General features: G+C 42.1%; 4 protein-coding genes and 1 pseudogene across 5 annotated transcripts in view; all 5 read right to left on the reverse strand.

Annotated features, from left to right (window-relative positions):
- Positions 1-14,714: 14,714 nt before the first annotated feature.
- Positions 14,715-16,225, reverse strand: LOC104612100 (feruloyl CoA ortho-hydroxylase F6H1-3-like). Its single transcript, XM_088896632.1, has 2 exons — positions 15,602-16,225; positions 14,715-15,495 (listed from the first exon to the last, which is right to left on the reverse strand). Exons 1-2 carry the CDS (start codon positions 16,093-16,095, stop codon positions 14,922-14,924), a joined length of 1,068 nt encoding a protein of 355 aa, XP_088752758.1. The 5' UTR covers positions 16,096-16,225; the 3' UTR covers positions 14,715-14,921.
- Positions 16,226-24,962: 8,737 nt separating this feature from the next.
- LOC148802981 (inactive tetrahydroanabasine acetyltransferase pauper allele-like) lies at positions 24,963-26,655 on the reverse strand (annotated as a pseudogene). The gene is made up of 2 exons (XR_016080599.1): positions 25,815-26,655; positions 24,963-25,684 (listed from the first exon to the last, which is right to left on the reverse strand). The product of XR_016080599.1 is annotated as an inactive tetrahydroanabasine acetyltransferase pauper allele-like (transcript).
- A 208-nt stretch (positions 26,656-26,863) lies between these two features.
- On the reverse strand, positions 26,864-28,387 carry LOC148802982 (feruloyl CoA ortho-hydroxylase F6H1-3-like). The gene is made up of 2 exons (XM_088895160.1): positions 27,721-28,387; positions 26,864-27,614 (listed from the first exon to the last, which is right to left on the reverse strand). The coding sequence occupies exons 1-2, from the start codon at positions 28,212-28,214 to the stop codon at positions 27,041-27,043; spliced, it is 1,068 nt and encodes a 355-aa protein (XP_088751286.1). The 5' UTR covers positions 28,215-28,387; the 3' UTR covers positions 26,864-27,040.
- A 5,259-nt stretch (positions 28,388-33,646) lies between these two features.
- LOC104612099 (tetrahydroanabasine acetyltransferase-like) lies at positions 33,647-35,523 on the reverse strand. Its single transcript, XM_019200222.2, has 2 exons — positions 34,527-35,523; positions 33,647-34,396 (listed from the first exon to the last, which is right to left on the reverse strand). The coding sequence occupies exons 1-2, from the start codon at positions 35,372-35,374 to the stop codon at positions 33,874-33,876; spliced, it is 1,371 nt and encodes a 456-aa protein (XP_019055767.2). The 5' UTR covers positions 35,375-35,523; the 3' UTR covers positions 33,647-33,873.
- A 35,205-nt stretch (positions 35,524-70,728) lies between these two features.
- The window catches only part of LOC104612098 (feruloyl CoA ortho-hydroxylase F6H1-3), a 1,726-nt gene continuing 678 nt past the window's right edge, over positions 70,729-71,776 (reverse strand). Inside the window, exons 1-2 of the mRNA XM_010279417.3 lie at positions 71,665-71,776; positions 70,729-71,560 (exon numbers count right to left, since the gene is read on the reverse strand). The exon at positions 71,665-71,776 is cut by the window's right edge and continues 678 nt beyond it. Coding sequence (XP_010277719.2) covers positions 70,987-71,560; positions 71,665-71,776 — 686 coding nt within the window. The 3' untranslated portion in view covers positions 70,729-70,986. The remainder of the gene's footprint in view (positions 71,561-71,664) is intronic.

Genomic DNA, 71,776 nt, shown 5'->3' on the forward strand with positions numbered 1-71,776 from the left:
AGAAGCCGACAAGGGGAATGTCGACAGACTGGAGTCACTCTAGCACGAGCTTCATTCTCTCATAGGTGTCATAAAAAAGGATTTCGGTTGACGAGCCACTATCCACCAAGATCTTCTTCACCATAAAATTGGAGATGATGGCTATGACCATGAGGGCATTGTTGTGGGGGACTGTGACCCCCTCTAAGTCCTTGTTGGTGAAGACGAGGGCATGTGGACAGCTCGGCCTCTACGAAGTGTCCAGGTACTTCTACTTCTTCGGGGCAACCTCCTGGATGTTAAGCTGCCTGGCGTAGGCTTTTTGAGTCGAGGCCAATGCTCCACCCGAGGCCATGCCCCCGGCTATGACGTCGATGATGCCTGCCGCTTGTTGATCCTACTGTTGTTGGGAGGACGAGGCGTCGACCTCTCCTCTGACGAACATCTTGAGGTGCCCGCGACGGATAAAGGGCTCTATTTCGTTCTTTAGATCGTAGTAGTCCTCGGTGTCATGCCCGGTGCCATGGTGGTACTTACAGTACTTCGTAGGGTTCCCTCTCTTGGGGTTCCGCTTCAGCTTCGTTGGCAACTTCATAAACTTATCTTCCCCGATCTACATCAGTATTTGAGTGCAGGTGGAGTTGAGTGGTCTGAGGTCCTTGTAAGCTAAGGCCGGAGTCAATGGATTCTTGTTGTCTTTGCCGCCATGGTTGTCGGGGTGGTGCTAGTCCCCGCCTTTCCTCTTCTTCTCCGGGGGCCTGTCGTGGTGCTCGGTTTCCCTTTCTTGGTTGCACCCGGCTGAAGCCTCTTCGGTCGCGATGTATTTTTGGACCTCCTTGAGGAATTTGAGTTTAGTCTTCGACGAGGTCTTAGTGACCAAGCACTTGAGGGCCGAGTCGGGGTAGAGTCCGTTAATGGTTGCATGCATGGAGACCATAGGGTCGTGGTCTCAAACTTCGAGCTCTTCCTTCTTAAAGCGGTCAATATAAGACCGCAGGCTTTCACCCAACTCCTGTTTGAGTGACACCAGAGAGACTATGCTCTTCTGGCATCGTCTACTACTGATGAAGCGGGCGAGGAACAAGGTTGTGAATTGCACCCACGAGTTGATTGATCGAGGAGGGAGGCTAGAGAACTAACGGTGAGCAGCCCCCCTAAAGGTGGCCTGGAAGGTCTGCCACATCAAGGCGTTGGAATACTCGTATAGTATCATGAGCACCCTGAAACCCTCCAGGTGGTCATCGAGGTTGGTGCTCCCGTCATACATATCCAATGTGGGAGCCTTAAAGTGTGGGGGAAGAGGCTCCGAAATGATTTCCGTATTGAATGCGTCCATGCGGCTAGTGGAGTTGTCGTGACTGGTTGAGGCGTTGGCTTAACTCTCCTTAACCTGGCGGATATCGTTCTTATGGTCGCAATTTCGACTCGAAACTCGGTAAGCCCCGAGATAACACGGGCATGGGCTCCGCTTCTGTCCTCGTTGACTCGGTGGGTGTCGACTTGGACTCCCGAATACTCCGAGACTGGATTGCATGCTCCTTTACGGGTGTGACGATCATTCAGAAAGTCCCAGAGATCCGAGACGGGAGGGGAGTGGTGTGGCATCGGCTCTCGCCTCGGGAGTGAACTCTAGGGTGGCTGAGATGCCCATTGTCGTTTCGGGGGGCCTCCCTCTGGTGGTGGTGGTGTTGCTTTGAAGGTTGATGACTATTTTCGGAATGAACGAGCATGCTTTTCCTTCGGCTAGGAGGACAGATGTTCCTTCATGGTGAATCTAGGGGACGGTTGTTGCCCGATTTTGATGGCTCGGCTAGCGAGTTACCATGGCCGAGGGCTGGTGGCTCAACCTGCTCATGTCGGCCCTAATCCTCTGACACCCTAGTGGGGCGGTCGCCTCAAGAGGGACCTTCTGCTCGAGGGCAAACTTCTTCCATGCATTGAGTAAGGCGGTCCAGACGATGGAGGACAACCTGAAACTATTCAAAGGTGACCAGGTTTTGATTGTTCCTAGTTCTCTACACCGTGGTTTTCAAGCTTATGAGGGCTTGGATTTAGAGTATGTTATTTTATTTTTTTATCCTAAAGTGGGGGTCGTCTTAGCAACCTTTCCCATAGATAGCGCCAGTTGCTGTTGCACGGATTGGCCTGGGGCAATGAGGTAAATTCACTCTCTAGGTTTCGAATGTTGGCTAAGGTCTTCGAGGCCTCGGGAGAGGTGAGCCGAAACCGAGGACCGCAGGCTGAGGTGAGGTACTTCCTTCGAGGATCGTGGTAGCCGAGGACTGTAGGCCAAGGCGAGGTCCTTGGTGACCAGAGATACTACATGACTGGGAATGTCGAAGGCCTCGGGCAGGTACTCGAAGCAGAGGCTCCGATGGTCAAGTTAGTACGAGGTGTAAAGTAGGAGAGGGTGTAGGCGAGGTCTTGGCGATAGTCCTCGAATGCACCAGATCTCACAGAGTAAATGCTATGGTGGCAAGGTAGGTGCAGGGGGTAAATGAGTAAGCTATGTTAGGATTTTCTGGTCTAGATCCCCTTTAAGAGAGAATTATCTGTTATTTATACTTGAGCGTGCTGAAGGTAAGTGAAGATGAACGTCACTGATGAGAGCTGTATGTGGTCGCCTTCGTACGAAGGTAGCAGGGCTCCCTCCTAATATCCAACTTTGGGGCTAGTCTCACTCTAATATCCAACTTTAAAACGTGTAATTCCGAAAAATTGTCAATCTAGTACCTGCCATGAGTGATCTGTATCACTTATTTTTCTTAAATGCCAAAACTATCCTTTTTAATATCTTTGAAACCATTTTACTTAAATTGTCTTTTCCGGTGATGGCAAGAATTACTCGTCTTCTCTGACAGCAACAGCGCGGTCTAAACCCCTTTTGTTTACAATAATGGTGGTCTAAATCCCTCTTCTCCAGCTGGGATGGAAAGAACTGGTTCTTTGGCAGAAAGGTTAGGGCATAAAGTGAATAGTGAGTCCTATCCTTTCACATGCTATGGTTAACTCGATGTTAGACTATAGTTCAGGTGCTATAGTAGCATGTTTTGAAGTTTGAAAGATTCAAAAGTATCGAACTTGTGGATGGTTAGTGGCTAAATTGATAGCATGTGAGAGCTCTGAGCTATGAACTGCTTGTGTTGAAGCTAATTTTATAAATGGGCCACTTCTGATATTTGGGCTCAATAGGAGATTGCCCGTCATTAAAAATTTGGCATCGAACCCGTGTAGTCAGACATGCAGTATCGAACTTGGGACGAATTCCATTCACCCATCCTCCTGGCTAAGCCCATTAAGTTCGTTGTCCAACGTAGTCAGACATGCAGGCTGGGTTGAGTGTGTTTGTAGAGCAGAAGTGGGCTATGCCAGGTTTGGGCCTAATAAATCCCTAATTCCCTAAACAGTGGATTTCAACCCATCAAGTTTTTTTATCAATTCTTTGGAATGCCTTTCAGCATTCCTCAATTTGTATTGAGGGTTTGGAAGTTGGCACATTCTACTCGTAGCACATCCAGGGGCTTATAAATCTCTTTACAATCTCACAGGTAATAGGGGTGTCAATGAACCAGGTTTGGATTGGATTCTATCCCAATCAAAATCAATTTGAACAGACTGAACGGACAAATAGGACATTGAATTGGACCAGTCCAAACTTGATGGTCTAAAGTATTTATTGGATTGAATTGGACCTGGTCCATTTGTAATGGGACCTGGTCCAAAGTATTTAATGGAGGAGTTGGTGATCCGTCGTCAGGTGAGGACAACCCACCAGAGAATGAACAAGAACCTTGGGACTGCAGCGAGACTCCACTAAGAGGGGAGGCACACGTATACTTCCCAAAGAATACCGAAGAACATTGGACTTGGAGGAGTTCTCGGAAACCAACACATCGGATGGTAAAGGTCCATCCGATGAGAGTGCTTGTCCCAACTAAAGGGCACTCTCATACTGCCTAATCTTCTCCCAACTCCCAAGCATCAGTCAAAATGGCGAGAAATGTCTTGCCCTTGCCATTACTGGTTGGCGATGGTTGGGTTTGGGACAGTGTGAGAGTGCTTGAGGTTAGTTTTGAGGTTCAATTGAGAAGACGATGAACAGTATAAAAAGGGTAGTTTGGACATTTAAAAAATTTTAACTGATATGATGGACGTCTTTGTCTAACGGCTAAAGTTTAGGGGTCTTTGTTGCAAAAAAAAGTACAGGGGGACTTTGTCATTGACCCCATAATATAATGGGGTCTTTGTAATTTACCCTTTTTTTTAATTTTCTGTATGTTGTAGAAGAATTTGTTAGCTTTATTTAAAGATTAGGATAAAATACAAAACCTCTCCTGAAGTTTCTGACAATAATAAAAACCTCCTCTCTAATTTAACTTTAATAAAATCCTCCTTTCCATTTTCTCAAAAATCGACAAAAACCTCTCTTCTGTTAATGAACCGGACGAAAAACATTGAAAATTACATTTTTTCTCTTTATACATCACCTAAGCTATTTGCAAAATACCGGTTTTACCCTTACTTGAAAAACTCATTACACTCTCGAGAAAACAGTCACAGTGTTCGGAATATTCCAGCGACGATTCTTCACGGGACGACGGCAGTGCTTCATCTTGTTGGTCGTTTCTCCACTCTGGACTGGTAAAACTTGTTTACCTTGTTCCATTTGTCATGAAGCCTTCTGAAGTAGACGAGCTCGTACTCTCCCCCTTCATCGGTGGACATGAGAAAATTAATCTTATAATAGCCGTCTGATCCCTCCTAGACCGATTGACGAAGTAAGTCAGTAGGCAATTAAGCAAGCAACTTCCCGCTTCCCTACCTTTTCCTACCTTTTATTTCAAACCAAGCATAGCAAACGAACTAGGGAAGAAATTTGAAGAACAAATGGATGCCAATTTACTAGAATCTCAGATAGAACTGTGAGTCGTAACCACTCTAAATTGGCAATTCTCACAAGTCACTACCTAACTAACTTCCACTTCGAATTTGATCACTGGAAATTGAGCTTCCTATTTCACAATTCAGTTTTCTTAGGTACAAGATGGAAATTATATGGTAAAAATAAAGAGACACAGAGACTGATACTGTGCGATCTAGACACTCTTAACTGGCTGGAACCTAGCTGGAACTTGGCTCCTAGCTGTGATTGACGACACCTGAGACGAAGAGGAACGTGAAGAGTTCCCGGGTAGCTCTCCCGGCGGGAACACTCCAATGCTTAAGTTATAATTCTGAGAAAACTTGAGGAAATGCAGAGAGAAAACTAAGAGTGTTGATTGCGCTAGTTTCAATACCTTTGCTTCGCAAGGGTTGGGGTTCTCTTATACCGGAGTTCTGTCAAATCTGACTTAACCGCCTTTGCCGCAGCCGTTACTGCCAGAGCCGAGGTGGCGGATGTGGGTACCCGTTGTAGGGTACGGACCTGTTAGGCGCGCCACATCTGGCAGAAGTGGTAGACACGACGCCGCCTGACAAGAGACGTGGGCTGACGCAGCGTGGAAGCAATGAGAACCGGAACTGGCTATGCAAGCACTGGGCGTTCGCTAGCACCTAGCGAATAACACCGATTTCTCTAGGAGAGAGAAAAGGTGGCGAAAATAGGGAGAAGAGAACTTGAAGAAATTCTGAAATCTGAAGTATGAAAATTGATTCATAATTCTGGGAAATAGCAGTATTTATAATACATTGAGAAATTATAAAAGAACTAGGAAAAGAAATTAGATTTGATCTAAACATCTCAAACTTGTAGATAGGATCGAACTCTTCTTGACTTGATCTCCCCCGTCCGATCTCCCTTGATCTTATCCATGCACGAATCTTGGATTATCTAGAATTCTTGAATTCTTGATGAGTCTTGGATTCTTTGAATTCTTGATGAGTCTTGGATTCTTTGAATTCTTGATGAGTCTTGAATTCTTTGAATTCTTGATGAGTCTTGAATTCTTGAATTGTTGATGGGTCTTGAATTTTGATAATTCTTGAATTCTTGAATTATCTTGGGATAATCTTGAATTCTTTGAATTATCTTGGACTCTTGACCTTATCCTAGGAGCTGCCGCCCCTAGGAGTGAGATGGGCCTCCATCATTCTCCCCCACTTGGAGAGAACTCGACCCCGAGTCGTGACGAGGATAAGCAAGTGTTATCCCTGGCAGGTACCGATGAAGGTCCGCCACGTTGAAGGTCTTGGATATACCCATATGATCTGGTAGGTCCACTATATAGGCATTATCATTAATCTTCTTCACGATCTTGTATGGACCATACTTCCGAGGCTTCAACTTGTTGTAGGTACCTACGAGAATTCTTTCCTTCCTTAAGAAGACCATAACCTCATCACCTACATCAAATACTTGAGGTCGGCGGTGTTTGTCTGCGGCCATCTTGTACTTGGCGTTGGATTGCTCTAGTTTCTACTTCACGGCCTCTTGGACGGACTGGATTTGTTCTGCCATCTGCTCTGCTGAGATATTGGCACTAGGTTCCTTGGGTAGCTTCACTAAATCCAGTGCATGGTTAGGGACCTTCATGTACACGATGGAGAATGGGGATCTGCCTGTAGAACTGTGCACTGCATTGTTATAGGCGAACTCAGCCTGGGCTATGGTGAAGTCCCACTGTTTCGGCCGTTCCTGGCATATGCTACGAATTAAATTCCCTAAGGTTCGATTTACCACTTCTGTTTGTCCATCTGTCTGCGGATGGACTGTACTGCTGAAATTAAGTGATGAATCAAACAACCTCCACAGGGTCATTCAGAAGTGACTGAGGAACCGTGTGTCACGATCTGAAGTGATGGTCTTGGGTACCCCATGTAAGCGAACAATCTCCCTGAAAAATAATTTGGCTGTTGCGGATGCATCTGCTGTTTTCTTGCATGGGAGGAAGTGAGCCATTTTTGAGAACCTATCAACCACCATGAAGATGGAGTCCATGTTCCTCTAGGTCTTTGGCAAGCCTAGCACAAAGTCCATGGACAAGTCTTCCCATATAGCAGTAGGAACGGGTAGGGGCATGTAGAGACCTGCGTTCTGGGTTTATCCCTTAGCTGTCTGACAAACATAGCACCTGCTTACGATGGTAGACACGTCCCTTCTTAATTTTGGCTAGTAATATCGCCCCTAACTGCTTCTACTGTTTTGTCCCTTCCCAAGTGTCCTGCTAAACCACCCCCATGCAAATCCCTGATGATCTTTTCGCGGAGGGAGGTGCAAGGGATATACAGTTGTTCCCCTTTCATAAGGAACCCATCATAAATAAAGAAGTCTTTTGCTGGCTGCTTATTCACACATTTCTCCCATACCTGTTGGAAGTCTTCATCTTGGGCATATAAGTCTTTTAGGCATTCAAAACCCACGATCTCAACACTGAGGGTCTTGATGAGAGCTACACGCCTACTAAGTGCATCAGCCACTTTATTTTGCTGTCCTATCTTATACACAATTTTATATGGGAACTTGTCTAGGAAAGCAGACCATCTGGCATGTAAATCACTCCTTAATTGCTTTTGCCCACTAAGATATTTTAGGGCCTGGTGGTCAGTATAGAGAACAAATTCCTTTGCAATTAAATAGTGTTCCCATGTTTTCAAGGCTCTTATCATAGCATAAAATTCCTTGTCATAGGTAGACCACTTTCTCCTGGCTTCACATAATTTTTCACTAAAGAAAGCAATGGGCCTTTTCTCTTGGGACAATACAGCCCCTATGCCAACTCCACTGGCGTCACATTCAACTTCAAATAATTTATTGAAGTCTGGTAAGGCAAGAATAGGAGCAGTACATAACCTTTCTTTTATGAGAGCAAAACTTTGCTCTTGTTCTTCCCCCCATTGAAATTTCCCCTTTTTCAAGCATTCAGTAATGGGAGCCATGATACTACTAAAATTCTTAATAAAACGCCTATAGAAGGTTGCTAACCCATGAAATCGCCTGACATCTGTGACAGTGGATGGGGTCGGCCACTCCCTAATGACTTTCACCTTTTCTTCATCTACTTTCACACCATCCTTGCTTATAATAAATCTCAGGAATAATAAATTATCATTCATAAAGATGCATTTCTTCAAATTAGCATATAATTTATTTTCCCTCAATGTTTTCAGGACCTCCCTAATATGTCCCACATGCTTAGTGATAGACTTGTTGTATATCAAAATACCATCAAAATAAACTACCACAAATTTACCAATGAAGGGGCGCAATACCTGGTTCATCAGCCTCATGAAAGTGCTGGGTGCGTTGGTTAGTCCAAAGGGCATAACCAACCACTTGAACAAGCCATCTCTAGTCTTGAAGGCTGTCTTCCATTCATCTCCGGGACGGATCCTGATTTGATGGTATCCACTCCTGAGATCTATTTTTGAGAAAACTACAGCTCCGGTTAGTTGGTCCAGCATGTCGTCTAGCCTAGGAATGGGAAATTTGTACCCAATGGTGATCTTGTTATTGGCCCTGCTGTCGACACACATTCTCCAACTGCCATCTTTCTTAGGTGTTAATAAGGCTGGTACTGCACAAGGACTCATGCTGATTTGAATGTGTCCCTTTTTCAACAATTCTTCTACCTTTTCACGTAAAATTTCATTCTCCGTGGGACTCATCCTGTAATGTGGGAGGTTAGGTAGACGAGCACCTGGAACAAAATCAATATGGTGCTGTATATCTCTCAGGGGAGGGAGTTCATTTGGTAACTCCTCTGGAACTACATCATTAAATTCATCCAGTAGTCCCTGTATTTCAGCTAGAATTGTATTTTCATCATTAACATCTTCTCCATTTACTACTAACAAATGTATCTCATGAGTATCCTTACATTTTTTAACAAATTCAGCATGATGATGGGTGATGGTAAGGAAATTTTTCTCATGTGCCTTTGGAGTATTTGTAAAATTTTTTTCTGCTATGGGTAACAAAGTATAGCGTGTACCTTCTTTTTCAAGTTGGTAGGTATTCTTCCTACCCATGTGCCTTGCATCTATATCGAATTGCCAAGGCCTCCCTAATAAAATTTGGCAAGCATCCATATCTACAATATCACAATATGCTTCATCATGGTACTTACCAATTGAAAAAGGTACCTTGCAGCGTTCTTCCACTCGTACGCCGCCTCCTTCCTTGATCCACCCAATTGTGTATGGGTTGGGATGTTTTTCAGGAATCAGCTGTAATTGTTGGATGACATCCCTACAAATAATATTTTCCTGACTACCACTGTCAATAATTAAATTAAATAATTTTCCCTTGACAGTACATCTGGTACGAAATAATCTGTGCCTTTGAGAAGTATCCTTATTTTTCTGGGACAACATTAATTTTCTTACCACACAAGTATACTCCTCATGTTCATATGGACCCTCTTCATCCTCTCCATCAGGTCCACAATATACTTCCTCCTCAATATCTTCTTCCTCCTCCCTTTCTACCATATTAATTGCCTTCCTCCTAGGACAGTCACTGGATCTATGTCCAACCTCATTACATTTAAAACATTTAATAGGAGTAGGTCTTGCATAAGGGTTACCGGGTTTAGGAGGGTTGGAAGGATTACCTCGAGTATGTCCTCCTGTAGTAGCCTTACCGGCGTTACTTGTACTTGCCAGGTGAGAAGGTTGTACTGCCGGAACTGATTTGTTTCTGTTGACAGTTGCCGGTCTGTTGTCGCTCCCACTGTACCGGCGATAATTATCACTGCGTGCCTTGTCCTGGAACATTAATTCTGCTTTCAAGGCTAGGTTCCTTGCTTCCTGCACACTAAGAACCATCTGTACACCAATTTTATCTCTGATAGACGGTCTTAAACCGCTTAGATAACGGGCTGCCTGTTGGTTATCACTTTCAGATAATTGATTTCTTTCAGCTAATCTCAAAAATTCAGATGTATATTCATTAACACTACAAGAACCCTGCGCACACCTCTAATAAGATTCAAACATATATTGTTCATAGTCAGGAGGTAAAAATCTACCTTTGATCAATTGTTTCATGCGCCTCCAGGTTCGAACAGGACCCCTTCCTTCTCTCATCCGGGTCTCTCTCATCCGTTCCCACCAAACAGATGCGCCTCCCTTTAATCGGAAAGCTACTAATTTTACCCTTCGTTCCTCTGGTATTTCCATGTAATCAAAGAACCTATCGACTTCCGTGATCCAATCCAGAAGTCCCTCTATACCAAGATCTCCACTAAAAGTAGGAATATCTACCTTGAGTTTAAATTCATCATTATTCCTACGGGGGTTGAAATTACCTTGATTGTGCCAATTTCTACCGTTTCTGTCGTTGCCGGAAAGAACTGGAGCACCACCAAATTCGAAATCGTCATCACTGTCGTCGTCAAGAACTGGGCGTCGGGACGTAGTAGCGACGGGTGGTCTGTCGTGGTCGTCTCCTGCGATCTGCTGTGGATTTTCCCGGATTTGTGGGACAACCTCCCGTAACAAGGTTTGCAGTTGTTCAGTCACCTCTGCAACTGCCGTTCGATGTTACGTGTGGTTGTACGCTGCTCTTCGATTGCTCTCCAAACAGGTGGGAACCCCTGATCTCCGTCACGGGGTGGGTTGCGACTGCTACCGTCTGGGTTGGACCTGACTGGACGAACTCCCTGCTCTGATACCACCTGACGCAGCGTGGAAGCAATGAGAACCGGAGCTGGCTATGCAAGCACCGGGCGTTCGCTAGCACCTAGCGAATAACACCGATTTCTCTAGGAGAGAGAAAAGGTGGCGAAAATAGGGAGAAGAGAACTTGAAGAAATTCTGAAATCTGAAGTATGAAAATTGATTCATAATTCTGGGAAATAGCAGTATTTATAATATATTGAGAAATTATAAAAGAACTAGGAAAAGAAATTAGATTTGATCTAAACATCTCAAACTTGTAGATAGGATCGAACTCTTCTTGACTTGATCTCCCCCGTCCGATCTCCCTTGATCTTATCCATGCATGAATCTTGGATTATCTAGAATTCTTGAATTCTTGATGAATCTTGGATTCTTTGAATTCTTGATGAGTCTTGGATTCTTTGAATTCTTGATGAGTCTTGAATTCTTTGAATTCTTGATGAGTCTTGAATTCTTGAATTGTTGATGGGTCTTGAATTTTGATAATTCTTGAATTCTTGAATTATCTTGGGATAATCTTGAATTCTTTGAATTATCTTGGACTCTTGACCTTATCCTAGGAGCTGCCGCCCCTAGGAGTGAGATGGGCCTTGGGATGGGCCTCCATCATGGGCACAGCCTCCGGATTCGACAGGTACTATTGTCAAGCAGATCTTTTCTGTAGGTTGATGAGCTACTTTGCACTGAGCTGCTATGATCCGAGCTACCCCACACCGGGGTGCCGGGGTAGCCGAGGTGCGAGTGCTCGAGTTGAGCCTTAAGCAAATATAGGCAGGAGCATTGATGGGACTATCCTGAAGTGTCCCCACTTCGGGGTACTTCCCGTAGACTGGGGTGTTCCCTTTTTAGGAAGGAAGAATTCAGGGCCCACCAGGGGGAGTTCGGGTCTCGGGAGGAGCTCGGTAGTCCTCCTCCCTTAGGGAGAATTCTGAGTGTACTTGATCTTTCTACTCGGCGAGCTACTACGTCCACCGAGCTACGTTGCTGGGCTCTGGCGAGTTCAGTACACCGAGTTATGGCCAGGCTGCCATGCTGACCTGTCACTTATGCCAGGTTGTATTCACGTGTCCCGATGCTACGAGATCGGGCCAAATCACCCTCCATCAGAGACCATGCTGTTCTCTATTCTTCCTCCGAGCCTAAATTGGTAAAAAATTGTTAAAAGGAACTGGGGAAGAAATCTGAAGAGCACATGGATGATCATTTGGCTTACCATCATCACTACAACTTAAGCAATGCCGTCCATCATGGCAAAAACATACAATTTTTTTGTTATAGAGTCCACAACGGCCGCTACTGCCGTCACATTTGATGCAATTACTTGGACCCCATTGTAAAAGAAATCCCTCCTTCAAAAACTCCCTATAGTTCTTTTGCTCATTAAATGGAATACGTGTTGCGTTTACGGGTGCACTAACAACTGACTGGCATGTCGCTAAAGAAAGATTCAAGCCAAACTGCCCATCATACAGAAACATTGTGAAGGAGTGATGGCTAGCACAAGCCATTGGGTATACCAAGTGATTTGCAGGAGGGGAATTGGAGCAATTGTCGTAGAAGAGATTTAGTGATTATCGCCAAATTCAAAGGGAGTGCCATCGAGGGTAAAATAGTGGAGAGGGGCCAGGCAGGAGTCGTTGTTCAATGCCCTGGTGTTCACCACCCAGAATGAATTGTTTGAGTAGAAGATATCTTGGATGAGGTAATCGTCATCTGGCATCTTAAGGACGGGCTCGTTATTTTGGTAGGTGACCTCAGATCTTGGAACGCCGCAGTAGGATTTCTGGAGAGAAGGAATCCAAAACGGATAGCTTATATTTGGGCCCTTGCCACAATTTCTAGGCACACAAGCTTCGAACTATGGGTCTGCTGATCAAGTTTCTTGTGCCAAGGTGCTGAGCATCATGAAGATGATATTGATCAATACAGGGAAAACTGTTTTGACTGCGGACGAGTTGTTTTGATCCATTTGGGAGGAAAAGATAAACAAGACAAAGTGGATAGCTGAGGAGATAAGAAAAGAAGATGATATAATGAGAGGGAGAAGAAGACAGGAAGGAATCAGGGCGATTTTCTTTCGTGGTTGGTTGGAGAGGGTAAAGGGTATTTTAGTAACACAATAACTCGTACAGGGATCAAATGGGTATTTTGAAAAAAATATCATCAGTTTAACTTTTTCTGTCAGGTTGATCAACGGAAGGGAGGTTTTTGTTGATTTTTTTTTTTTTTTTTTTTAAATAGAAGGAACGATTTTGCTAAAGTTAACCTAGAGGAGAGGTTTTTATTATTGTCAGATGCTTCAGGAGAGGTTTTTGTATTTTACCCTAAAAATTAAAAAAAAAAAGAAAATCAGACAATGCGATGTGGGGATCTTAGAAAATTAGACAGGCCATCATGATAAGCAAATAGCGTGTATCATGTAGACCACCGGGGCAACTATCACCATAACTTGCTCCTGGTTAGACCTGCTCATGGGCCAGACCTTTTCTTTATATTAACATATTTAGGATTGAGGCCGAGCCCAGCCCAATCATCTAGCTTAGATGTTGAGCCCGAGTTTGGTCTTTATATAAAGCCCAAGCCCGACCTTCATATATATATATATATATATATATATATATATATATATATATATATATATATTCTATAAACCAACTCGGTTAAGTTCCAACTCTCTCAATAAAATCTAACCATGACTTTCTCCAATAAAATTATTCTAAACTTTCTTACTTAAGATGGGAGGAGATGTTCCCAATGCATGGATTGATATGCTATGGAGCGTGCTATATGCGGTGTCTCTCTCTCATAGTTAATGCTTGTAAATTCTCCCCTCTTTTATTAAACTCCTTTCTCTCCTCTTAAATCTCTTTGAATGCCTCTTAGGCTCCATTTGGGAAGAATGCAAATGGTGGTTTAGTGTGTATATGCACTCAGGTTCAGATTTTTTAGTGTTTGGTAAGAATGTATTTATGCACTAAGGTGATCATAGTTTTCACAAATTTCAAAGCATGTTTGTATTCAAAATAAGAGCAAAGTTGACTAGATTAAAAAGGTATATTTTAATCTTGAGATTCATGTTTATTACATTCATTACACCTAAAAATCATTTGACAAGAAAATAAATTTATTGATACAAAATAACTAAACAGACTTTGCATTTACATTGACCAGAATGCACTGATCAGTATATTTGTTTTTGCACTCTTTCCAAACAGAACCTTAATTTTGTAATAAAAGTAGAGGTATAAATTAATTGGATTGGGTTGAGTCTGGATCTATCCAGTGCAAACACAAGTTGTGAGCCTGAATATATGATAAATTACAAGTGAACATGTGCTAGTGTTCTATAGACATGGGATCTACACCACATGTGGGTTCCATGCATATAGAACACTGGCGTGTTCCTTCTTGATTGGTCACATAGTTAGGTTCTCATTTGTATTCACAGTAGTTCCCGAAACAATGTTAAAGGGCCAACCCACTTCCAACATTAAACATTAAGACATGGAGATTAAATCCACATACACCTAAACTATAAGACCAAGGTTAAATTCCAAGTTTATTTTTTTTCACACCAAGCCCACCTAAACCATACACCTATGCATTTCCTGTAGAGTATAATCTGATTTTCGACAATGCTTAATCAAATTATTAAGGTGTCCACCCCTCCACATGAAGTTTGGAATAAAACATAAAATACACAACTTGTGATAAGCTTGGGTGGGTTGTTCAAGTGAATCTAGATTTCCTCCTCAAACCCACCTCACATCTGCCCATGAATGAAAAGATATCAAATACAAGATGTTCCCCATGTGTGGCTGCATCAAGCTATGAGTATGAGGTGGGTGTGAAGCCCTCTTACTCAAGTTTTTCACTTCTTATCTTTCATTTTCGTTAAAGTAAAAATGATTTTTTTTTTCATTTTTTCAACTTTGTGTATTTTTAATATAAATGTTAGTCATATATCATCATTAATTTTATTTATTATTTTTAAGTGGTTACCTTTCTTTTTTTTTTTTTTTCTCTTTTGGCATACTATTTCGCAGCTACTTCAACACTATAAACAAATTATTGAATGAAATTTTATTTTACTTTTTTCTTATAAATCTTCCATAATCGTCAAATACTTCTTTATTATTCTTTATAATTAAATTGGCAATGCATATAAAATACTTCATTGAAGACAACGTACATTAAATGGTAAATCCCTCACCAGAACCAGCAAAACAGGTTGTATCCAACTCCTACAACCTGTTCTTTATTCTTGGAATTTTCCACATGCATTATGTTTTGTAGAAACAAGGCTTCCAGAATAATTAAAATCAGGCTTTTGCGAAGTCCAGGGTTTCCTTCCCATCATGCGCCTTCCTGAAGAAGTGCTTAGTGTAGTCGCTGTATAGAACTTGCTTGTACACTGGTTCCTCCCCACTCTCCAGCACTTCCCGCAACGGACCGATCATGTCCTTGGGCCGTGGGTTCACAAAGATGGGAACTGACACTCGGTTACTTCTTCCATTTGCAACCACACGGTGCTCCACGCTCTTGTATCGGCCATTGCTCAAAATTTGCAGAGCATCGCCGATGTTGATGACCAGTGCCCCACTAATAGGTGGGACATGAATCCAGCCATTACCTTTGATCCTTCGCACATACAGTCCGCCGATGTCATCTTGTAGGAGGATAGTCAGGGTTGAGACGTCGGAGTGGCGGCCAACTCCAATAGTGAGCTCTGGGTTAGGACAAATTGGATAGTAGTTAAGATTAATCCTCTTTGATCCCATCAACAGTGAAGCTTTGCTTTCGTCAATCTCCTTCACGTTCAGCCTTGTCATCAGAGCTTCCAACAGGCGCTTGATAAGTGGTTCGGACGTGTTCATGTACTTGAGTGCTGCATCCCTGATTCATGCATATATATATATAGTGCAATTAATATTGAGAATTATTTATATTAAATCAACGAATTGATTATCAATAGAGCCAAAAAGTGGGACATATTAATTACTTGCACTCTGGGGGCCATAATGCAGAAGCATCTTGGTCCGAAGTATAGAAGAGGCTGAGGAAATCTTTCCACTCCAAAGCCCGTTCTGCCCCGGGGATGAAGCTGGTTCCATATCGGACATTGTTAGAGGAAGAGTTCTCCTTGGAGTACTTCAACTTGTCGTTGGCCGGTAACCCAAAGAATCTTTGGGTTGCCTGCTTCGCATCGTCAAGAATGTCGAGAGGAACGCCATGGTTGATGACCTGAAAGAAACCCCAATTCTCAGCGGCATCACATATGGAATCAGCCACCTGAGGATCATCCAACATGGACATGTCGATAATGGGTATAGAGTCTTGAGTGACGACGGTGTCCATGTCCAACCTCTCCTCAATGGGTTGGATGTACTGCTTAGGAACACAGGGTATCTCCATCTCTGCAAGGCCCTTCACTCCGTTGCCTTTGTTGACGACGAACTCAGTGACATCCCATGAGTCAGAAACCACAGGGGCCATGATTCAATTATGTCTTATGGGGCCGGAACAAACAGGGGGACTGGAGAATGGAAGCTAGGAAGGTTGCCAGATGGTTAGATGGAGGACAGCCTCGGTATAGCAGTACTGCAATGTATGCTGTGGCTTATGGGCGGAGTGGTAGTGGTATTTATAGGACATTCCTTACCAAACTTTTAGTTTGTTAATACTTGAAATTTTCTTCTCATGGGGCCATGGATCGCCTCATTTTGACTAAAATTCTTGTTAGACACTGTGGTGGCACTGTGTGGTAACAGGTGATTTCTTAGCACCCTATTTCAGGAATTAAAATAATACTTTTTTTTTTTTTTATTTCATCCAGTGATGTGCGAAAGTTTCTAACCCAATATCAGTCAACTCCGTTCTTCCATCAAATGCACCCAAAACTTTTATACATGACTTACACATACCAAATGTGCGATTTTTTTATTTATTTTTCCTTTCGAGATAGGAAATGGGCTGGATGCTTTCATGCTTTGTATGATTTGCATTGATTTTAGCATGGGTTCAGACATGGTGTTCATGAATAAAAATACAACTAATTTTTCTTTTTTCTTTTGGTAAGACAAGAGCATGTTAAATGTTAGGTGCCATGTGCATGCATGAACGGCATGAAATTATGCACTGCCTAAATGAAGAGATCCTTTTAATACTAGCTATAATGAAGAGATCCTTGGAAGATTTTTGGCTGTTTGGGAAAACCAGTCTGATTTATTTGGGAGTGCGCATAACAAGTTATTTAATTCAAATTTTACTTTTTTTTGTCTAAAAGATATTGATTGCAAATACTCTTTTACCCCACATTCTTCATAATGTATCACATGCTGGAAGCTCCAATTTAAAACAGTTTTTTTTTTTTTTTTTTTTCTTTTCAAAAGATCCCAAGTTTTCTCCAAATACTGAACCCTAATGAAGGAGGGATTCAATTTTAATATGCTTCTAAGACCCGTTCGCTTTTCGATAAGTTATTTACTGGGTAAATGCATTTACCTAGGTAAATGTTTCTTAGGAAAGATTTATCTGGGTAAGTGCATTTATCCATGTTTTTTATTTGACAACTTTCCCCCTAAGTAAGAAAGTTATTTATCCACCTAGGAGATGGGTATTACTTTTCCGGTAAGTGATGCCTAAAAAAATAAACTTTCTCAAGTCATCCCATTGACCAACTTTCCTCTTCTCAAAATCCAAAAAAAAGAACCCCCCCACCCCCCGCAAATATGACAATCTAGTCCCACATTGCTATTGCTAGCAGGAGATCCTAACTCCTACAATATTATAGCACCAGAAAGGCAGAGGGCACCTTCAAAAATTTTGAGCACCTCTACCATGGCCAGAAACCACCCATCTCAACTTTATTAACCTTTGCCATTATCATTGCCACTCATCTCCACTTTTTTTACTCATACCTATTTCCATCTCTTTTTCTTCTTTTTTATAAAAATCCGAATATGCAATTTGGTCATTTTCTTTCTTGGGGGCCAGGGTAGTTAATTATCCAAATAACAATGAAATAAAAAAAGGGGGTTTTTACTGTTCTGTCCACCTCTGAAATCTTAGTTCCATCGTACAGTTGGGGGGTAGGTGCCAGCTCAGAATTGATGCCAATTCACGTGCAGGTATGGGTGTTATAGGTGGAGGTGTTCATAAATTTGAATTATTAATTGTAGGTCTGCAGTTCAAATCTGAATTCTGAGGTGAAGTGCAGTCTAAAAATCCCAAAAAAAAAAAAATCCTAAGGCCCTGTTTTGTTTGTGGGAATAAGGGTCTAGAATCAGAATCGGAATGGGCTATTCCGATTCCAACTATTTGGTTGGATGGAATCGGAATCCCATTCTCATTCTTGCTGAAATGGCATGGTCATTCCCTTGGGAATGAAATCCCATTCCTGCTAATTTTAATTTTCTTTCCCATTACTATTTCTGTCTGAACCAAATAGACAATGAAAATAGATCATAGAAGATTTCGATTCCAATTCTGATTCGAATTCTGATTATAAACCAAACGACTCTAAGATACTAACAACATCTCCTTCCGAATTGGTGGCGCCACGTGAATCATAACTCTTAAAATTGTTTAATTTATAGTTATTGGTGGATTGTAGCCATGTGAGCAATGACCATGCCGCAGCAGCCTCACCCACCAGGCATTTGTTTGTTTCTGCAGTACTATTTTATTGCATCCGAGAAAGAGGAGAAGAGAATAAATCGAATGGGGGCCGCGTGCAAAAGAACAATTATATAAAAGGCGAGAGACATGGCATATCATTGTTTTGATTCTTGTTTGGAATATTTTGTGTATTCTAATGAGACTCTAATAGGTTATATGACACCAAGTGGCCAAAGCCAAAGCCAAAGAAAAAAAAAAACGAGACCAAAAGAATAGTTAAACAAATTAATTACCTAAAACAATTATCAAGTGAAGAATTGATTGTTCACAAATTATAGGACCATTTACTTATAGACAACCCTTATAACTTGGTGTATTTATTAAGACCTAGCCTATAGTTTGTATATTACCAAAATACCCTTTGCAACCGCTTTGTTTAATTGACCTTCCATCAGGGACAGTTTGTATTTTCATTTAAGAATCATCTGGTTACCTCTTACAACAAATAGAAAAGTGTGATAGGGTATGAGCCCAGGATTTTTTATTTCAAAATACCCCCAACAGCTCAGGTGTTTTAGTAATATGAAAATAATAGGATAGGTTTTAGTAAATACGTTGTTAAACTATAGGGTGCCTACAAAAGCATTGTGAACGGGTCGGATTTGGATCGTATCATATATATTGCATCTACATATATACATTATTATATTACTTATAATCAGACTCGGGTTTTAACTGGATTAGATGGCATCAAATCTGCAATCCATCTAGTTAATTACTAATGTATGTTTTAACATCTAAACCCGAAATAATTGGATCAGATGTGAGATTGGGTATTGGATTTTGGGAATCCGTTGACGGTCCTATGCCTATGTAAAAATTTCAGCCATCTTTTTTGAAACATATATATATTTTCTTGGTCAATGGATGGTGGAATAGTTGTAAGGGGATTTAGCGACCCAATTGAGCTGGCTGGTGAGTGGTGAGTATATATATAAGGCCAAAGACAGATTCCCGCAGCCCACGGTTGGTTGGCATGGAGATTGATGACAAGCCAAGACAAACATCATCATCTCCTCAGATTGGGATTAGTTGAACTTGATGCCCATGTTAGGGGTTGCAGCAAGCCAACTTGGATTCGACGATTTTCATCAACACCTCCGAAAACCAACATAACCTGCAGAAACCACTCAATATTCACTAGCATTGCCCTCAAGGCTATCTTTGAACTATGGCTATGTTTGCTTTGAAAGAAAAGGGTAGGGAAACCTTAACAAATCTTGTATGGGTTTTCCCTGCCTTTCCCTATCTTCTCATTCAAACCAAACACAGCCTATATAATCACTTTTTCTATCTCTCTTGTTTTTATTTTTCTTGAGAAGGCATAAGAAGATTCATAGGCAATTGGGTAACTTTGTACTCAGGGTCAGGGTAGGTATTATTAGTTAATTAGGTATCCAAAGAAAAGGGAAAACTTATATAATATTAATTGGCCGCGTGACTCATGAAGCATGCCCAAAATTGTTTTAATCGATCGATATACCCATGTTAGCATGCTGCAGCTTCACCCACTGAGCATTTCATTGCTTGTCTGTGCTGTTGATACTTCCGGATAAGGAGAAAAAGGAAGAAACCGATGGCTGAATACAGTGGAAGCAATGTTTGTAGAGGGCATGATACATGGCACATTATTGTTTTGACTAGGAAAATTTTGTCTTAATTCTAGGTGATGACAGAGGTGGCGAAAGAATAATTCAACAAATTAGGGTGTATTTGACAATATGTTTGGTTTTGTTTTTAATTATTAATGAGGGTGGATTTGTCCCTCCAATGATCTTGTGACACCTGGCACCTCATGCCAACTAAGTGCAGTCCCTTGACAGTTAGACAACTCGAAGCTTACCATAGGCAGTTCGCCACTAGGCAGTTCGCCATCATGCAGCACTCACAGGTAGTTCGCCACTAGGCAGCTCGCCATCATTGCAATACATAGGCAGTTCGCCATCATGTAGCCTAGCACCTCAGAACAACTAGGCGACACCCGGGACCACTTTGTCAACAACTTGCCTTTGCTAAGTTGATGGTGTCCCACTAGGCGCGGCCTGGCACAAGTTGGCAACTTGGCCCTGGCATGAGCTGGCAGCTTGGCCCTGGCGCAACCTGGCCCTGGCACGATATATTGCCAAAAATGAGGCTCTGAAATGGCAAATAAATATGTCATGTTTGGAAAAAATGAGGAGAATGTGAAACATTTTCAAGATATTTTGCCAAAATGGCCAGAACATTTTCTTCTCAATGTCTATGAAAAACTAGTTCAGCCTAGAACATTTTCAAGATATATTGCCAAAATGGCCAACTATGCTGGTACTGCTAATCTAAGATCGTTTGGAATATCATCCCCTTTGCAATGTTTTGGGGGACTAGAGGGAAAGCAACGAGAGAAACTTTGACAAGAAAAGAGCCTTCAGGTATATGTGTAAAGACATGGCATCTCTAATTCTTGATTAGATTTAGCCATTTTGGTATTTCCATGTTTTGAGGATATGGAAAGGATTTCCTTTGGAGGGGATAACCCACAGGTGCTACACATACTTTTGTACATAACTTGTCCTCATCTCCAAAGGATATCGTTTTTGAACACAATAGCCCTGCACCTTATGTCACCCAAGGAGGTAAGGACTCCAAGTGTTTTCCCATATTATTTGTAAACTGAACAAGAACAATTAAGAGGTAAAAGATATAGTCAAATGAATGGATCCCAAATCTCGAAGGATCGTTTTATTACAATGAAGCAACTAGCATCTAGGTCGGTTGGGTAGGGTTCGAGGCCAACCAAGGCCCAATCCTAATATACAAACCCCAAGCTCAGGCTTGGCCTAACCCAAGGCCAAAGCCCAAGCATCTTTCTTGACATGCTCTTAGCATTAATATCACAACATTATAATGCTTAGGAACAGTGGAAAATTATATCAATAAATTTTTAAAGAGAAGAGCAATGCAAACCTAATCTTTGAAAGTCATCAAATATACTTCAATGTATGAAATCCTCTATAGGAAGCAGAAGCCACAAAATGCTTAATAATAGAGATGAAAAATATATCAGAGAGCAGGAAAATGAGCGGGAAATCTTGAGAGAAAATTATCTTTCTTTCTCGCTTCATTACAGATATACACCTATATATATATATAGAGAGAGAGAGAGAGAGAGAGAAGTTAGTTATTGTAACCAACTCTCCAACTCAGCTAACTAATATATATATTTCAATTACAATTTGTATTACCCCCCTCAAGATATGGATATTGAGCATGTTCATCTTGCCTATTAAGCGCTGAAAATGTGAAGGTTGTAGAGCCTTGGTAAATGCATCTGCCACCTTATCAGAAGAAGGCAAATGCAGTAAATGTAGGAAACCACTCTAAACTTGATCCCGAACAAAATGGCAATCCACCTCAATGTGTTTACTCCGCTCGTGAAACACAGGATTACGATAAAGATAGATTGCAGAATGATTATCACAATGTAATGAGATAGGTAATGAAACTGTAATGCGAAAATCAATGAGCAAAGAAAAAAGCCACATCAATTCACAAGTAGTGGCCCCTGTGTCTACAATCCATATATCAGTGGGAGATAATTGAGATGAAGAGCAATGAGAGTTAACAAAATGTATATGGTCCAACATACCTGCAAAGGCAATATTGGCTGGATGTTCTGGTTGAGAAATGGGGCTGTTCTAAGAGTCACAACCATTGAGAAGAGTTAGCAACCTTCTTCCCTGCTCAGGAGTGAGTGACAATGCTGGTGATGTCTCAGAAACATTTGACAGAGTGCTAATGCCTTGAGTTACACTATTAGCAGAAGGTGTATCACCAGTTGCAGATTTTCCTTTAATAAATTTGAAATTGGGAGGAAAACCTATTATCCTATAGCATTTATCCTTTGAGTGACCATTTTTACCGCAATGACTGTAGGTAACACTTGACTTTTTCTTCTGATTTCCATAACTGATTGCCATCGTACTGATTTCAGGTAAGGGAGAAACATTTGTGCGTCTCTGAGATTCTTCCCTTAAAGCAAGATTATACACCTCAACAAGATTGGGGAAGGGCTTCATGACCATAACTTGTGATCTCAAGGCAGAAAAAGATTCATTCAATCCATTGATGAATTTGAACACATAGTCCTTTTGTTGTGCTTCAGAAAAAATCTTGAAACTGTACTTGTAACATTTTCCACACTAGCAGTGGGGTAGAGGTTGATAACTCCTTAATTCTTCCCATATTCCTGTCAACTCAGTGAAATAGGCATCAACAGTTCTTGTTCCCTGAGTAATTGTATTGAGCGACAACTGCAAATTACAAATTTTTGAATCATCCGGTTGTGAGAATTTCTTCTTCAATGTCTCCCATATCTGTGATGCCGAACTGATGTAGAACATAGTGGATGCTATTGGAGGAGAAATCGAACGGAGAAGCCACGCAACAATTAAATTGTTGCATCTCATCCAAGCACCGTGAAGAGCATCATCCAGAGCTGGTTCTTTAATAGTTCCATCCACGAAACTGGTTTTGTTTCTGATTGACAAGGCTAGAAGGAAAGATTTGCTCCATGAAGCGTAATTAGAGCTTGTAAGTTCTGGCGAAACGGTGACCGATCCATGATGATCCGAATAATGAAGATAATATGGTGAAGCAGGATCCAACAAAGGTGAGAGTTCCACTGCAGACGACAAACTTGACATGATCAACATAAAACTTGAATCAAACGTAGCCAGGCTCTGAATTCTTTCCAAAGAGAAAGTGAAGACAGTTCAGGAGAGGACGACGGGGCAACAGAAATAACCCTTCCAAAGAAGAAAACTCGCATAGCTAATGAGCTACTGAAAAGTATGAGAGACTGAGACCCTCTGTAGTATCGCATCGCGTGTTGTTGATGATGCGCAGGAATCTGCGACTATGCGGGAGGCAGAAGGAGTGGAAGAGCAAGAATTCAGAGCAAGAAAGATCGGCGGTCGACGGATCTTGGACCTCATGTTGATGCAGCGGACGAACGGAGAGCAAGAAGTTTGATATGTTCCGAGCTGTCAATCCCTCTCGGAGCTTTGCTTAGTTACTTGTCAAGAAGTTCGATATGGCCAGAAGGGGAAAATCTCTTGGCATTGGAACTTCAAAGAAGGCAGCATCCAGGAGCAGCAAGGCCAGGCTCCAGTTTCCCGTCGGAAGGATCGCTAGGTTTCTGAAAGCCGGTAAATACGCAGAGAGAGTTGGTGTCGGTGCTCCAGTATATCTCGCCATCGTTCTTGAGTATCTTGCAGCCGAGGTGTTGGAATTAGCTGGGAACGCGGCGAGGGATAACAAGAAGACGAGGATCGTGCCAAGCCACATTCAATTAGCGATGAGGAACAACGAAGAGCAAGAAAGATCAAAGAAGATTGTAGACTGAGAAATTTTCTTCTCAAGAACCGCCGAATCTGTAGCTCTCCTAGCTCTCTTCTTGGTTCCAACGAAGCCTGGGACGTCTCCGACAAATCCAGTGACGAAGAACTATTGGTTGTTCTTAGCATTTCCGACGATGCCAATGATGGAGAAATCTTGGCTGTTTGGAAAAAATCTCAAGCTTCTCCTATTTTGATTCTATGAAAACCTCGAGCTCTGATACCATAACAGAGATGAAAAAAATACCAGAGAGCAGGAAAACGAGTGGGAAAGCTTGAGAGAAAATTATCTTTCTTGTTCACTTCATTACAGATATACAACTCTATATAGAGAGAGAGAGAGAAGTTAGTTATTGTAACCAACTCTCCAGCTCAGCTAACTAATATATATATTTCAATTACAATTTGTATTACTTAATTTACTCAAGCCATTCTGATATTCTGTGGATGTACTCATCCTCATCAATGCAAGAACCATTAGGTGTATCAAGATCCTTCATTAGTTTGTTTGCAGCATTGTCCTCATTCATATTTACCTCACCAAACTGAATTCCTATGATCAGTACTTTCAACTCAGCATATGAAAGATAATTATCTGAATCTGTATCAATTACCTTTGATTTTATTCACAGGACGGTTATCAAGTAGAATTGGAGCATCTAACAATTCCTCCTGCAAAAGGCCAAGAGAAAGGAAAAAGAATAGAAGGAAATTTAACAGTTTCATAAGGTTCACAGTCATCATCAAGGGGCCTCCCCAATGAACCGTTTTTCAAATCTTTTAAAATCATTGATATTACATGCTTATGCTTTACATTTGCAAGCAGAAAATTCAAGGCTGAAAGACCTGAGCAGATTGCATCAAAGGTAAAACAGTTGAGTACTTAAATCTTGGCAAAAATAACATACTAGCTGAAAATTATAATTCCAGCTACAATATGATAAAAGGATAACAGCCCAACCACTAAATACTAAAGACACTTAGACCAAAACAACAGGTAGAAATTTGGTAATTGGCCAACCATATTCCATAGGGAAGGAACAAGTAATTTATCAATGGATTATGCAATAAATAATTGCCAGGATGACATTTCTGCCCATTTTTGTCACTCATAATCCATCCAGGGGCGTATTAAGTATAAACCTCTTCACAATCTCACATGACAGGAAATGATCTTACCATGACGCAATGCAAAGAAGGATATACCAGAATTCAGGTGAAAATACAAAAAAAACAACTGAAGATCATTGGGAACCAAACAAGGATACATACCACAAAAATTGGTACATCAATGCAAAGCCTTTGGAATTAATCGAAATTTCAATCGGTTCATGAAATACTTAGAACTGAATTATTATTGGAATACTATTAACTGGGAGTCTACAGAGCAATTGACTGTCACAGCCCATCACCGAACAGAATTACAGGATCCGTATGAAAACCAGCAGGATTATGAATTGACTACATGGAAATAGAAACGAATAGTGGATAAAGCTTGAAGCCCTCCCTACCCAGTACTAAATATTTCCATCTCCGCCCTGAAAGCAGGCATTGCCGACTCTGGCAAAGACACCAGAACCTTAAATCCATCCTTTTTGGCCCCATTATTGGTAGAAGAGTAAGGCAAGAAGAAGCAAGGTCCGACGCTGCCGAGTAGGTTCCTGGACAGAGGCAGAACAGTAACTGGACCTCCCCAACCAAAATCAACCGTAGAATGACCCAAGTGCCTCCAATCTGTGAGCCCGCTCACTCCCTTCCCGGCCGTGATCCCCTCTGCGTAATGTAGCTCTTGGAAGTCGATGAATGACCTCACGTATTCATCCGTGGCATTGCGTTTGCTCTTCTTAATCATCTCTTCTACCTCCCAAAGAGGCCGTTCTATCAGTTCTCGGGCACTAAGCTGCACGTACATGGCCACACACCCATTGGCCCAGTATCCGGCGGGAAGTGCCGGCTTTAGCTGTTTCCTTATGTTGATTGAGTAGGCGAACTTCACCTTTTCATCCCCTGTAATTCCAGAGGCTTTAACCCTGTTCGTCAAATAAACAGAACCACATATTAATGGATGGGTAGGTTTGTAAATTTAATGTTCAAGCTTCGGTGGCATCGATTCTGTCATCTGTGAATCGATGGTAGTTGGATTGGACCGATTTCACATACCTGCCCCGCCATAGGAAAGCTCCCAAAGCTTCGAATGTAGTGAAGCTCGACCCAGACTCCTCGGAAAGCTTCGCTTTAAACCTCTCCAGGCAGTCGTCCTTAACGGGAAAGCATTCACGAACAAGAGGACCGGGCGTTTGGTTGTATGGTGAGAAATCCTTGTCTAAACAAAGGAACTCATGAAAAGGTACCCCAACACGAGGTGGGTCTCTTGGTCCGAGGAGACTAGAGCGGTCCCAGACGGGCTGGATTGAAGGTTGAGTAGCCCCGCGAGCAAACTCGGCCATGACGTTGAAGAACTGAGTTGCCCCCAGTCCATCGCACATGGAATGATGAATTGAAGCGCCGAGGGTGAAGCCCCCGCACTTAAAGATGGTGATTTGTAGGTTGAAGGGGTGGAGGAGCTCGTTGCCAGAGTTGGGATCGGGTACCAACTGTTCTAGAAAATGAGCGTCAAGGTCGTCGAGGTAATTGACCGAAGCAAGTGAACAATTCGCGGTGGCGCAAACGACCCGGCGGTGCAGAGGAGTTCAAGGCGGGAGTCGGTATGGCGGCGGCGGAGAGTGCCAGAGAAGGGATAATAGTAGACGAGGGCCCTGGAAAGAGCGTCGGAGATGACGCGGATGGGATCAGCTCCGGGAGTAGCATCCTTGGTGGGAGAGTTAACGTAGGCACGGACATAACGAAAGTTGACCAGAACATTTCGGTCATTGTCGAGGTGGGAGAGGGGGAGGACATGATCATGGTCGAAAGGTGGTGGAGAGGGAAATACAAGGGTGGTTTCCAAGGCCTTCACTTCCATTGTTGATTGTTCCTTCCCTGGTATCTGATCAATCGAGGAGCCTGGCTCTGTATTTATCGGTGAAACAGAGTTGGTAGACACCAACTACCAAACAGTTCACAATGAGTGGCAGCCAGTAGATACTAACATTTGACTCTTGGATGACGTAATAGGTAGATAATTCATGAATCTTTTATTAAAACGCCCCTATAGTACCCTATACTTGAGGTCTAGTGCCACTCTGGTTCCGAATTTTACAATGTGACAATTTAGCATTCAAACTTTTAAAATACTTCATTTCAGACAATCGTACATTAAATGGTAAATCCCACACCAGAACCAGCAAAGCCGGTTGTATCCAACTCCTACCAACCGGTTGTTTATTCTTGGAATTTTCCACATGCATTATGTCTTGTAGACTACAAGTCTTCCAGAATAATTAAAATCAGGCTTTTGCGAAGTCCAGGGTTTCCTTCCCATCATGCGCCTTCCTGAAGAAGTGCTTAGTGTAGTCGCTGTATAGAACTCGCTTGTACACTGGTTCCTCCCCACTCTCCAGCACTTCCCGCAACGGACCGATCATGTCCTTGGGCCGTGGGTTCACAAAGATGGGAACTGACACTCGGTTACTGCTTCCATTTGCAACCACACGGTGCTCCACGCTCTTGTACCGGCCATTGCTCAAAATTTGCAGAGCATCGCCGATGTTGATGACCAGTGCCCCACTAATAGGTGGGACATGAATCCAGCCATCACCTTTGATCCTTCGCACATACAGTCCGCCGATGTCATCTTGTAGGAGGATAGTCAGGGTTGAGACGTCGGAGTGGCGGCCAACTCCAATAGTGAGCTCTGGGTTTGGACAAATTGGATAGTAGTTAAGATTAATCCTTTTTGATCCCATCAACAGTGAAGCTTTGCTTTCGTCAATCTCCTTCACGTTCAGCCTTGTCATCAGAGCTTCCAACAGGCGCTTGATAAGTGGTTCGGACGTGTTCATGTACTTGAGTACTGCATCCCTGATTCATGCATATATATATATAGTGCAATTAATATTGAGAATTATTTATATTAAATCAACGAATTGATTATCAATAGAGCCAAAAAGTGGGACATATTAATTACTTGCACTCTGGGGGCCATAATGCAGAAGCATCTTGGTCCGAAGTATAGAAGAGGCTGAGGAAATCTTTCCACTCCAAAGCCCGTTCTGCCCCGGGGATGAAGCTGGTTCCATATCGGACATTGTTAGAGGAAGAGTTCTCCTTGGAGTACTTCAACTTGTCGTTGGCCTGTAACCCAAAGAATCGATGGGTTGCCTGCTTCACATCGTCAAGAATGTCGAGAGGAACGCCATGGTTGATGACCTGAAAGAAACCCCAATTCTCAGCGGCATCACATATGGAATCAGCCACCTGAGGATCATCCAACATGGACATGTCGATAATGGGTATAGAGTCTTGAGTGACGACGGTGTCCATGTCCAACCTCTCCTCAATGGGTTGGATGTACTGCTTAGGAACACAGGGTATCTCCATCTCTGCAAGGCCCTTCACTCCGTTGCCTTTGTTGACGACGAACTCAGTGACATCCCATGAGTCAGAAACCACAGGGGCCATGATTCAATTATGTCTTATGGGGCCGGAACAAACAGGGGGAATGGAGAATGGAAGCTAGGAAGGTTGCCAGATGGTTAGATGGAGGACAGCCTCGGTATAGCAGTACTGCAATGTATGCTGTGGCTTATGGGCGGAGTGGTAGTAGTATTTATAGGACATTCCTTACCAAACTTTTAGTTTGTTAATACTTGAAATTTTCTTCTCATGGGGCCATGGATCGCCTCATTTTGACTAAAATTCTTGTTAGACACTGTGGTGGCACTGTGTGGTAACAGGTGATTTCTTAGCACCCTATTTCAGGAATTAAAATAATACTTTTTTTTTTTATTTCATCCAGTGATGTGCAAAAGTTTCTAACCCAATATCAGTCAACTCCGTTCTTCCATCAAATGCACACAAATCTGATTTGCAGTTTCATTATAGTCTATTAGTAGCTCCCTATAAACCGTATCCTACCCATGGATTTAACATCAATCCACGCTCAGATTCAATCCACCGTCGAGCTCTATATTTTTAGGGCTGAACTGAACTTTTATACATGACTTACACATACCAAATGTACGATCCTTTTATTTATTTATTTTCTATTTTTGCTACTCAATGAAGTGCTATATTTTAAATCAACGAATTACTCCCAACCATTAAAAAATACATTTTCTAAAAAAAAATCCAGGCCATATAAAGGTAATGTACCGATTAAAACCTGAGATATATAGCTAAAGAAAGATGGTTTAGTGAAGTTAACAGTTCAAATTCATAGCTAAAGAATGATGGGTTAGTGAAGTTAACAGTTCAAATTCATTTGATTGTGATTGGCTCTTATTAGAGCTAATTAGGATTTATATACACAGTTAATCATTGTTTTGTAATTAGATTTTTTCCTTTTTTTTAATGCCCGTTTTGTGCATGTTTCCACCCGGTCTTTCGGCTGTTTACAAGCTGGGCAGACCGTGCCGCAGTCTTTTTCCATTTGGTTCGTGATGGATCTAGCCGCCAAAAGTCGGTGCTTCGAAAAGACATGATAAGCCCATTTTGGGCTGATTTCGGGAAGCTCCAAGTGGAGCTTTTCGTGTCTTTCTCTCTATATTCTCGTGCAGAAAGATACGGAAAGGTGCTCGGTAGCCAAACTAGCTTCGAGCTGCTCTGATCTTCATGCAAAAGCTCAATGTATCTTTTGACCGTCAGAGCTATTAGAAGATCTTCCCAAAAAGACTTGCCAAACGACCCCTTAATTTTCAAGAGAAGGCTGTTGGGGTATTTTCAAAAATTAGATAATATATTTACTTGTTTGCAAAACTTTACAACTTTTACGGGCTTTATTTTCAAACTATAGGTTGGAGGTTCAAATCAAGTGAAGAGAAACTTTTGGAAAGTTTAAAATTTCCTCTTAGGTTGTCTTTGGTTGCAATGCAAATAAATTTGCAGTGGTGCAAAATCATGGCAGTGCAAATGATTAAAGTGTTATATTCTGACCTATTTTTGTTTTAAATTTTAGTTTATTTTGTTTGATTAGAGTATAAATGAAGTAAATTAAGACATGAAGCAAAACAAAGTAAAATCCAAAACAAAATTAAACAAGAATTTGCATTTTTTACATTTGCAGTACTCCTATGCATTTATACTAATATAAATAAAATTACATTGCAAGCAAATACAACCTTAAGCTTAATTTGGAAGAAATACAAGTACAAATATGTAGAGTGCAGAACCTTGTATTTTGTATATATTTATACTGTATGCTTTGCATTATACAATGACCCAACTCATTGACAATTCTATTCCTTTTGAGCTAGGAAATGGGTTGGATGCTTTCATGCTTTGTATGCTTTGCATTGATTTTAGCATGGGGTTAGACATGGTGTTCTTGTTTGGTAAGAGGAGCATGTTAGGTGCCATGTGCATGCATGAACGGCATGGCCAGCTAGCTGGTGATCAAATAATGTCCAGGATAGAAGAGATAGCCTCCTCCCTCCCAAATCCCCAAATCCTTGGAAAAATTTTGGCTGTTTGGAGTGCGCATAATGTATCATATGCTGGAAGCTCTAAATTCTAACAGTTTTTTTTTTTATTTTATTTTCAAAAGATCCCAAGTTTTCTCCAAATACTTAACCCTAATTAAGGCAGGATTCAATTCTAATATGCTTTTAAGGCTCTGTTCGTTTTTGATAAGTTATTTATCCGGATAAATGCAGTTATCTGGGTTTACAAGGTAGAACTCCTAGATGCCAATGAAAAATATTGCAAAGGAAATGTCATTTAACAAGGTAGAACTCCTAGATGCCAATGAAAACCGGGGCCAAGAATTAAGAACCTCAAAGATAGAAGCCGAAGGGATCTCAAGTCTCAACCGAGCCAAATAAAAAAGAAAACAGTGGTAATCCCACAAGCCGGTTGTCCCAACACCTATAAAAAACAGGTGTTCAATCAATTCCTCTGCTTCTTAAGACTTCACGCATATGTTAGAGATCTGCAGCCCTCTACGATTAAGATGATTAACAGTGAGCATCTTGTCCACAAAGACCAACTACATGAAAGCCTCCATGCTGCTTGGAGGAAACACTGATTGATGATAATTGACTTGTTGGAGAGCTTGTTAATTTATGATGGGTTGGGTTTGGGCTGTTACTATAATGTGCCCTGACACCAATTATGATATTAATTGTTTGATGTTCATTTACTTCCATGCATGGTGTATGATAGCCATTTTTTCTTTTTTTTTTTCTTTTTTTCTTTTTTTTTGAGGGGGGGGGGGGTATAGTCAAAACTCAAGTGATTGAGAAAAAACTCTGTTTTTTTGGTAAATGGCTGAGAAAAAAAACATGATCTACTATAGATCCAACATATAGAAGATATTGAGAAATGGATTCATTTTATGAAGCTAGCTTGCTTCTTTATGTGAGATCTATGTAAGAACATGTTTTTCTCAATCACTTAAGTTTTTGACTCATTTACCAAAAGAAAATGGGATTTTGACTCAGGGCCTGCATATATGTATCAAAATATATTGAATGGATCCGCATAAGAATGCATCATGAACTACTGTTAAAGCAATTGTCACTCCTACAGGATACCCTTAAATCTTTGAAATCTGCCTTACTTAAGTTGCCAAGTCAGTTACTTGGAGTTGCCAACTAGAGAATCTTTACCAGATCAAATACCAAGGTAATTCTGATAAATTGAACCAATGCAGTGGGTTTACAGTTGATAAGGAAATTATCATTCTTACAGGATATCCTTAAACCTTTGAAACCTGCACTACTCAAGTTGCTAACTGCTAAGTCATTTACTTGGTGTAGCCAACTAGTGAAACTTTACCAAGTCAATTAACTAGGTAATTATGATAATTGAGTCGATGCAATGAATTTTCAGTTAATAAGGAAAGTAGTTTCACAAGAGAGAATATCCATTTGGGTTTATTTAGAATGATTTTTTTTTATGGATATAACTGAATTTTTATTAAAACAAGACAGCAAATTTACAGAGCTATTTACAAGCCTAGGAAAGACTAAGATCTACCTATCCCCCAAGAGAAACAACAAAATTTAATACAGCTCTGAACAGTTGATCCCTGTTTACCCTAAGGTAGCAATGGTATTGTTGACTGATCTTGGCACCCACTGAACTCTAATTTCTAGATCCATTTATAAGCATATTTTCAAGGATAGAGGCTCTGAAATGGCAAATAAATATGTCATGTTTGGAAAGAATGAGGAGAATGTGAAACATTTTCAAGATATATTGCCAAAATGGCCAGAACATTTTCTTCTCAGTGTCTATGAAAAACTAGTTCAGCCTAGAACATTTTCAAGATATATTGCCAAAATGGCCAACTATGCTGGTACTGCTAATCTAAGATCTTTTGGGATATCATCCCCTTTGCAGTGTTTTGGGGGACCAGAGGGAAAGCAACGAGAGAAACTTTGACATGAAAAGAGCCTTCAAGTATGTGTAAAGACATGGCATCTCTTATTCTTGATTAGATTTAGCCATTTTGGTATTTCCAAGTTTTGAGGATATGGAAAGGATTTCCTTTGGGAGGGATAACCCACAGGTACTACACATACTTTTGTACAGAACTTGTCCTCATCTCCAAAGGATATCGTTTTTGAACACAAAAGCCCTGCACCTTATGTCACCCAAGGAGGTAAGGACTCCAGGGGTTTTCCCATATTATTTGTAAACTGAACAAGAACAATTAAGAGGTAAAAGGTATAGTCAAATGAATGAATCCCAAACCCCAAAGGATTGTTTTATTACAATGAAGCAACTAGCAACTGGGTCGGTTGGGCAGGGTTCGAGGCCAACCTAGGCCCAATCCTAATATACAGACCCCAAGCTCAGGCTTGGCCTAACCCAAGGCCAAAGCCCAAGCATCTTTCTTGACATGCTCTTAGCATTAATATCACAACATTATAATAATTAGGAACAGTGGAAAATTACATCAATAAATTTTTAAAGAGAACAGAAATGCAAACCTAATCTTTGAAAGTCATCAAATATACTTCAATGTATGAAATCCTCTATAGGAAGCAGAAGCCACAGCATGCTTAATTTGCTTAAGCCATTCTGATATTCCGTGGATGAACTCATCCTCATCAATGCAAGAATCATTAGGTGTATCAAGATCCTTCATTAGTTTGTTTGCAGCATTGTCCTCGTTCATATTTACCTCACCAAACTGAATTCCTATGATCAGTACTTTCAACTCAGCATATGAAAGATAATTATCTGAATCTGTATCAATTACCTTAAATAACCTGTGATTTTATTCACAGGACAGTTATCAAGTAGAATTGGAGCATCTAACAATTCCTCCTGCAAAAGGCCAAGAGAAAGGAAAAAGAATAGAAGGAAATTTAACAGTTTCATCAGGTTCACAGTCATCATCAAGGGGCCTCCCCAATGAACCGTTTTTCAAATCTTTTAAAATCATTGGTATTACATGCTTATGCTTTACATTTGCAAGTTTTTTCTGCTGAATCCAAGGCTGAAAGACCTGAGCAGATTGCATCAAAGGAAAAACAGTTGAGTACTTAAATCATGGCAAAAATAACATACTAACTGAAAATTATAATTCCAGCTACAATATGATAAAAGGATAACAGCCCAACCACTAAACACTAAAGACACTTAGACCAAAACAACAGTTTTGAAATTTGGTAATTGGCCAACCAAAGTCCATAGGGAAGGAACAAGTAATTTATCAATGGATTATGCAATAAATAATTGCCAGGATGACATTTCTTCCCATTTTTGTCACTCATAATCCATCCAGGGGCGTATTAAGTATAAACCACTTCACAATCTCACATGACAGGAAATGATCTTACCATGACGCAATGCAAAGAAGGATATACCAGAATTCAGGTGAAAATACACAAAAACCAACTGAAGATCATTTGGGAACCAAACAACGATACATACCACAAAAATTGGTCCATCAATGCAAAGCCTTTGGAATTAATCGAAATTTCAATCGGTTCATGAAATACTTAGAACTGAATTATTATTGGAGTACTATTAACTGGGAGTCTACAGAGCAATTGACTGTCACAGCCCATCACCGAACAGAATTACAGGATCCGTATGAAAACCAGCAGGATTATGAATTGACTACATGGAAAGAGAAACGAATAGTGGATAAAGCTTGAAGTCCCCCCTACCCAGTACTAAATATTTCCATCTCCGCCCTGAAAGCAGGCATTGCCGACTCTGGCAAAGACACCAGAACCTTAAATCCATCCTTTTTGGCCCCATTATTGGTAGAAGAGTAAGGCAAGAAGAAGCAAGGTCCGACGCTGCCGAGTAGGTTCCTGGACAGAGGCAGAACAGTAACTGGACCTCCCCAACCAAAATCAACCGTAGAATGACCCAAGTGCCTCCAATCTGTGAGCCCGCTCACTCCCTTCCCGGCCGTGATCCCCTCTGCGTAATGTAGCTCTTGGAAGTCGATGAATGACCTCACGTATTCATCTGTGGCATTGCGTTTGCTCTTCTTGATCAGCTCTGCTGCCTCCCAAAGAGGCCGTTCTATCAGTTCTCGGGCACTAAGCTGCACGTACATGGCCACACACCCATTGCCCCAGTATCCGGCGGGAAGTGCCGGCTTTAGCTGTTTCCTTATGTTGATTGAGTAGGCGAACTTCACCTTTTCATCCCCTGTAATTCCAGAGGCTTTAACCCTGTTCGTCAAATAAACAGAACCACATATTAATGGATGGGTAGGTTTGTAAATTTAATGTTCAAGTTTCGGTGGCATCGATTCTGTCATCTGTGAATCGATGGTAGTTGGACTGGACCCATTTCACATACCTGCCCCGCCATAGGAAAGCTCCCAAAGCTTCGAATGTAGTGAAGCTCGACCCAGACTCCTCGGAAAGCTTCGCTTTAAACCTCTCCAGGCAGTCGTCCTTAACGGGAAAGCATTCACGAACAAGAGGACCGGGCGTTTGGTTGTATGGTGAGAAATCTTTGTCCAAACAAAGGAACTCATGAAAAGGTACCTCAACACGAGGTGGGTCTCTTGGTCCGAGCAGACTAGAGCGGTCCCAGACGGGCTGGATTGAAGGTTGAGTAGCCCCGCGAGCAAACTCGGCCATGACGTTGAAGAACTGAGTTGCCCCCAGTCCATCGCACATGGAATGATGAATTGAAGCGCCGAGGGTGAAGCCCCCGCACTTAAAGATGGTGATTTGTAGGTTGAAGGGGTGGAGGAGCTCGTTGCCGGAGTTGGGATCGGGTACCAACTGTTCTAGAAAATGAGCGTCAAGGTCGTCGAGGTAATTGACCGAAGCAAGTGAACAATTCGCGGTGGCGCAAACGACAGGCACCCCCTTCCCGGCGGTGCAGAGGAGTTCAAGGCGGGAGTCGGTAGGGCGGCGGCGGAGAGTGCCAGAGAAGGGATAATAGTAGACGAGGGCCCTGGAAAGAGCGTCGGAGATGACGCGGATGGGATCAGCTCCGGGAGTAGCATCCTTGGTGGGAGAGTTAACGTAGGCACGGACATAACGAAAGTTGACCTGAACATTTCGGTCATTGTCAAGGTGGGAGAGGGGGAGGACATGATCATGGTCGAACGGTGGTTGAGAGGGAAATACAAGGGTGGTTTCCAAGACCTTCACTTCCATTGTTGATTGTTCCTTCCTTGGTATCTGATCCATCGAGGAGCCTGGCTCTGTATTTATCGGTGAAACAGAGTTGGTAGACACCAACTACCAAACAGTTCACAATGAGTGGCAGCCAGTAGATACTAACATATGACTCTTGGATGACTAATAGGTAGATAATTCATGGGTCATTTATTAGAACGCCCCTATAGTTCACAACGAGTGCCACCGAATTTTAATTTTAGAATGTGACAATTTAGCATTCAAACTTTTAAAACGTTCTAATCTATTACCTGTCGTGCCATTTGAAAAGACAATCATTTAATTTTCTTATTGATAAAGAATGAATAGTCTCAAATCTTGCCTCTTAAAGTTGGGATCATAGAATGCCCACCGAGACATAACTTTAACTTTTGGAGACTATTATCAATATATTGATGGTTAATAAAAAAAATTAGATAACACTCAAAGAGCATTTGTGTCTTTTCAAATATTATTTAACGATTGATTAACGGATTAATTAATGACAGGTATTGAATTGATACATTTTGAAATCTTGAGTACTGAATTGTCATGTTTTAAAGTTTGAGTACCAAAGTGACAATAGGGCCAAAGTACAGATTACTAATTGAGAATTTTTCCAAAAAAAAATGACCCTTTACTGTCCACATAAGAAGAAAAAGAGGAAAAAGAGTGTAGAGAACACCTAACCCTCATTCTTGGAAACCATTAACAATGACAACGTCTAGAGATCCAGGACCCAATCGACCCTACCAACAATCCACCGGATCATGAACAAGTTCTAAGCCCAATATTTCAACCCTATAACGATATGTGCCTTTCTCTAAGAACAACGAAAAACACAACCTCTCGAGTTTGTAGTGCGGGAGCACCGCTCAAAGAGGCAAGTCAACCAATTCAGGGAGAGATGGAAATGATGGAAAATATCAAATCAATACTCAATAATCTCCATTACTTGTGATTGAATACAATTTATAGAGCCTATTAGATGGATGTTATAACTACCCAGATATGGTATATGGTAACCGACTCTGGAATTGGTTATGATTGCGTCGTTGACAACCTTTAGAGGGCCAAGCATCTCTTGGCTCAGGTTGGGTCTAGGGTCCGTAACATTCCCTCCCCCTTAAATGAGGCCTCATTAGAGATTCCATCAACTAGTCTCCAGGCTCTGTTGTGGCAATGATCGCTGATATCACTCCTTGACGATGGGCAAGTGTTCTTGTGACTACCATGAGAAATAGCTTATTGTGGTGACAATTGAACAGAGATCTTCTGATCTCGCCATGAATTTACTTGGCACCTTCTACCTCTAAGAACAATTGTCATTGACTTCGACATCGTACTCCTTCCATAGAATTGTCACTGAGTTCCTTTGGCTCACGACTATCTTTCTGCATTTGGGTCCAAAAGTAGTACCCTGATATGCTCTTGACCCTTTCAACTCCATTGATGTAAGTTCCAATGCTGTTGCAGAGAACCGTCTGAATGTGTTTATGGCATCTGGCTCAAAAACGAACTTACTAAAGCCTACAGCAAGAGATACACCATCAGCTTTAAACATGGTAGCTTGAGCCTCCATCTTACGAAAAAACACAAGAACCAAGAAAAAAGCCATGAAGCCTCCCAAATTTGATCTGCTCAATAGGATTATCGATTACCTATCTAATTCTCTACCAAACTTTGTAAAAAGGATCGTGATGAGGGCGGATTTGGCCCTCAAATGATCTTGTGACACCTTGTAACAAGTGTTCTCTTCGCAGCGCCAACCACCGTGCCTACAGCCGCCATTTCAGCGTCCAAGTGTGTGTCATGGGTGGGCTATGCTTGTACTTTTGTATGGGGGATTGCTAATGGCATTATTGTAATACTGTAGTATGCCTTTTCACCTTTTTGATGTTTCTTATTGTCACTCCCCCAAAAGCTTAACGTACTCTTTGAGGGGAGGTAGGTAGTCGAGTGAGCTCATAAGCATGTAAAGGTTAAGCACGAGATCCCCTCGACACTGTACTGTGTGCTTATGCTTACCACTGATTAATGCAATACAAATAGCCTTTTGCTAATTCGTGTGTCATCTTTTTGCCTTTTGTGTGTGTTTGCTTTGTTTCGTAGGCTTACTTGCCCATTTCGAGTGCCGCACGGGGCCCCAACGATTACCCCCGTGACAGTTGGTATCAGAGCAGGTTGCTCCTCAACGCTCGTGACCCTTGCATAGCAACACTAGTGGTGGCGCAATGAAGCACAACAAGGAACTCACCGACGAGATTAGGCATGGCCTTGCCCATGCGAGGGAGACTGATGAGTCTCTAGGCGATGAAGCCACTGCAGAGAAGGCCCCAAGGGGTTGCACATCCAAGACAAGCAAGCCTGACAAGTCAGTTGACACGCTTGCTGCCTTCGACACACGCATCCTTCGCTGTGAAGTGACTATTGGGGAGATAAGTGATCGAGTAGAAGAAATCCACTTGAATGTGGAAACAATTAAGAGCTCCATGGTGGAGCTAGAAGCCCGTTTAAATGGCATTATGAACGAGGTCCAAGATGTCCTGAATAGAACCCTCAAGGAAGTCCTTGGAACAAAATCCCGACAAGAAGGGAGCTCATCTTGATCTGACATCCAAGACCAGGTGGATGAGATGAGAGCTGAATGAGTGGCCATGAAAGTAGCCATGGCCTCTCCCTCCGACCTCCAGACTCAATTGGATGATCTAAGAGGAGACATGACGCTCCTCAAGAGATTAGTGGCCAGCACTCCAAGCCCCTCCACAACACTGGCCCCTGCTCGTGTGAAGATTCGGGAGCCCACACCTTATGCCAGCTCCTGAGATGCTAGAGAACTTGACAACTTCTTGTGGCAAATGGAACAATATTTCCATGCCATTGGCATTGATGATGACCTAACGCAAATTCGTACAGTGATTATGTATTTGTCTGACATTGCTATGCTATGGTGGCGTAGGCGATGCCAAGACATTGAACGGGGTACGTGCACCATCGAGACATGGGCTGGTTTCAAGCAAGAACTAAAGTGGCAATTCTACCCAGAGAACGTGGAGTACCTGGCGCGGAAGAAGTTGAAAGCACTCAAGCATGAGGACTCACTCCACGATTATGTTAAAGAGTTTTCAGCCCTTACCTTGGAGATTATGGACATGTTCGACAAGGATCTACTGTTCAACTTCATGGATGGACTGAAGCCATGGGCCGAACTAGAACTCCAACGCCGCAATGTACAGGACCTCGCCACGGCAATGGCAATGGCGGAGCAACTCAATGAGACCAGCTTGTCAGATGAAGAAGCCCCTAAGCCAGAAAGCCCACGTTCCCCTAATTTGAGTGGGGGAGCAAGTCCCTCACGCCCTCTGTACGACAACTCCAGCTTCAACAAGCCAGCAAGACAAGACTATGGGAAGAAGCCACAAGGAGAGCAAGGCCCTCAGCACCATTACAAGCCCAGTACATCTGGGTCCCCAATTTCTTGCTTCCTTTGTGGGGGAAATCACTTGGTTCGCAACTGCCCAACCAAGAAGAAGATCAATGCCCTTGTCGCCAAGCTCAGTGATGACGAGCAAAGTGATGAGGAAAAGTCTGTGCAGGCGCCTAGAGTGGGCGCCCTTCAACTCTTCAACGCCATGGTGAAGAAAGAGGCCAATCATGGAAGGCCAAAGAAAGCCCAAAGGGGGCTGAAGTATGTAGACATCCTCCTCGGCGGGAAGCCGACTCAAGCCCTTGTTGATACAGGGGCCTCCCACAACTTCATTTCAGTTGCCGAGGCCAAGCGACTCAATCTGAACACTGTGAAAGAGGCAGGGTGGATCAAGGCCGTGAACTCCAGGGCAAAGGCGATTAAAGGCATGGCTCATGGGGTTGACCTCCAAGTTGGGCCGTGGACAAGCAAGATTAATCTTTCAGTGGTACCCCTGGATAACTTCCGAGTTGTCTTGGGAATGGACTTCATGAGACAAGCAGAAGCAACACTCCTGCCTCACATCAACTCTTTGTACATCTTGGACGAGCGCTCCCCTTGCATGGTACCAGTTACGACTTCTACTAAGGTTCATGGGAAGCAAGTTTCTGCACTACAACTTTTTCACGAAGAAGCCTTGTTCAACGCCAACATGAAGGAAGCAGAGAAGTTCCCCACTTCACTGGTGGAAGAAGCCGCCCCTCAAGCCAACAACTACAACAGCAGCAGGAAGCAGCAGGTCATCCAGCCGTCTACACCTCTCCAGCAACAGAGTTCGTGCATGTTGACAACCGTCAAGCAAAGCAGAAGACCCAAGGCCGTGTCCAAGTTTGCCCCCACCTGCTACCACAACCACAGGGGAAAGCGAGTGCCGCCCAAGCCGCCTAGGGACCACTTTCATACCATCCCTCAAACTGAATCACGTAGTAGCCTTGTGAGTCACTCTTAGGGAAAAATCAATGGGAACCAACACCCTAACAATCCAAAATACCATTTTAACCCATCCTTGGCCACCAACTTTCCTACCCCCATCAGGAACAAGTCAAAATCCTACCTTGAAGCAGCCAAGCTGGGACTTAACTTAGGGACAAGCCATAGGTTTTCCCACCATCAAGAACATCCACTAGCAATCTACCCAACCAACTATCTGGGCCTTGGAAGAAACCCGGTTCGTGGAGCAGTCGAAGAACCTTCCTTCACCAACAACAAGTTCAAGCCTCAAGTAGAAGCTAGTCTTCGAGGACGAAGACTGAATTGAGTGGGGGAGACTGTAACAAGTGTTCTCTTCGCAGCGCCAACCACCGTGCCTACAGCCACCACTCCAATGTCCAAGTGTGTGTCATGGGTGGGCTATGCTTGTACTTTTGTATGGGGGATTGCCAATGGCATTATTGTAATACTGTAGTATGCTTTTTCACCTTTTTGATGTTTCTTATTGTCACTCCCCCAAAAGCTTAATGTACTCTTTGAGGGGAGGTAGGTAGTCGAGTGAGCTCATAAGCGTGTAAAGGTTAAGCACGAGATCCCCTCGACACTGTACTATGTGCTTGTGCTTACCACTGATTAATGCAATACAAACAGCCTTTTGCTAATTCGTGTGCCATCATGTTGTCTTTTGTGTGTGTTTGCTTTGTTTCATAGGCTTACTCGCCCATTTCGAGTGTCGCACGAGGCACCAACGATTACCTCCGTGACAACCTGGCACCTCATGCCAGCTCACCACAGGCAGCTCGCCATCATTGCAACACACAGGCAACTCGCCACTAGGCAACTCGCCATCATGTATCCTGACACCTCAGAACAACTAGGCGACACCCGAGACCACTTTGACAACAACTTGCCTTTGCTAAGTTGATGGTGTCCCACCAGGCGCGGCCTGGCACTGGCGTGACCTGGCACTGGCGCGGCATGGTATGAGCTGGCAGCCTGGCCCTAGCATGAGCTGGCAACTTGGCCCTGGCACGAGCTGGCAACCTGGCCCTGGCACGAGCTGGCAACCTAGCCCTGACGCGACCTGGCCCTGGCACAAGCTGGCAGCCTGGCCCTGGCATGACCTGGCAGCTTGGCCTTGGCGCGACCTGGCCCTGGCACGAGCTGGCGGCTTGGCCCAAGCACCGACCTGGCGGCCCGACACAGGCGCCAACCTGACAACCTCAAGGAACACACCTCTGTACCCCGCATTTTATGGGATTGTGACTTGTAACGGCTATATTAGTTCACCAACTCCCCAATTCTGACGAGAAGGGACAATTTTACCGTTTGATGGCATTTCACCCACCTAACACGCAAGTCAGTCCCATCATAGCTGGGATCTAGGAACTGCTCCACCTAACCCATGAGGACTCCAATATATAAAGACCTCACCCCTAGGGGCGAAGGTAGGATGCGAAAAGGGATGGGTAACCTCTGCTCTCTAGCTCTCTCATTCTCTTATCATCTTCAAGCTCTCTACTACTATACTGTGCTAACTTAGCCATCGGAGTGACCTCACCGGGTAAACACCCCCAGCTTCTCTGATTTAGTTCTCGCAGGTCCCTCAGCTCCCGCCGCTTACAAAGATGAGTAGATCATCGCCAGTAGGGAGTAGCCAGTTTAGTTTCCATCGTTACTGGTAGCCAGATCACCTCTTGCCGGTAGCAGTCAGGTTGCACTACACTAGGGAGCTCGTCATCAAGGTAGCTCACCTCCAGGCAGCTCATCAAGGTAGCTCACCTCTAGGCAGCTTATGAAGGTAGTTCACCTCCAAGCAGTTCATCAAGGTAGCTCACCTCCTAGCAGCTCATCAAGGTAGTTCACCATCAGGCAGTTCGCCACCAGGAAGCTCCACTTCAGCCTCTGAGTCACAAACCACTTGAAAGCAAATGAGATGACGAGATACTTAACTATAAATTGACACATGACGAAAAAAAATGATATGTTATCGGAACCGGTTACATCAGATCCCTATTTTAAACACCCCCACTCTAAATAGATACGAGTTCTTCTATAATTGGGTGCCTGGTCCAACAAGATGGTATCCATCTATTCCACATACCTTGCATTCATCCCGGTGCCCATATGATGACATCATCTCCCATATACTTTTCTCCAATTATTGATTCAAAAGTATCATTAACTAAGGGAGACAATCTCATATCTAATTCTAGCCTTCCGATAGCTTCCTTCAGTCGTGCAACTACGTCCTTCCTTCCCTTGTTAATAGACTTAGTCAATGCCATAAATTCAAACAACTCAAAGCTGCCAAACATCTACTCTTCAGGGATCATTATCATCTTGAATTTAGTATAAAAAAATAACAAGCCCTTCCTCTACTTGGAAGTTTGTGCCACCAGGATCTCAAACGTATAGTAGCCTCCATTCATTTTTCAATGTGCAAACCATTGAGAGAGGAACTATTAATAGAACCCCAAATTTCAAAGCCAGTATATTAGCTTTCATAGCTTCACATGAGGGAGAAGTAATTGTGTTAGTGACAACCAACATTGTAGAAGAGTAATCCAAAGTGCAGGAAGAATGCTCCATAATGGAAAATCATGCATTAATTACCCCTGTCCCATCTGGAATAACACCATTTAATTGAAAGAACATATGTGGAAACATGGGTACAGAGCTGAAGTCAATGTTGTTGCCTCTCATTTTAAGGACAAGGAATTTGGAGCCTACAACCATTTTTTGAGCTTCAAAGGCTTCCACTACCGCTGGAGTCCTAATCCGGAATTTGTACCAAGGGCAGTTCTACTTGGGTCACGAAGGATACAGGGCACGATGAGACCCGTACTCTTGGACTCAACTGGGGGCTAATGAACGGTGTCAACAGCCATCTAATGATGCTGTTGATCAACACCACAATGCTCACAAGATGAACAACAATATTGGCAAAACTATCATGGTAGTCACGGACCTAGGATTGTAACTCTTCTTCCTTGGAGTAAGATGATCAGGGTAGATTTGGCCCTCCACTATCATCATGATACATGGCATCTTGAAACAACTGGGTGACACCCAAAACCACCTAGGCGATAATTTGTTTTAGCCAAAATGATGGAATCCCAGCTAGCGACCTACCCCTGGAGCCGACCTGGCAATCTGCCCCTGGCGCCGACCTAGCAACTTGCCTCTGATGCCGACCTGGCTACCTGCCTCTGGCGCCGACCTGGCGACCTGCCTCTAGCGCCGACCTGGCGACCTGCTTCTAGCATCGACCTAGTGACCTACGAGACGTGCTCGCCGTCAATTTCTGCATGCATCCCATCACTCCCCGGTCTCTCGAAAGTCAGCTCTCACACCGAATGTTTTGGGAGAAACCGAGTAAGGCGCAAAGATTGGCCTACGTGCACGACTACCTCTGAGGACTTCGGAGCAGTTAGGCACATCCTCCCGGAGATCCTGGACGTGTTGCGTGATGCTCACACCAAACAATACCTATATAAAGGCCTTACCTCCAACCCTAGGGGGGAGAGGCGAAATTTAGTTCTCGCAGCTCTCCAGCTCTCTCACATTTAGCTATCTTAAAATTTCTAGTTCGCTAACTTAAGCATCGGAGTGCCCACCCCGGGTAAAGCAACCCGGGCACTCTGACACTGTGTCCTTGCAGGTTGCATCAGAGCCACCTCTCTAGCTCATCACCACTCAGCTAGACATCAGAGCCACATCTCCAGCTCGTCACCACTCAGCTAGACATCAGAGCCACTTCTCCAGCCCGTTACCACTCAGTTAGACATCAGAGCCACCTCTCCAGCTCGTCACCATTCAGCAAAGCATCAGTGCCACCTCTCCAGCTCGTCACCATTCGCTAGACGTCCAAGCCACCTTCCAGGTAGGAACCATTCAACTAGGCATCCATACCACATTTTAGGTAGGGATTATTCAGCCAGGCATCCGAGTCACCTACTAGCCGTGAGCTACTGAAATGCGCATCATCAATTGGCGTCGTCTGTGGGAAACGCTACAAAAGGATATTTTCTCACCCGATTCTCTGAGCCTCAAGTAATAACATCTTCAAGCAACAACAACAATGCTTGATCGAAAGAACCCCCTAGGGGGTGCAGAAGCAAAATGATTAGCTTAGACGAGTTCTTGCAGTCTTGCCCTGATAGAATCTCCCTAACTATGAGGCCACCCCCATATGCCGAGCTCTACGTGCTCTCTGTGAGAGCTGACGGCCAATAGAATGTGAGGCCACCCCCCAGGTTGAGCCCTCCGTTGTTCCCGTGGGAGTTGATAGCCAACAAACTGTGAGGTCGCACCGCAGATCGAGCCCTCCATGCTTTACGTGGGAGTTGATGGCCAGTAGGTTGTGGAGCCGCCCTCGCGGGTCAATCCTGCCGAGGTGACGAGGTGTCTGTAGGTTGAGGTGCTGATAGCAAAACTAAACTGTCAAAATTCTGACTACCTGGCGACCTAGAGACCTGCCCCTGAATTGGTGACCTGCTTCCGCCGACCTGGCGACACACATAATCAGCCTGTACGAGTCTTGTCAGCCCTATACAATCGCCCTTGCAGGTTGAGCCTTTCAAGGTTCCCGTGCGAGCTGGCAACTTGCAGTTTGTAAAGCTGCCCCCACAGGTTGAGCTCCTTGTGGCTTATCGTAGGAGTAGACGACCAGCACCTTAAAGGACTGATATAGCGCAACCGTGGCACCCACCCGCTATTTAAATTCTAACATCGATGCACATATCACAAGGGGAAGCCAAACTGCCTTCAGCATCAAGGACCCCTAAGCCGACCTCAAAATATGTTGGTAACAGGCCTAAGGACCTACAACGAAGCACAAATCTACTCCCTTCGCTCAGCTGATCTCAGCTCGGGAGTGGGGGGCAATTGATGAGGGCAGATTTGGCCCTCCACTAACATCATGACACATGGCATCTCGGAACAACTGGGTGACACCCAAAACCACCTAGGCAACAACTTGCCTTAGCCAAAATGATGGAGTCCCAGCTAGCGACCTGGCATTGTCGCCAACCTGGCAACCTGCCACTAGCGTCAACCTGGCGACCTGCCTCTGGTACCGACCTAGTGACCTACCTCTGGCGCCGACCTGGCAACTTGCCTCTGGCGCCGACCTGGCGACTTGCCTCTGGCGCCGACCTGGCGACCTGCCTTTGGCGTTGACCTGGCGACCTGCCTCTGGTGCCGACCGGGCGACCTGCCTCTCGTGTCGACCTGGCGACCTGCCTCTGGCGCCGACCTGGCAACCTGCCTCTGGCGCCGACATGGCGACCTGCCTCTAGCGCCGACCTGGCGATCTACCTCTGGCGTCGACCTGGCGACCTGCCTCTGGCGCCAACATGGTGACCTGCCTCTGGCGCCGTCCTGGCAACTTGCCTCTGGTACCGACATGGCGACCTGCCTCTAGCGCCGACCTGGCGACCAGCCCCTGTTGCCAACCTGGTGACTTGCTTCTAGCGCTGACCTGGCGACCTGCCTCTAGCGCCGACCTGGCGACTTATGAGACATGCTCGCCGTCAATTTCTGCATGCATCCCATCACTCCCCAGGTTCTCGGAAGTCAGCTCTCACACCGAATGTTTTGGGAGAAATCGAGTAAGGCGCAAAGATTGGCCTATGTGCACGACTACCTCCGAGGACTTCGGAGTAGTTAGGCATGTCCTCCAGGAGATCCCGGACGTGTTGCGTGATGCTCACGCCAAACAATGCCTATATAAAGGCCTTACCTCCAACCCTAGGGGGGAGAGGCGAAATTTAGTTCTCGCAGCTCTCCAGCTCTCTCACATTTAGCTATCTTAAAATCTCTAGTTCGCTAACTTAAGCATTGGAGTGCCCACCCCGGGGTAAAGCAACCCGGGCACTCTGACAATGTGTCCTTGCAGGTCGCATCAGAGCCACCTCTCCAGCTCCTCACCACTCAGTTAGACATCAGAGCCACATCTCTAGCTCATCACCACTCAGCTTGACATCAGAGCCACTTCTCTAGCCCGTCACCACTCAGTTAGACATCAGAGCCACCTCTCCAGCTCGTCACCATTCAACTAGGCATCAGTGCCACCTCTCAGCTCGTCACCTCTCAGAGCCACTTCTCCAGCCCGTCACCACTCAGTTAGACATCAGAGCCACCTCTCCAGCTCGTCACCATTCAGCTAGGCATCAGTGCCACCTCTCAGCTCGTCACCATTCAGCTAGGCATCCAAGCCACCTTCCAGGTAGGAACCATTCAACTAAGCATCCATACCACATTTCAGGTAGGGATTGTTCAGCCAGGCATCTGAGTCACCTACTAGCCGTGAGCTGCCGAAATGCGCATCATCATAGGAGGTTGCAGTGAATTGCTCCAGTGTTACAACAGTCATCTTGTTCTCTTGACGCCAAATATTGGTGGGAGAAGATATGCATTTTCCTAGTTGGGTGATGTTGAATGCATCTTGACAAACACAGAGAGTGCGGATCATGAGGAGTACAGGGCATAGAGCATCTAGTCTCCCAAGAATTAGTCGCAATCTGATGGCCAAAGTACTGGTGAAAGGCATAGGGTCGATAAAGGTTTTTGGCAACAAGGAAAAGGGCTTTACCTATTGATTTTGAGATTTATGGGTTGCATTTGGAGGTGATTGGGTGTGTGTTAATAGAAATGGAGGGAGATAGGGTTTCATGCTAGTGGGTGTTGGAGGCAATGGTTGTTTGACGCCAAGATCGAAGGGGAATACTAGGACTAGGACTCGAAGGCGGCCTGAAGACGTAGATCACCATTACTGACGATGAAAAGGGACTATAAATAGGTGGCGATAAGGAAGTGGAGTGAGATGTTGAGAACAGTGATTGGGAGTAAGTGGAGTTGATGGGGTGGATGAGAGCCTTTCTGTCATTAAAAAGAGAAACCGTGACTACAGGACGAGTTGTAGCATTAGCCATTGGGGGAAGATGGAGAGTTTAGCATCATCAAGGTTGGTGGTGATTTCGGGGGGAGGGGACACAATAGTTATTCGATGCCAAGTTTGAAGGGGAGGACTCCACCCAAGGAATTAAATGGGAAAAGACCAGGGTTCCTTAAGGCCATCGGTGGGTTTCGATCAGCAATAAGGTGGAAAGGTGGATCGGGTTCCAATTACTACTTAGGAAAATGGTGCCCAAAGGTTGAGCAACTGAGACGGCCGTTGGTGGGGTAAGGACAGGCTTGGTTTAAGGGAGAGAGTGAGAAGGGAGAGAACAATGACCAGGGGGTCCAGCTATACGGATAGCCATGGATGGGGTGATGAATTGACTAAGGCTGGGATGCTAGTAGATCTCGGTTTGGAATAAGATCTTTGCACCGCCCTTCTGTTCCACCTCTCCCATTCCAACACTTGATCTTGTTGAACTCGTTGTTGGAATCGAAGCCTCAACTTTTGTTGACGAACTTGGTAGTGTAAATCAGCTACCCTTGAAAGGTCTGAACTTTTTCCATACTCGAAAGTCTTCTATGTAGTAATTGAAGAAATACTGTCCAACAAGAAATCCTGGTTGTTCCTCAAAAAAACAACCTAACTCGTTAAAAGCGACGTACGAGCCACTGAATGGCTACATGGAAATGGATAAATATCCTCGAATGGAAAAGGCAAATCAGAAACTCAAGCCGGTTTTGGGGCATACTTTGTGGCATTGGGTTCGAGGCTATTTTCAGTGCTCAAAAAGCTAAAGTTTGAAGCATCAAAAGTGGTTATGCTCATTGAAGGAGCCATCGAAAATCTGAAGCAGATTGAGATGGTGAACTTTTGAATCTCAACCTTGTAACAAACTTTGAGGTACAAAATTATTTAGTTAATAATGCTTAATGTTGTTTATCTTCTTTCCATTCAATTCGTAATTTTATAACTTCTTCTATTAAAAATTGGGCTTAAAACCATACCTCAGCAAACCCCCATCGACCAGCAATCAAATTCAATCAAAAATGGAAGGGTGGATAGGTATTCCTTAGAGGGGAAATCGAGGGTTCTTGGAGAAAACTCTTACCTAAATCAAGTGAGAATCCAGACAAAGTCTATGGGAGAAGGAAGAACTCAGTACGCCTACTGCTTACTAGTAGGTCTAGCTGTCTAGAATACAAAAAAGTCCTAGGTGATTCCTAGTATTAGTTAAAATCAATAGCCAAGACTAGTGATACCAAGGCTCATAATAAGTGGGTGTTCCGAAACAACCACCACAAGAGCAATGAGGATAGCTAGCTGGAACTATCAAGGTCTAGGTTCTCCTCGACAATTCTTTCAGCAAAGAGGATCATTTAAAAATACTTTCTAGCTATTTTCTTCTTTATGGAAATAAAATGTATTCTCCTAGAGTGTCAGAAGAAATTTAGGATATTTAGAGACTAGGATTGCTAGGATGTTGACCTAGTTGGCCTCTCTAGAGGTTTTGCCTTGTTTTGGAGATCGGATGTGAAGTTGGATGTGCTTGTTGCAAATAAGAACCTCATCCATACAAAAAATAATAGATGAAAATAAAAATTCTTGGTTTTGCACCTTTTGTTATGGTGAACCAAATAGAAAAAAGAGAGATTCTTTCTTTAACATGTAGAAGCATATTAATACAATGTCTCTGGGCCCCTGGTTTTGTATAGGTGATTTTAATTTCATTTTGAAAAGAGATGAAAAATGGGAGGGGGTAGAGAAGCAAAACACTAGAGCTATAGAAAAATCACTAAGAAGTGTATGGCCTTCATATGATCAACCTTAGGAGTTGTGACCCAAAATTCATTTGGTGCAATAAGAGAGATGGTAGAGGCTTGGTTCGAGAAGTTCTAGATAGGGGCATTGCAAATGCAAAGTGGATGGAATTATTCCCAGAAGCTAGTTTGGTTCATTTGTCTTATGGGGGTTCAGATTATTTGCTCACTTTCCTGCACATGAAGCCTTGTATGCAGAATCAAAAGAGGCCCTTTAGGTTTTGAGATGTAGACTTTGCATGAGGATTGCGCCCGATTAATTGAGGTGTGGTCAAACAAAACAATTGGTTCAGGTCATGCTGGTGTAAACACAAGATGTAAGTGGCTATAGGCTGAACTAAGGAAGTGGAATAAAACTACTTTGGGGTAGCTATCAAAAAGGATTTATGAAGCTCATTATGAGTTTGATTCTTCTCTTAGAGCAAAAAGGTTGTAATTTTTCTACAGGGAAAGTTAAATTGTGTGAAGACAAAGTGAACATAGGCTTAGAAGGCAAGATGTAATTGCCTTTAGTGGGGTGGCAAAAATATAAGATACTTCCACCAAATAACTCTAGGAAGAGGGTTCAAAATAGAGCGTCCTAAGAATTAAAAATACAAAAGGATTGTGGGAAGATGACTAATGGAAGATAGAGGGTATATTTGGAGACTACTTCACAAAAATCTTTACTTTTGTAAACCCCATCAATATTAAGACATTTCTAGAATGTTTGAATACCCGTATTGGGTAAGAGGAGGCTAGTGATGTAGAAAAGGAAGTAACTAAAGAGATAAAGCTCTGTTCCAAATAAACTCTAGGAAGGCCCTCGGTCTAGATAGTTTCACAACTTTATTTTTCCAAAAATATTAGGGTATGGTTAGGGAGGAAGTATGTCAACTGTAAAACATTTTTTTATTGAGGGATCTAAATGCTACCTTCATTGCTTTAATATCCAAAATTGATCACTCTAAAGAGACTAAACATTTTAGACCTAGCAGTCTTTGCAATACAATATACAAAATTATAGCTAAGGTGTTGGCTAATAGATTGAAACCAAACTGGCAAATGTTTTCTCCTAAAATTAGAGTTCATTTTATATATTGGAGACAATATTTTGGTGGCCCACGAATTTTTTTTTTTATTTTTACAATATAAATAGAAAACCAAAAGCAAAAAGGGATTATGGCTATAGAGTTGAACATGAGCAAGGATTACGATAGAGTTGAATGAAAATTTTTAAAAGCGGTAATGAAAAAACTAGGATTTAGGTAGAAATAGATAGAGTGGATTATGGAATGCATAACCTCAATCTCTTATCAAAATCTTATCAATGGCTCTCTTGTTTTTATATAGATGATAGCTTTAGTTTTTTAAGAGCTTATTCAGTTGAAGGGCAATGGATTATGAAATCTATTAGAAGCTATGATGAAGTTTCAGGACAATAGGTGAATCTTGGTAAATTTGAAGCCTTTTTTAGCAGTAATGTATTTTGTAAGCTACCAAACTACTAGCTAGAAGCCTAAACCTTAAAAGAGTTGAAAAATCTTCTACTTACCTTGGTCTACCCTCTCATTTCAATAGATCAAAATCAAGGATGCTTGAATTTATAAGTGATAAATGTTGAGATGAAAACCTTAGGTTGGAAAGGTAAACCTCTAAATCAGGTTGGGAGGTAAGTTATGACTAAAGCAGTTTTAAATGCAATTCTTGCTTACTATATTTCCTCTTCTAGCTTCCAGTTGTGGTGTGTAAAAAATTGAAGAAACTTCAAAGATCCTTTTGGTGGGGAAAAGAAAATAAAAGCCACAAGATTAGCTCAGTTAGTTGGAATCAGCTAAGCAAAAATAAAATGGATGGGGGGTTTAGGCTTTCGTGATCCTGCTTGCTTCAACAAGGCTTTTTTAGCTAAGCTGGCCTCAAGGTTAGCAAAGGATGAGGACAGTCACTAGCCAAGGTAATTAAGGCAAAATATGTTAAGAACCACTCTTTCTTAAATTACAAGTTGTGTGAGACTGGTTCTTGTGGTTGGAAAAGTCTCTTTATAGGTAGAGATGCACTTAAAGAAGGGGTCTATTTATGTAGTAGAATCGACTAGAGAAATCTTTACTTGGAAGGACCCTTGGATACCGGGGTTCAGGGTTATGGGACCTATGCCAAATATTTTAGATGTGTCTAGAGTTTGTGACCTCTTCCAAATAGTAGGGATTGGAATGTAAACCTTATACATTCCATTTTCACCCCCATCTAGCACAAAAAAATTTTAGAGATTAGACCCTTGCACTTTGAATGGGAGGATAAGTTGATCTGGACTCATGATAAGAAAGGTTTCTTCTCTGTTAAATTAGCATACTTTGTAGCTAAGGTTCAAATGCCTTTACCTTGTTTTTCAGATGCTAGGTGAGAAACAATTGTGGTCAACTATTTGGTCCTTTCAAGTGCCTCTGAAAGTTAAGAATTTCCTTTGGAGAATTTATTTAAATGATGTGACTGTCAATTCAAATTTATCTAGAAGGAAAAATACATCAAATCCCTATTTCCTAGTTTGCCTGAAGGAAGATGAAACTATTCTACACTCTTTGTGCTTGTGTAATTTTGCTAAGCGTTGTTGGTTCGATGGCTCTTGGTTTGAGTTTTTATAATCTGTTTCCAACTACCTCTTTTAAGGATTAGCTTTAGGACTGGTTTGTCTTTTGTAATAATCAAAAGGATAGAAAAGCAAATTTAAAGATTTGGCTTTGTTACTGCTTTAATGCTTGAAATATTTGGTTGCATCGAAATGGTTTGGCTTTTAGGCTGTGTTTGGTTTGAAGGAAAATGTAGGGAAAGGAAGGGAAAGGCAGGGAAACCTATACAAGGTTTGTAAAGATTTCTCTACATTTTCCTTCCTTTCCCTACTTTTTCCTTCAAACCAAACATAGCCTTATTGGAACTATGCTTAACAAAGCATCTATTATTTACAAGGTTCAGTTCCAGATTCAAGAGCTTTAGAGTGTTGCAGTTATATCATCACAAATACAACCCCATTTTGAGAATGGGGCCTTCCTTATTCCTTTTTGGGTTCCTTCACAGGTGGGATGGCTTTAAGTGAATGTCGACATGGCTTTTTTGAACTATGTCAATGCAGCTTTCGGTATTGTTATTAGAGATTTCCCAGGTTGCGTTGTGGCTGCAAAGTGTGGGAATATATCAGCTTGTTTACCTCTTCAAGTAGAAGCTCTTATAACATTTGAAGGCCTTTGCTAAGGAGCTTCAACTCCATAATATAATTTTTGAAAGTGATAATAAGTCTTTGATTTGATGGCTTGTGAAGGATGGTAGGACTACAATGCTGAAGTGGAGTTTTTGATTAGGAATTGTTTGAAGGTTGCAATTGGTTTATATGTTTCATTCTCTTTTGTTAAATGCTTTGCCAATAGGTCAACTCATGTTACTAACTAGAGAAATCTTCATGCTTCAAAGAAATGGTTCGATGCTAGTCCTTGGTGGTTATCTTTGGTTCTGTGGTTGACTTTCTGTGGTTGTTGGTGGGTATAGTTGTGTTGTTTGTTGTTGTTCTATTTTTTTCCCTTTGTTGTATTAGTTTTAGTTCTGGTGTTTGTATGGCCTTGCCTGGTCTCTTTGCTAAATGAATCTTTTTTTTCTACCAAAAAATTAAAAAATAAATCAGACATTTTCATAATTTTACCCCCTCACTATAATGTAAATTCAACAGAATTAGACTTAAATATATATTTCTAGAAATTCAGGTACTAAAATGGCACATTTGAAAGTTTAGGCCTCAAAGTGAGACTACCCCCGAATTACAAGATACCTATATGTTATGTTATTTATCCTTTCATTTTTTAAGTTATATATATATATATCATAAATTGGAATTCATGCCTGGGTGTCCACGAGCCGAGCTTTTCATGAGCTATTTGAGCGCAGCTCATGAAGATTTAATTCGGCTTAGTCTACACTGAGCTTCGAGCCCAATAAAGCTCAGCTCATGGGGCTTGTGAGCCTAATCGAGATATATATATATATACATAAATACATACATACATACATACATACATATATACATATATTTTAACATACATATATATAATAATATATATAAATATATATATATAATATGTTATATATAATATTTTATTATATATATAATAATAACTATTTTTATATGTATAATTTTTTATTTTTATAAAATGCCTGGATCACAGTCGAGCTCAAGCCAAGCCGAGCTCAAACTTATGAGCTTTTGATTCAAGCTCAAGTCTCTAACTCAAGCTCGAGCCTCATAATTTAATGGCGAGTCAAGCTCGAAGGCTAAACATGTGACCAATCTAGTGGACTCCTTGTAAGCATTCTTTTGTGCGTGTCATTTTAATAAAATTTTAAATGGCGAGTCAAGCTCGAAGGCTAAACATGTGACCAATCTAGTGGACTCCTTGTAAGCATTCTTTTGTGCGTTTCATTTTAATAAAATTTTATGAGTGCCACCTCCATTGGGGAGTGAATGAGTACATCTTTTCTCAGGCTTTTCCAAAATATTTGTATAATATATAAACAAATTAATCTCAAGCCAAGCCATCTTTCCTTGGTGTTTTTAGCCAAATGTTTCAAATGGAAGCTTTGGAACCACTACTGGAAAATTCATCTATAGAGGCGGCCATAACTGCCTCTAAAAGCATAAAACATGCCTCTAAAGGTTATAGGAGGCGGCCAGGTAAATACCTCTAAAAGCCATGTCGCTAAATGTTTTAGAGGCACTTGGGTGAGCATTAGAGGCGGATTTAATCTGCCTCTAAATTGGACTTTTAGAAGCACATACGATTGTCTCTATTGCACTGACGCTAAAGGTCATATAGAGACAGTTAAAAGTGCCTCTAAAAGTTCAATTTAGAGGTTCATTTGAACGCCTTTAAAGGATTTTGATGCAATTTTATGTGCCTCCAAAATAAATCAAAGAAAAGGAAAAATCTATATGCTTTAATATTTAGAGGTACTTTTGGCCGCCTCTAAAAATGTTTCAATTTCTTAAAAAAAAAAAGTGCAATATATTGTGAATACTTCTATATAAAAATTCCAATTGATACACCTATATGAAAATATATTCAATCAAAACATAAAACCTGTATGAAAATATATATAAAATCCAGAAAGATACACCTTATCTATAAAATTCCAATTGACTTCCATCATCATTTTAAGAACAAAAAAACACAACACTCAGCCCTCGCTATATTCATTCTTCCTTTTGAGTAGATGTCTTCTTTTTTTAACAACCTACAAATCAAATATAAAATAATCCAAAAGAAATTCATTTTAACATCTAAAAAAAAATGCTCTTTGTATTCTTCATCCAATCCTTTCTTCCTCTACAACCTACAAAGAAAAGGCAACAAAAAGAAAAAAACAAAGTAAATAGATATAATTTTTGTAAATTAATAGTCATTGACTATCTAATCACATATAACAACAAAAAATGAAATAAAAATAATTATACATAAATTTGTAATATTTACCAAAAACGAAGGCCAAGCAATAGTAGCTCCAACATATGTTCCAATTGTCCTATGACGCCCATGGGATCTTATCAAAGGCTCCTCACGAATTATTTGTAGGAGTAAGATGTTATACAACTCCAAGGCATTAATCTACCAAAATCTAATCAAATCATAGGAGTAAGATAACTACTTATATATTGCTACATAAAAAGTTCTGAACAATATTCAAAATCAAGCAAAAAAATGAAAGTTGAACCATTTCAAGTTCAATCTTTTGCTTGTTTTCTATGCAATTTTTACTGGTGTAAATACATGGGAGTTCTAAGAGATTGAATGTAAATTCTGGTCTACGTTTGCTTCATATTTCATTGTCTTATTTGTTTGTGAGAGAGGTAAAATAATATGATCTCTACCTTACATGAAAGATAATAATGTACGTAGGAGGAGGGTTATTTGTTTGAGAGTGAGGTAAGAAACAATGTGATGTGGTCCCCACTTTATAAGAGAGAAATTTGATGTAGGAAGAAAGTAATATAAATTTTGCATCAGTATGCAAAATTTGTACCACTAGTTAGTGCATGTGATAGAAAGTACAAATTTTGTATCAAGTAGCCAGTTAGGAGTGCAAACCCTTTTTTTCTTTTTTGAGAAAAGAAAAACAACTTTGTGTGAGAGAGCAAAAATAGGATTAGTTTAGTGCCAAGGAGTGCAAATAAAAAAAAAAAAAAAAAAAACAGATGCAAAATTTGTATCCGATTAAGACTTGCAAAACAAACGGAGCTTTAGGATTCTAGCAAGAGTACAGAGAACACTTTGACCACATCCATTCATCTAATTGCAGTCCTAGGATATTAAGGTAAGCTTCCTTAGAAGCTCAAAGGCATATACATGAATGGTAAAAAGAAGGAAGAAGATGAGAGGTCTAAAACTACATTGAAAGTGTTAAACTGCCAGATGAGAAAAATAATGAAACTTGGAGGAGGCCGTCTGTCCAAGGTAGCCTAAAAATCTAACCCTAATGAAGGTTTCGATATATTTGATCTCTTGAATTGAAGTTGATCGAACGAACTAGAGCAAAGCCTCCTCTTGTAATTTCCTTGTTTGCTAATGTATCTCCTTTTTCTACTTCCTTTTTCTTCTGTCTTAATTTCTTTTAAGGATTTGTTAATTTATATATCCTATGTAGTTTTATCACTTCTTAATAGGTATGACAGACTCTAGATAGAGGAGTTGAGAGGGAGTGGGCCGAGCTATCGCCTTCTCAGCTCGGAGCTCGGGCAGCTACCCACTCTATGGTGGTAAGTCCCGTTATACTTCAAGCTTCTGCAATTGTTTCCTTATTGGTGCTAACTGGCATTCTCCTGGCAGGTGAACTCTATCGTGCACACCCTGACTCTCCAATCTAAGAGGCACTTGAAGCAAGCTCTGGCTACCGAAAACTCAGCCCGCGCAACTCACTCCGATCTGAAGCTAGCTTGCGGCCAAATCCACCGACAGGAAGGCGATGTGCTAGCTCAGAAAGAGCTAGTTACGTCATTGATGTCAGAGAAGGAGGAGTGGCAGCGCGAGAAGGAGGAGTTGCTGTGCAAGAAGGAGGAATTGCTGCGCAAGGTGAAGAACCTTGAGTCGGATAAGGGGACTCTGAAGCGTCAGGTCGAGAACCTTGAAGCCGATGTCAAGGAGCAAACTGATATCCTTCTTGGCGCTATGGAGGAGGCCAAGGTTAAGGCCGTCCAAGACTACGTCAAGTCGGAGGAGTTTGACGGGGTGATGGTGGAGGCCTACCGCAAAGGCTTCAAGCTCAGTCGGTGGCTGATAAAGCGTGAGTTCCTGCAGCTCGACGTGAGCGCCATCACCACCTCGCGGATCACAGGAAAGGTAGCCCGCATAGCCGCCGAGGACCCAGACTCTGAGGAGGAGGAAGTCGCTGACACCAGGGAGGCTACCGACCGAGCTGGCACTCCTACGGAGACTTCTGCCAGGAATGATGACGAGTAGTTTCAGCCCTTGTACTTTGAGCCCATGAGCTCAGTTTTTCTTTTCTTCTCTTTTTGTACTGAACTCATTGTAATGAAACTCTGGTAATGAAATATGTTTTTTGCTAAGTGTTGTGCAATTAACTTTCTTGTGCAATTATCCTTTTTGATCGGAATAATGGGTGTATGGGTTTCCCCGAACTATCAAGCTACCGAGCTAGATAACAAGTAAGGGTAACCAAAGTGGATATTTTTAGGTCATCGTCACTCCGAACTGTCAACCAGTACTTAGTAGGGACAACTTCGCATGATGTGTGCCAATGTGAGCAACATTGTAAGGAATATACCTGACCTGTCTGCACATGGGCCACTTAGATAAACGTCGGTTGTCCTTAATGGGTTCAACCTGCTGTACGCCGGGGCGGGCTATGCATCATAGGGTTCACACCCGAGCTTCCTGCGCCTTAGGCATTAAAAGTACTTAGCCTATGCCGACAAGGCGACTAGGTCCTATGTGGTGCCGAGGTCTTTTCTTAGCTCAGCGTTTTAGCCCTTAGGCTGGGGCAGTGACTTATAGTCCACTCCTTTGGAGTTCGGTAATTATAGGTAATATTGCCTTAGGTTGAAAATACTTCATGCTCGAGGTATCTGCTTCCCTTCTAGGGTTTTGAGCTCATACGTTCCTTCCCCAAGCACTCACTTTATTCAGTAGGAACCTTCCTAATTTGGCCCAAGCTTACCAACACCGGGCTCAGGTACCATGACTTTACGAAGAACCAGGTCTTCGACGCGGAGGTTCCGCTTCTTGACCCTGGCATTATAGTACCGAGCTACTCTCTGTTGGTAGGCTGTGGTCCTAATGTATGCGAGGTCTCATACCTTGTCAAGTAGGTCGAGGTTGGTGCGTACCTCGTCCCCATTTGCTTCATCACCGTACACTTCCAAACGTAGCGTAGGAACCTCGATCTCGGTTGGGATGACTGCCTCGGTGCCGTAAGTGAGGTTGAAGGGGGTCTCGCCTGTTGTGGTCTTCACCGTGGTTCGATAAGCCCATAGTACACTGGGTAGCTCATCTACCTACAGTCCTTTAGCTCGGTCTAGGCGTGCCTTCAGTCCGCAGAGAATGGCTCTGTTTGTGACCTCTGCTTGACCATCCACTTGAGGGTGCGCCACCGAGGTAAAATTTTGTTGTATTCCCATATCTTTGCACCAGTTCTGGAATTTAATGTCCTCGAACTACTTGTCGTTGTCAGAGATGAGTACTCGGGGTAGTTTGAAACGGAAAACTATATTCTTCCAAAAGAAGTTCTGCACATTCCGCGCTGTGATCGTTGTGAGAGGTTCGGCCTCCACCCAATTAGTGAAATAATCAACTGCTACCACTAAGAACCTCCTCTGTCCTGTCGCTGGTGGAAATGGTCCAAGTATATCAATCCCCCATTGTGCAAAGGGCCATGGGCTGGTGAGGTACTTTAGGTCGGCAGCGGGTTGGTGGTGGACGTTGGCGTGCTCTTAGCATTTGTCACACTTTCTAACGAACTCAATTGCATCTGCTTTCAATGTTGGCCAATAGTATCCCTGTCATAGCGCTTTCTGGGCAAGGGCCCTGCCCCCCAAGTGTCCACCGCACAGGCCCTCATGAGTGTTGCAGAGCATGAGCTCGGCCTCGGAAGGTTGCAAGCAGTGCAGATAGGGGAGGGTGTAAGATCTTCGGTACAGCCATTCGTCTATCATGACATATTTGGCTGCTTGATGCTCTACCCTTCTAGTAGCATTATGATCTGCAAGGAGGGTCTTGTGCAGCAAGAATTTTGCGAGCGGATCGATCCAACTCGACTCTGCTTGTACGACAGGACTGACCTCCTCTGCCCCCCCGATAATGTTAGGCCGAGGCAAGTTCTCTATGTACACGATTATCATGGTATTATCACTTGTGTTGGCTAACCGGGACAGGGCATCGCCCTCAACGTTATCAGATCTTGAGATTTGCTTGATGAAATGGGACTGGAAGTTGAGCATAGCCTTTCTTACTTTGGCTAAGTAGGCGACCATGGTTGGCTCGTGAGCTTCATATTCACCTGTGACTTGGTTGACCACGAGCTGGGAGTCACTGCAGATGATGATGTGCTTGGATTTCACTTCATTTGCTAGAGTCAGCCTGGCTATTAATGCCTCATACTCCGCTTCATTGTTGGACGCAGCAAACTCAAAGTATAGTGCATACTCCAGTTTCACACCGCTTAGCTCGTACAGAACGATTCCAACCTCGCTGCCCTGTTGATTTGACAAGCCGTCCACGTGAAGGATCCAGGGCTCCTCATCCCAGTTTGGGTTTAATCTAACTAGGAGAGAATCCGCGCTGGTTGTTCCCTCGCAGTGCTTGGGCTCGTCCGGCCTGGGGACTTTGGTGCTAAAAGTACATTCTGCAACAAAGTCGACCAAGGCTTGGGCCTTGATAGCAGTTTGTGGCTTGTACTGGATGTCGTACTCACTGAGCTCGATGGCCCACTTTGTCAACCTACCAGAGACCTCGGGCTTGAGCAAGACTTGCCTCAAAGGATTATTGGTAAGAACAACGATAGTATAAGCTTGGAAGTATGGACGAAGCTTCCGAGTTGCAACAACTAGAGCATACGCCAACTTTTCGATCTTTGGATACCTCGTTTTTGCCCCATGCAACACTTTGCTAACATAGTAGATAGGCCGTTGGACTCGATCTACCTCTTTTATTAGTACCGGGCTGACTACCTCGTCACTCGTGGAGGGGTATAGCTCCAAAGTATCTCCCACCTCGGGTCGGATCAAGGTTGGGATGCGGGCGAGGTACTTTTTGAGCTTGTTAAAAGCATGCTGACAGTCTTCAGTCCATTCGAAGCCTTTGCTTTTAATTGCCTTAAAGAAAGGCAGGCAGCGATTTGCCAATCTGGACATGAAGCGGCTCAAGGAGGCTATGCGGCCATTCAACCTTTGAACCTCCTTCAATTTCCGATGTGATCTCATATCTAAGATTGCCTTAATTTTTTCAGGTTTAGCCTCAATGCCACGTTGGTTGACGATGTAACCTAGGAATTTACCCGAAGTGACGCCGAAAACGCACTTGTTCGGGTTTATTTTCATGTTAAATTTATGCAAGATTTCAAAGACAGAATGTAAGTCTTTTATTAAATCACTTGAAAACTGAGTTTTGATGACCATGTCGTCTACATAGCATTCTACTTTCTTGCCGATCAACGGCTCATACAATTTGTTTACAAGTCTTTGGAATGTAGCCCCGGCATTTTTTAGCCCAAAGGGCATGACCTTGTAGCAGTATAGGCCTAGCTCAGTTATGAAGGCTGTTTTTTCTTCATCAGCAAGGTCCATTCTGATCTGGTTGTAGCCCGAATAGGAGTCCGAGAAGCTCAGCAACCCATGCCCTGAGGTCGCGTCCACCAAATGGTCGATCCTGGGAGTGGGAAGCAGTCCTTTGGGCAGGCCCAGTTCAGGTCGGTATAATCGACGCACATGCGCCATTTACCGTTAACCATTTTTACCAGCCACCTAGCTCGGGTAATGGACTTCCCTGATAAAATCGGTTGCGAGGAGCTTCTCAACCTCCTCGTCAACTGCTCTCCAATGCTCCGGGGCTAGGTTGCATTTCTTCTGTCTAACGGGCCTAACTACAGGATCAGTGTTCAGTTTGTGAGTGATGATGCTAGGGTCTATGCCGGGCATCTCTGTCGTGAACCATGCAAAAACATCTAAATTTCAAATTAAGAAACTTACCAATTGAGATCGCAGAGGCTCCTTGACTGAAGCGCCGATCTGGAGTGTCCGAGCTAGGTCCTCTATTGAAGTTGGCACGGAAACAGTCTCTTCCGTAGGTGCAGCTCGCTCTTCACAACGTAGCACTTGCGAGACTCGAGTTGATCGCCTCACGCTACCCCAACTCCGAAGTCCGTGGGGAACTTCATCACCAAATAATAGGTGGAGACCACTGCACGTAGAGCATGGGCGATGGGCCGACCTATTATGGCATTGTACGGGGAGGGAGTTGCGACCACCAAAAATTTGTGGTTGAGCCTCACTATGCTAGGCCAGGAGCTAACCTCTACAGGTACAGTGATTCTCCCCAAGGGCCTAACTTCCTCTCCGCTGAAGCCCACCAGGGGAGTACTTGTGGGCTCGAGGTCGCTCTCTTGGAGTTGAAGCTTGTCGAACGTGGCTTTGAAGAGAATGTCTGTCGAGCTGCCGGAGTCGACGAGGACGTGCTTCACCTCGAAATCATTGATCCTTATCTTCACGACGAGCACATCATCGTGGGAGTAGTGGACTCTGTGTGCGTCGTCCTCGGTGAAGATGATCGGTTCTTCTATCCTTAGCCGCTTCGGGGGCTTCTGCTCTTCCCTTCCGATCTCATGAGCTGAGGTCCGAGCTGCGGCCGAGGTGCAGCCCGTGACAATCGATCCTTCGGTGATCATCTGTATGGTCCCTCGAACTGACCTCTCTTTAGGGGGCTGCCTCTGCAGCTGCTCGCCTTGTCTGCTACTAGACTCGGGAGCATCTCTACCTTGCTCCCCCTACCATCCTGTCTTATTATCATTTTATACAAAATTTCTTAAATATCCGCGACGGATGAGTTCTTCTATCTCATCGTAGAGGTTCTTACAACTTTTGGTACTATGACCGTGATTTTTATGAAAATTACAATACAAATTTTTATTTCTAACACTCGGGTCCCCTCTCAGCCGAGGTAGCCATTTCACGTATGGGGCGTCCTTGATCGCCATGAGGATCTCGGCCCACTTTGCGTTCAGAGGTGTATAGTCGGTCATTTCTACTGGAGGAGCTTGGAAAGGCTGACCTGGCCTTCCTCCCCGAGCTAGGTCTTTCTTCTTCTTGCTTTCCCCATGGGTCGAGGACTCAGCTTCTCTTTTCCTCTTTTCAGGCAAACTTTCATTCTTCTGGTTAATCTCCTCCTCCGTCCCTATGAACTGGTCCGTGAGCTTGAGGAACTCAGTTATAGTCTTAGGTCAGTTGACAACTACATGCCACTTCAACTCCTTGTGCGTTATGCCTCTCTTGGCTGTTGTGAGCCGCACTGCGAGGTCCAGGTTGGGTATCTCTTCTTTTCCTTTGAGTTCGGGCAAGTGGTGTGTCATAGTTCGGCGAGCTCGGCGACGTCTCTACTGTTTCTTTGCGGGCTCTGCATTGGTGTTGCTCGCTTCTGTGTTATCAGGAACGGTTTTTGTAGGGAGTGGCTCGGACTGCTGACGATGACTATGGATCGGTCCTTGTCTGGAGTCCGCGGCCAGGACCTCGAATCGGTTCTCAACGAGCGGGGCCACGAACTCGAAAAATTGAGGTGATGCGGGTCTGAGAGGTTGAGAGTCCCTTGACCTAACCACACGCGGATAGATGGGTGTGACTGGATTCTCCTTCCTGCCGCAGGACGAGACCTGGCTCCTGGGAGAATTATGGGCCTGGGAGGTCTCTCCCTAGCGAGAGGGGCATTCATTCCGGCGGTGAGGCTTAGTTTGCTGTGAGGCCGAATGCCGTGGTGGAATCGGTGGCTGGTTTAGAGGCAACAAGGGGAACTGCTACTGATACTGCTGCTAGTAGACATGGTGTAGAGCTTGCTACTGGTACAGCTGAAGCTGTTGGACTTGCTGCACTTGAGCTTGTATGGCTCGCATGCAATGCATCAGATCTTCAAGCTGGTTTGGTCCAGCTACTAGGGGAAGAGAGGGCTCAGTGAAAGTGGTGCCTACCACGGAGGGGAGTGGAGCGCTCACCGGTGCCGCAATCTGAGGCACGTTCAGCGTCGGGATCCCATCCACTGTAGGGAGCGGAGGTTTAGGGGAAGTGTTCACGCCTGAGTTGTGCCTGTCGTTGTTGGAGGAAGCCATGAATACTGAAGTTGCAAAGTTTGGTGGAAGAAGGCTTTTCAAAGCATTTCCCACAAATAGCGCCAATTGATGGTGCGCGATCTGAGCACTCCTAGCTGGCAAAGGTTGCACTCCTAGCTGACAACGGACAAGATACCTGCAAGGAAGAAGGTGAAGGATTCCCGGGGAGCTCTCCCGGCGGGAACACTCCGATGGTTAAGTCAGAACTTGGTGGAGAGCTGAGAAAGTGAGAGTTGTAGAGAAATAAGCTAAGAGTGGAGATGCGCCATTACCTTTGCCCATGAGGGGTCGGGGCTCTTATATGCTTATGTGTTGACAAATCAAGTATAACTGCCTTCGATTCTCTACTGAAGTCGTTATTTGCCAGGGCTGAACTGGTGGGCGCAAGTAATTGTTATAGGGTACGGCCTTGCCAGACAGGGGACACTTGTCAGGGCTTGGTAGGAACGACGCCGCCTAGTCAGAGACGTGGGAGCAATTTCCAGATCTGGTGGGTACGGTTGTCAGGCGATACATCGAGCTACTTGGTATCGAGCTACTGTTAATATGACGAGGTGCTTCTACCTGAGGCAAGTCTTTGAGGCGGCTACTTAGGTTTGGGCAGGAGCCTACTGACAAGCTTACCTGAAGTGCCTTCAGTTTGGGATGTTCCTTACCCAGGGATTTTAGATCGGGGTGTTCCCTTCTTGAGGAGGAGCTCGGGGGGCTCCTTACTGAGGAGGAGCTCGGGGGCTCCTTTACTTGGGAGGAGCTCGGGGGCTCCTTTACTTGGGAGGAGCTCGGGACTCCTCACTTGGAGGGACCTCGGGGCGCTCCCCCCTTGGGAGAGAGATCGGGGTAATCGGAGTACCACTTTGCCACGAGCTGACACCTGTGCCGAGCTATCAGGCTGGGTCCCAGCGAGCTCATTACGCCGAGTTGTGGCCAGGTTGTCATGCCGAGTTGTCCCTTTTGTCGAGTCATGTCCACATGTCCCCCTATTATGAGATCGGGCCAAATCATCCTCCATCATTATTATTATTATTATTATTATTATTATTATTATTATTATTATTATTATTATTATTATTATTTTATTATTATGTGCACGTGGGATTTGATCCAAATCCCTGTTACACCCAACAAAAAATCTTACCAATCACCTAGTTGGCAACTTGTGAAAAGGAAGACAGTTTGAACGAATACATGTGATGCAGAATTCTGAATTCCAGCCCTCTCCCCTATAAACCACATCCTGCCTATGAATTTCACATCAATTCACGGTTAAGATGCATTCCCTCTCTGATATAAGGCTATAAAATTCTGATTTTGATCAATCTCCCTAAAATAACAAGGGTGATTGAGAGGGGGAGGGCATTCACTTACATTAATTGTTCCTTTCCAGATATCTGATCAATTGAGGAGCCCGGCTCTGTACATTTATCTGTGAACAGAGTTGGTAGACACCAACTACCAAAAAGTCTTCAGGCCGCTGTCACAATGAGGACAGTTTTTCCATTATTCATCTTTCTTCTATTTTTGATTTTCAGATACAAATTAATCAATGGCGGTAAAGTAAGTTCCTCGCAGCCATCGTAGTCTCATTTGGACGCTTACTTTGAATGTAGAAGCTAGTTTACGTCTAAAATCTATAGTCTAAAAAAGACGAATAATGAAAAAAAATAAAAATAAAAGAGGTCGAGTCAGAATATGGGCATTTGTATAATTTTATCTTCAATGTTGGTTTAGCAGAATTGGACTTAGATGTATATTTCTAGAAATACAGGTAATAAAATAGAACATTTAAAAGTTAAGGCCTTGAAGTGAGACTGCCTCCAAGGTATAAGTTACCTATATGTAATATATCCTTTTATAAGTTCCTTGGCAACTTCATTTTACATTGGGTGGTGGTGTCCACCTCCACTGCTGATAAGCTATTCACCCACTGTGGCTACTTCTTTGGTTTTTCTTCCCCCGTGAGATTCCGTAAGGCATAAATGGTGATGTTATGGCCATCTTTGTAACGGCACCGCACATTCGCACTCCTTAGCACGGTTCTTGTCATCAAGTTCGAGTGTGAAATATCGTAAATACCCCTAAAGCCTGTAAAAAGAGAAAGTTACCCTTTTGACTTGAGGTGATCACGTGTGATGTAGACAATATTTGCCAAATTACTTAATTAGAGTTCATCAATTTCACTCCTTCCATTCTTTACAAAGTAATTGGGGTCACCGGAGGAGTCCACTTTTCCTCTACACATTGTAGAATGCAAAATAAGTCACACTTTTCTTGCTAAAAAATATTAAAACTTTGATACCTTAAAATTATTTGTCAAAACCATCAAATACAATGTAGGTACATGGCTGTATCCAATCCGAAATCCCGGATTTGAATATATTCTTCTCAGATTTTTGAATCGGATCATATTGGATTTTTGGAAATTAGATTAGATCCGGATCAGCCCCCTATCTAATCCAAAAAGATCCGATCGGATCTTATAAACACGAATTTGAATTTATTTATTTTAATCTTATTTAGGTAATATTAAATACTTTTATATAATTATTTAGTTATTTTTAATATTCTGTTATTTAAGATATTTAGTTATTGAATTATTGAAATAATGTTTTATTTTTTAATGTTGAATTTTTATTATTTGAATAACATTTAAATTGAATAATTCCTAAAATTGTAATTTATATTATTACTACATAATTTCATGATGAATTTTTTTAAAATATGGAACTATCAATAATATGAACATATTCAATCTATTATAATTAATTTTCATGTTTTGAATAAATGTTAGTATATAATTTTATTATAATATTTAAATAATTCTGAATTTTTTTAATTGAAACTTTCTTTGGATAGATATAGATAAAAAGTGGGGGAGAGAATAAATAGGGATTAGAGATAGTTTAGGAGAGAATCTTTCTACTAAATTAGAGATAATTTAAGAGATAAATAGGAATTAGAGATAATTTAAGAAATAAATAAGAATTAGAGACAATTTAGGATAAAATGGAGAAAAGTGGTGCCACTTAGCTAAACATTAGAAAAGCATATCCCTCTTTCTTTATGTTTATTAGAAATAATTAAAAATATGTGATTTCCTTATTGGTTTTATAGATAATTATGTGAAATTTAAAAAATAAAAAATTCAAAAAAAAAACAAAAAATTAGGAAAGGTTTTGAAACAAGAAAATGCATGATAACGTAGACTATATCGACAAGTGACAAAAGGTCCATCATATCGACAGCATATGATCATGTACACCACCGAAGGCTAAAACACCCTAGCTAGTTAGTTGGCCTGTGACTGTGATGTGAACAAATTAAGACAAGAGAACAGACTCAGTTGACATGAACAGGGGAAACTTACCGGGAGTGATGTTATGGTTGAAGACAAACTAAGACACAAATATCATGATCACGATCGGACTTCATTGCTGTGTCGACTGAGGTTGTGTAATTAATACTAACGCCCCACCTAAGCCATAAAGTATGTATATATGTGATTAACAACAACTCAGGGGTCGGGTGTTTCATACAGTGGCGTTAAGTTGTTATTGTATTTTTAGGTTAATCAATACAAATTTGACCACAATATATTGCTGATCACATTTACCCAATCGGTGATATAAAATACAAGAGATGTTCTCAATTTATGACTATAGGTGAAAGTGGTCAATAATGTATTGTGGTTAGTAAGTCCAAACTTTATATGAATGTCATTTTAATTAGAAAAAACATGTGTATAAGAAATTATAGACATATAGAGCTCAAAAATCCAAATTCAATGAGATCAAGATCACATGATACCGTTTACTCCTTCATGTCAAGACTCGAAAGTAGAATCGATTTCAATCGTTCGATTAGGATCATTTTTTATCCTGAACTCTATGCCACACGAAATCCGAAATCCAACCTTGTAGATGGATAGAGTTTGAAATTCCAAGTCAAACGGTATCAAGATCGTCAAATTTCAACACCATTAACCACTTCATCTTGAAACCCAAAGCTAGACTCAATCTAGGCCTTCCGTTTAGAATCCTCTTCACTACAATTTCAAACCTAAGGTATCCCACAACAAAATCTTTCTCCCATCCTCTAGAACCATCTTAAAAACCAATATTTGACCAAATAGGGGTCTCCAATCAATCAAGCCAATCACCTAAACTTGAAATGCCCAATTTAAGTAAATTGGTGAAATCTTCCACTCATTGTCTTGATTGATTGAGAGGATCTCTTCCAAAGCGGTCTTGACAACTCATTCTCTCAATCAATTTCTCTCTAAAAACCCTTTAAATCTCATCCATTGATCTCCCATGTCTCTTATCTCAACCCTCCATTCTCCTCTCAAAAAATCAATAAATACCCTCGGTTTTCACATTATAGACACAATCTAGCTTGAGAGAAATGCATAGGATGTTCAAAAGTGTGTATTAGGGAAAGCGATCACGGTTAAAGTTGTTGATTCAAAATTTGAAAGTTGCTAAAATCGTTAATGAGTACGATTAATCTTTTTTACCGCTTACATCGACAAAATAAGTTTATCTTCTTATTCAAGTTTCATCAAATTTTATCTGTTTTCTTATTTTCTGATTTCTTTTGAGTAGTTGAGTAGGATTAGCCCATTAGCCATCCGATTTCTTTTGAGTAGTTGTCTTACTTTTTGATATAATTAGCATTTTTTTTACTTAGCAATCGGTTAACCTAGGCAAAATTTTGAGATTGATAATGAATGCTATGCTTAAAAATTAAATAAATAAATAAACAAATGTTGCCAAGACTAAGGTCTCATAGATGGCATAATGGGAATTCTGCATTAAATTTTAATCTTGTTGTTAATATCTTAAGTGGAACTCATAGAAGCTTTGAATTTAAAAATTAATCAAGCCCATCGTTTTTTTGTTTACTTATTTTTTGATCTAGTCTCATTGAACCATCATATTTTCCCTTTAATTTTTAAATTTCATGGTTAGGAATATTCAACGAATATTCCTATTTTCTCATGTTTGTTTTGGGAGAGATGCTACAATGCAATGAGAGTAGCATTTTCAAAGTATGGGATGCACTGAGAAATGAAAGTTGTGCGATGACAGTGAGAAAATTTTATCGAGGGGTGGATTGTTCTCATTTCCCACCTCTGCAATGGTCCAAACTCTGACCACCTGTATCCTACATCTCCAGCGAAGGTAACGCTTTCAATGGTTATTGTCTTCGTCTTCTCCAGTGAAGGCAATATTTTCAACGGTTTCGTGCGACGGTTGTTTATCTACAAAGTATTAAATCGCATGGCCGGCCCTCAATTCATTGAATCGCCCCTCCAATCATGGTCAACTAGACTAGTTTTTCCTCGTCAATGAGCTAAAACACGACATCTGTGTTCTAGATCTGCTACTATTGTCCTTTGGTTTAACTTCGACACTCTAGATCTAGCCAGAGACATGTGTTTATTCCAGATTTGGAGTTTTTCCATGGATTTGTTCCAAATCTGTTGCTAGCCCAATGGATTTGTTCAAATTCTATGATACTTCTTCATCCCTTCGTGTCATCAACCAAAGGCTAGAAGCATGTTTTGTAGAATAGTTTGTCTCAACAAACAAACACATGGACCAAAAAATGAGAAAATCAGTTGCACAAACTAGATTTAACTTTTTCTTGGAAGCATAACCTAATTTAAATTTTAAAGATAAATTTATCAAACAAATAGTAAATACCAATTAAAGTGGGTTTCTATTTACAAATAAGACCTTATATATTTAATCTCTTAAATCATATTAAAAACAGTATAAATGAATAGTGATTTCAAACAAAGTGGGTCAGAATAGATTGCCAATTACAAAGATGTAAGACCAATGTTAATTTTTCTAATTTATTTTTTTATAGTTAAATAATAAATTTCAAATTAAATGATACTATAGTTACCCCTCACTTAATATGCGATCATTCTCTAGATAAACATGATAAGGCTCTTAAATCAAATAAAAAGTTTAACCTAAATGTCTAATATAAATAATTTAAAAATTTTGAAACAATTTATATCAATGGTCCCGTACCTAATATGGGGGTTATTCTTAATTCAAACTAATACATTTGAATAGCAAGCAACTAGCAAGTTGCCAACTAGCTAAGTTGATAAGGTCTCGGACTGACCTGGCCGTATTAGCAGAGACTTGGAGTCCTGACCGTGTTAGCAGAGACTTGGAAACAAATCCTAATTAATCCTGCCTGCACTAAAGTTAGGGGTTATGGATTTGGCAAGGGGCTAACCTCATGGAGCTAGCAAAAAAGAAAACATTTGAGTATGATTTTGAGCTTTAGGACATAGAGTCCTAGAGTCCTACTATGTTGTATTCACATATTTATGACACCTTTGACTCAAGATTTCAATTAAATGTCACAACATATTTCATGTACTTGTCAACAAACATTCAATTATTGCTTTTATCACCGATTCACAATTCTATTTTACATAAATGTTGTTTGCACCATATATTTTGCAAAGATTTATGCATGCGATTGATGCATTGATTTGTGCATTTAATCTTTAAAGTGAGATAAGTCGATCAAAACTAACAAAGAGAATATATCCCAAGTCTTCAATGCACAATGGCGTGCATGCATGTGCACACGGCCTGGCAAAAGCCAATAATTTTTGTACCATATAGGCTCAGTTTGGAAATATAAACATGCATGATACAAATATATAAAATATTTGTTTACAAAATTAATAAATTGTATTTTTACTATTTAGATATTGTCGTGGTACCTTAAGTTTTCTGACACATCGTTAAACTAATAGGAAAAAAATAAAATATCGAATTTGCCTTTGACTATTTATCAAAATTTTAAAGTAAAACCCAACTAACTGACTGTCTAAATCGGTTCATTGTTCTTCGACTGAGAGGATGCCGGTTTTCAGCATTACTCTCCATAACTTGGACTACACCTCTGTCTCCTATTGATTGGACTAAACTGCCGCAGATCTGAATGCCAGTCTGGAATTTCCAACAACAGCAGTAACAATAAGGGTATTTTAGGAATTTTAAAAGAGAGGTGTTAGAAATTTGTCAAAAAAACTTAAGGATACCATAAGACAATATCTAAATAGTAAAGGTAAGTTTGTCAATTTCATAACTAAGAGGAGCATTTTAAGAGATTTACCTTATTTTAAAATACAAATTTTTGCACTCTACATACTTATATTTAATACTCCTTCCAAATGAAGTTATAAGGACAAAACCAAGCATAAAAACTAGGTTCAGTGAACAGTGAACACCACTAAAGATGACAAAATTACAAAGACAGAAAACTTATTTTGACTAAAATACCCGTTGCCCTCTCTTATTATCCTGGTTTCATTTTTTGTGCAATCTGTAGAAGGGCATGGGTGAGGAACGAACGAGGAAGAATGACACCAAGAAGAATTGCAATCCTTTGCCCGCTTTTGCCAGCTGAAGAGTAGCAACTCAAGAGGAAAAAACCCGGAAGAGGGGCAACCGGAGAGGAACGAACAGAAAAACTACGAATCCAGGAAGAACGAGTCTGTAATGCTAGTTTGTACAAGCTTTCCCGACCATTCAGCTTGCCTGTAATTCTATCAACAATGTGATCCGGACTCCCCTTCAATCAATGCCAGACAGCACCAATTAAGTACTATTGCAATCAATGTAAACATCGAGTAAACCAAAAGTTCAAATCTTTCTATAGTATGGATGTAGACAAGCTCCAATCATGAGTGAGAAAGAGAAGAATCTGGGCAGGTATCTGTTAGATGCGGTGAATTAACTGAATTGCATAAGCCTATACTCAGGATCGATCCAGGAAAGAAGGTAAATTCTAGATATTTGTATTAATTTGGACTCCTAAACTGAGCCTAATGGTTGCAGTGTAATTTTATTTGCACTAATACAAATGTGTGTGTGCAAATGAAAAAAATGTAAATTCTGGTTTAATTTTGAAACAAAGTAAGGTAAATTCTAGTTTATTTTATTTTTAATGCAACCAAACAAATTAAGATAAAATTTGAAACAAAAAATAAATCAAAACTTGCAGGTAAATCATTTGCACTACCATAGTCATCATCAGTGCAAATGAATTTACACTGCAATCAAACACAACCTAAGTAAAAGAAATTGATTAATATTAAGAGAACCCTTAGCTTGGTGAATTGAAGTCCATAAACACTGAGGACAACACTAGTCCAATTGGATACCGCATAAACAGAATATGACACCGGAGTGTCCTGTTGCATGAAGGACAAATCCAAATAAGAATTTGCATTCAAATCTCATTTGGAGCATGTATGGTCACAGATTTTCAGTTCCATTTCACAGGTGTTCTGCACCTTAATTACATGTTTTGCACAAGAAGCCAAAAGTTGTTGAATTCTAATTTCCTACGCATAAATGGTTGAACTTGGACTTTCCAATAGGAATTGTGGTCATTTTTCTAAAAGGATATTATGTTGAATATGGGATTCCAAAAATGCATTAATTTCATTCGACTGTTTCTCTTACTTTCTCAATTTTCTAAGCTTTAAGTTTTGTAGAGTAATTCATGAATCTTGTTGTTTTTGATTCATTGTAAATGGTTCCCTTAGTAATTACTCAGCTTGGGGGTTGTTCCAGCAAGTAAGTCTATATAAAGGCCCTCTAATCTTAGTTGTAAGTTTGATAGTTTAAAATTCGAGTTTGAATATAGTTGAGCCTTTGGCTTCAATTCTCAGGAGTTGTACTATTTTGCACTTATTTGGTGAATTCCTTGGAGTGCCAAGCTTTCTCTTTTATGTTCTCTCTTGCATCTCTTTCCTCAACCCAATTTTGAGAAGTTTTTCGGTATCAAAACCAATGTATCCGATCCCACATATTTTGGACAAAAGGCTTAAAAGATGACGATGACTAAGAACTGGGAGTGAAGGATGAAAGGAATTACAAACATGTACGTAAAAGTATAAATATAATTATTGTCATTGAACACTTTGAAATTAACATACTACCAAATGCTGAAAGACAACCCAAATTTCAGGGGGACTACATTATTTGGTATTAGTAGAACCCTACCAACACCAACCAATATAAGCACCACTCCTAAGTACCAACAACCAACCTGTTGTTACAGATCGATTTACTCTGGGAGTTAATTTCTACACACATCCATTAATTATGTCTTGTAGACTACAAGTCTTCCAGAATAATTAAAATCAGGCTTTTGCGAAGTCCAGGGTTTCCTTCCCATCATGCGCCTTCCTGAAGAAGTGCTTAGTGTAGTCGCTGTAAAGAACTTGCTTGTACACTGGTTTCTCCCCACTCTCCAGCACTTCCGGCAACGGACCGATCATGTCCTTGGGCCGTGGGTTCACAAAGATGGGAACTGAAATTCGGTTACTTCTCCCATTTGCAACCACACGATGCTCCACGCTCTTGTATCGGCCATTGCTCAAAATTTGCAGAGCATCGCCGATATTGATGACCAGTGCCCCACCAATAGGTGGGACATGAATCCAGCCATCACCTTTGATCCTTCGCACATACAGTCCGCCGATGTCATCTTGTAGGAGGATAGTCAGGGTTGAGACGTCGGAGTGGCGGCCAACTCCAATAGTGAGCTCTGGGTTTGGACAAATTGGATAGTAGTTAAGATTAATCCTCTTTGATCCCATCAACAGTGAAGCTTTGCTTTCGTCAATCTCCTTCACGTTCAGCCTTGTCATCAGAGCTTCCAACAGGCGCTTGATAAGTGGTTCGGACGTCTTCATGTACTTGAGTGCTGCATCCCTGATTCATGCATATATATATAATGCAATTAATATTGAGAATTATTTATACTAAATCAACGAATTGATTATCAGTAGAGCCAAAAAGTGGGGCATATTAATTACTTGCACTCTGGGGGCCAAAATGCAGAAGCATCTTGGTCCGAACTATAGAAGAGGCTGAGGAAATCTTTCCACTCCAAAGCCCGTTCTGCCCCGGGGATGAAGCTGGTTCCAT

Source organism: Nelumbo nucifera, chromosome 1 (assembly GCF_055504915.1).
Source record: "Nelumbo nucifera cultivar China Antique chromosome 1, China Antique-T2T, whole genome shotgun sequence".
In the NCBI taxonomy this organism is placed as follows: Eukaryota; Viridiplantae; Streptophyta; class Magnoliopsida; order Proteales; family Nelumbonaceae; genus Nelumbo; species Nelumbo nucifera.

Excerpts from the sequence above, each read along its gene's own strand:
- LOC104612100 (XM_088896632.1), bottom strand. The coding sequence starts at position 16,095 with ATGGCCCCTGTGGTTTCTGACTCATGGGATGTCACTGAGTTCGTCGTC. Across the intron at positions 15,496-15,601 it reads TTATGGCCCCCAGAGTGCAA|GGATGCAGCACTCAAGTACA; the intron begins GTAATTAATATG and ends TGCATGAATCAG.
- LOC148802982 (XM_088895160.1), bottom strand. The coding sequence starts at position 28,214 with ATGGCCCCTGTGGTTTCTGACTCATGGGATGTCACTGAGTTCGTCGTC. Across the intron at positions 27,615-27,720 it reads TTATGGCCCCCAGAGTGCAA|GGATGCAGTACTCAAGTACA; the intron begins GTAATTAATATG and ends TGCATGAATCAG.
- LOC104612099 (XM_019200222.2), bottom strand. The coding sequence starts at position 35,374 with ATGGATCAGATACCAAGGAAGGAACAATCAACAATGGAAGTGAAGGTC. Across the intron at positions 34,397-34,526 it reads GCTTTCCTATGGCGGGGCAG|GGTTAAAGCCTCTGGAATTA; the intron begins GTATGTGAAATG and ends TTTGACGAACAG.